This window comes from Linepithema humile, chromosome 8 (assembly GCF_040581485.1).
Source record: "Linepithema humile isolate Giens D197 chromosome 8, Lhum_UNIL_v1.0, whole genome shotgun sequence".
NCBI classification, from domain to species: domain Eukaryota; kingdom Metazoa; phylum Arthropoda; class Insecta; order Hymenoptera; family Formicidae; genus Linepithema; species Linepithema humile.
The window spans coordinates 5,359,796-5,431,884 of NC_090135.1; the positions used below are offsets into that span (position 1 = coordinate 5,359,796).

Below are 72,089 nucleotides of genomic sequence, written 5' to 3' on the forward strand. Positions count from 1 at the left end.
TCAAAGATGTACGAGAGGCGTACGATAGACGTTCAATAGATGTTAAAAGTAGTTCGATTGACGTTCAAAGACGTACAATAGATGTTAAAAGTTGTACGTTAGACGTTCAACAATACGTTAAAAAATGTTACATAGATGTTAAAAGTAGTTCGATTAACGTTAAAAGATGTACGATAGACCATATTACATGGAGGATCATATAACTGAGGCGGAATAAAAGTCATGCGATATAAATCATTTTATTAATATAAATCATTTTATTAACATAAATCATTGTTGTTTTACACGTTTGTTACGCTCAAACCACCACTTGTACAATTTACAAACATTCCGCATAGCGCAATGTCTCGTGTGATACGCGCAGCGCAAGGTTCCGATTACATCCAAGTTCGTCAGGCGTGCGATATCTTCGTAATCCGCATCTATCGTTTCAATCTCGAAATCATCGTTATCCAAAATTTCACACAGCCACTTTTTCTTCTCGAGTCCTTTCACGTATATCAGAGACGGTTCCGTACCAATGGCGTTGTTGATGAGGCTTTTCATCCGACTGTACGAGACGTGTCCATCTTCCCATCGGAAGCCGTGATGGTGTCTCCATAACCAACACACCAGTGATTTTTCCGATTTCGTCAACGAATACCACGGTACGTGTTCACGAAATACGTAATGAGACAGCGTTTCGCCATCTCGAAGTACCGCTGCTTCTTTCACGATAAAAATGTTGAACGCGTAACCTTGCAAGTCGACGAAAATTGGTACGTTCGACATCGTCGTCGATCGTCGGAAAACTAACGTTCCCATTCGCACACGTCTAATTTATAACTTTTCACACGAGTCTGCGCACAATGTTGTTCAGTGGATTATATTCGACCATTCGATCGTGTTTAATGAGACAATAGGCGGTGGTGTTGGCCGGTATATTTTCCTTACAATCAAATTCTATTTGCACGTCGACGGTGGCGTTCTTGACAGAGTCATTTTGTCGCGAACAATCTATGACTACGAACGGACCGGTTATCAAGAAATCATCGATATCCAAATACGTATCGTCCTGTCCATAATAGGCTTTGCGGAAACGCGCATACATGTTGTACAGTATAGCGTATCGATTTCTGTCAAAATCCAAGTTCATGTCGTCGTACGGATAAAAATCTGAATTCAGATGCAGTCTCACATTGGTGAGTTTACAATCGTCAAATTGCGCAGCGTTTTCGGACAGTACGTTTTTTCGACCGGTTTGGAGAGCGAAGATTACGTATTGCGGTTTTTCCAATTGCGTCGCGGCTTTGATCGCCCAGGAATGCTTGGTCGTGTTTTGCAGCAGAGAAAACTCGTACAGATCCCACGAACGGAAGCACACGCTCAAATATCGTCCGCTTTCCAAAGTTCGAAGAAGAGACAGCTTGTTGACTTCGCTCAGAGATACGTGCGGCATTCGCCACTGTATCTTGAGTAGCTCGATCTCGGATTCGCACCGACTCGTCCAATGAGACAATTGTTATCGTTGCGCGATCGTATCAATACAAGTTCGTGACGAGCGTTGATCACGATGCGTTTGTAGTCCTCGCAGAATCCAAACAGAGCATTGAGCGGAACGCAAAAATTAAAGTTTCCATCGATCAACGAATATCCATTCGGATTTCACGATGCGTATTTCAGCATTTTGCTCTTCTCCGTCGTCAGCGATATATAATTTTTAATCGTCGTTGTTATTCCAGCGTTTCTGTTGCGATCGATTTCAACTCCATCGAGCTCGTATCGCATTTCTTCAAACATGAACGCGACACAATTATTTCTCATAATACACACGATATCTCTATTCTCACCGGTAGGATTCATAACGAGTTTTCCTTCAACGTAGAGAAAACTCTCACACGGCAACGTGTACAAATCCTGTTGTTGTATAAGTATTCGTATCTCGTCGCTGTGTCCCAACGTCGTGTTAGCGTACGGATTGTACGTGTGCATCTCATATTTCACGATACGTTCGTCGAAGACGGGCTCGTCAGCGATGTTGAGTATATCCATCTCTTTAAGCGTTTCTCACAACGAATCCCAACGATTGTAAAAAGTTTACGTTCGTCGTACTGAGCCTCTTGAATGGCGATTTTTTCACAATTTTCGTTGTTTTCTCAATCACTCGCTGTTCGTTCAACACGAGCATTTCCTCGCACCGCGTCGCCGCAAGTGCAGTCTGATGGTAATCTCCTCTGCGCGAAAATCGATCAATCGTCCGTCTTGATCCACCACACGCAAGGTGATATCGGTAACGCTCCTCGCGATGACCGGAAGGTAAATGATTTGCGCCGGTGTTTCCGAGACTTTATATCCCGGAGGCATGTTTGGTGAAAATTCGTGTATTGTGTGCACCGACTTGTCGTTGGCGTACGCACCCGCGGTAATGCTGCATTCCACTCGAATAATGTTTACGTTGATGATGTTTACCGAGGAGTCTGATTCGTGCCACTTTCTCGGTTCCAGTATACGGCCCGTCGAAAATCCCAACAATGGTCCGATGGTATTCGGTTTGGCGAAATTTATTCGAAAAGCGCACATGATTTCACTCTTCATGGTATTAACGTTGGGACGAAGTGACAATGGATAATCTTGCTCTTCGCCTTTTCCTCGTTTTTGCAGTATCGCGCGTTTCAGATAAAAAGCAATGGCGTCCAATTCGTACGATCCTTCGGGAATTGTAATTTCTTCGTCATTGTCGTCGAAATAAAATTTATTGTTCGCTACTGTCATGTTCGGAATCGTGTTGTAAGTCTCCATCGTGGTTAGACCGAGCTCGTAGTCCCCATCGCTCAAGTCTATCGGTGGAAAATAATCCACCGTGAGAACGCTGCTTTTACCGCTTAAAGTGAGCGTCAGCGACATTGCCGAGATTCCATCGACGACTGATGTCGATCGATGGCGGATCGATTTTTATATCTATTTTCTGGAGGAACAGGAGGCACAATTGTCCGCAGATCGTTTGATCGTACGTCTGGTAGACCGTGCGATTGTACGTTATCGTTGTATCGGTGCCTCCGAGGTAGCGTGTAAGCTCCTTCGGCGGTTGCAAATTGTCAAAGCTGTCAAAGTATACGGCGCGATCGCCTCTCTTGGCGTACGCCACCCAATGCGTGCCCGGCCCGTCAACATCGTCCAAATTCACGATACCGCTCTCGTTTCGGTGTATCTCGTCGGGTAAAGCGTTACGCATGTAGACACCTCGGAAATACGGTATTCGCATACGCTTCGCTATTTGTAACAACTGTAGATTGGTGGTGGCACCCGCGGGCATCTCTATCGTTTTTTCGACGTTTTTTTTTTCTTCTTCTTCTTCAATCCTTTTCCCCTTGTACGGAGCGAGATAAATCCCCCGTCCTTCCATAGCTTTATTGTGGCGTTTCATCTCTTCGAGTTGTCATCGCGCGGCCTTGGAGTCGTTCACCGCCTTTGCAACACCCGCTGCTCCACCGGCAAGCGAACCGATGACTCCCAAGAGCGGTAACAATGGTAACATACCACCGCGTTTCACCGTCGGAAGCGTTCTCCTCTTGGTCTTCTTCTTCTTCTTTCCCTTTGTCATGCCCATCCCCAATTTCGTCTTTGCTTTCATAGCAGCCCATACGGCGGTAGCGGCGGCCCTCTCACCGAGAGTCGCGTCTGCAGCGGTGATCCGCTCCCGCGCTTTATCGGCGAGAACGCGATCGGCTGCGTGGCGGTCCGCTGATTCGCGGTTTTGCGAGTACGCGACGTCGTGATCGCGACACGCCGCGTCCAATGGATTGATACCCCGATCCCCTCGCGCGAGTCGTTTTTGCAGACGAGTCCCCGGCCCGCAAAATTGGTAGCCGGGTATATGCAGCTCCAACGGTAGTCGATTTATCACACTGTTCAGTAAACCGGCACCCTTGTAGCGTTTCATAGAACGCGAATTCTAACGTATCGCGTGTAAATCACATTTCCAACTGAGGTGTGTTTTGATAGCGATCACCTATAAATAGGAAGCGCGTATCGATCGCTAACTAGTGGAATATTAAAGTTTGTCAGACGACGACGACGTACAATGAATAACCGGGATAATAAGAAGGAGCGGAAGGAGGTGAATGTCGCAAACGTGTATCGCTAATCGTGTGTTTAAAACAATATTTTTTTTTCAAGATAATGTCCGAATCATGTATGGAAATAGAGATACTTTAGATCTAGCGACGAATATCCGAGCACCGCTCTTTCCAACATCCGATGCTGCGCACTCGTCGCGTAATAACAAGGATGTAAAAGAGTCTGGTAAAAAATGAAATTTGTACAAAACCGTACGCGATCCGTGTGAAAAACATGGATGATAAGACGCAAGGGGTTTGTGAGAAGGCGTGCAGACACGGTAAAATGCTGCCAAACACGATACGCGGTATCATTTGCGGCCCCTCGAATTGCGGTAAAACCAATGTGATGATCAGTCTGCTGGAAAGTCCGAACGGTGTACGTTTCGAAAACGTGTACGTGTACTCGAAATCGTTGAATCAACCAAAGTATCGGTATCTCGAAAGATTGCTCGGATCGATCGATGAAATCGGTTACTTTACGTTCTCGGACAACGACACAATTGTACCGCACAGCGAGGCGTTACCGAATTCCGTATTTGTCTTCGACGATATAGCGTGCGACAAGCAGAATGCGATACGTGAGTACTTTGCTATGGGTCGACATTCAAAGGTCGATTGTTTCTATCTGTGCCAAACGTACGCGAAAATACCGAAACATCTCGTGCGCGACAACGCGAATTTACTCGTAATATTCAAGCAGGATGGAACAAACTTTAAGCACGTCTACAACGATCATGTGAATACGGACATGACGTACAAAGATTTCGGTACATTGTGTTACGCATGTTGGCGACACAAGTACGGATTTTTAGTGATAGACAAGGATAGTGCGATTAACGATGGACGATACAGACGTGGTTTTAACGAGTTTGCGGTACCGCGGAATGGTTAGTCGTTCTCGAGACGTTGACGATGACGCTCGACACGAAAGATATCGACGAGAGGGAGAAGATCGCGAAGGAAATCGCTCGTACGAGCGAGTCGATTCGCAAGAAGCATCGGACGTTGAAGACGGGTAGAGTGGAGCAAGAGGCGCAATTGGAGAAACGGTTGAAACCGATCGTAGAGCCGTTGAAACGAATCGTCAAGAACATCAAGAGTGACGATGATTCGGTTGACGATCTCGAGATTACAAACGAACCGGATATCAAACGAAAGCGGTCAAGCTTCGAGAAGAAGAAGAAGAAAATCAAGCGTACCCCGTTGACGACACCGATACAAGCCTCGACGCCGTTCCAGCCGCAAAAATTGGTGTTTGAATCGCCGATAAATTTACCAATCGAAAACGTGTTCGAAACCACGGACCCGTCTTTCGCGACATCCGTGAGACAGACGATGCAAACGTCCGATGGTCGGGAAGCGCTGTACGGCCAAATGGGTCCGCTGGGCCGAGAGTACATCGGAGAGCTCTTGAGCGGTGACAAGAAGAGAGGGATCGACAACGTGTACGGCGTATACTTCAACGATGCGGGAACGTTTCTCGGGGACAAGACCTTCGACATTGATCGAGACGACAATTTGATCGTGGACGGTGTGAAATACGCTGGCACGCCCGGCCTGTTTGAATTAATATTCAAAAGACTTTCCGACGATACGCTGTGTACGGAGGTTGACAAACAAAAGTACAAGAGCATACTACTCGCTACTAACGCTCACAGACGCGGCCATAACGCGCATTTACCTGTTTTGGGAAACAAAGGATACAAATACAAACATATCATCACACCTCTGATATCTAAGAAAGGTGGAGGTGTTGCACATCTCGACAAGAGAGGTGCGGATCGCACGTTACCCAAGTGTAACGTACCACAGACCATGACTGTGACCGACAACGCGGTCGATTACGTGCACTGGGATCCCGAGTCGAAATTTAGCACCTATATTGAACCTTAATCTTTTATTTTGAGGTAGGCATAAGAGAGTCAAAGTAGATGTTATGCATTGTATCGTATGTGTATAATAGCACCTACTTTGGCGCTACAATATGTCCGAAATTTCCTTTTTTCCTGCTAAAGCTTCAAAGTAGGGTTTAGTTAAAACCCTCCGTTGACCCGCTTTAGACGCTGAAAATATATAGATTCCTTTTTGCCAGCACTACTTTTATGATATTATCAAGAAATTCTAATGATTGCAAATGTTCACAATAAAGAAAAATACTAACTATAATTTTGATTAACGATAATTTTTATAGCATACAATTTAAAAATATCATCAATCAATACCATTTAGTTGAATTTTATTATCTTTTGAAAATTTGTATTTATTAGAAATTTCTTGATAATATCAAAATATAATATCAAAATTCAACTATTGAGTATTGATTTTTGATATTTTTAAAAATTGTATGCTATTAAAATTATCATCAATTAAAATTATATAGTTAGTAATTTTCTTTATTATTGTGAAGATTTTTGCAATCATTAGAATTTCTTGATATCATAAAACTAGTGCTGAAAATCCATATACCTTTGTGATTATATTAAAAATATTAAATTAAGATATTAAATATAAAATAAGATATTAAAAACATTACATAATATTTATTGAATTAAATATTATTTATTAAGTATATGTAATACATATAGTTAAGAGTAGCTGGTTGAAGTTTGGAACGTTCCTGGAACGATTTTTTAAAAATGATTTGTCGCTCTTGTCCTTTTGCAGGGAGAAAGTTTTGAGACCCACAAACAAAGTACAAAAGAGACCGATCCGATACATGCGTCGGAAGACACCCTTATACCCGAAAAACAACCCCCAAAATCACTTAAACAATTCTAGCCAAGCTAAAAATGACTTGTCGCTCTTTTCCTTCTGCACAGAGAAAGTTCCGAGGCCCTCACACGACATGCAAAAAAGACCGATTTGATACATGCGTCGGAAGACACCCTTATACCCGAAAAACCACCCCCAAAATCACTTAAACCATTCTAGCCAAGCTAAAAATGACTTGTCGCTCTTTTCCTTTTGCACGGAGAAAGTTCCGAGGCCCTCACACGACATGCAAAAAAGACCGATTTGATACATGCGTCGGAAGACACCCTTATACCCGAAAAACCACCCCCAAAATCACTTAAACAATTTTAGACAAGCTAAAAATGATTTGTCGCTCTTTTCCTTCTGCACGGAGAAAGTTCCAAAGCCCTTACACAACATGCAAAAAAAACCGATTTGATACATGCGTTGGAAGACACCCTTATACCCGAAAAACCACCCCCAAAATCACTTAAACCATTCTAGCCAAGCTAAAAATGACTTGTCGCTCTTTTCCTGTTGCACGGAGAAAGTTCCGAGGCCCTCACACGACATGCAAAAAAGACCGATTCGATACATGCGTCGGAAGACACCCTTATACCCGAAAAACCACCCCCAAAATCACTTAAACAATTCTAGACAAGCTAAAAATGATTTGTCGCTCTTTTCCTTCTGCACGGAGAAAGTTCCAAAGCCCTTACACAACATGCAATAAAGATCGATTTGATACATGCGTCGGAAGACACCCTTATACCCGAAAAACCACCCCCAAAATCACTTAAACAATTCTAGACAAGCTAAAAATGATTTGTCGCTCTTTTCCTTCTGCACGGAGAAAGTTCCAAAGCCTTTACACAACATGAAAAAAAGACCGATTTGATACATGCGTCGGAAAACACCCTTATACCCGAAAAACCACCTCCAAAATCACTTTAACCATTCTAGCCAAGCTAAAAATGACTTGTCGCTCTTTTCCTTTTGCACGGAGAAAGTTCCGAGGCCCTCACACGACATGCAAAAAAAACCGATTCGATACATGCGTCGGAAGACACCCTTATACCCGAAAAATCACCCCCAAAATCACTTAAATGATTCTTGCCAAGTTAAGGGTGTCTTCCGACGCATGTATCGAATCGGTCTCTTTTGCATGTCGCGTGAGGGCTTCGGAACTTTCTCCATGCAGAAGAAAAAGAGCGACAAGTCATTTTTAGCTTGGCTAGAATGGTTTAAGTGATTTTGGGGGTGGTTTTTCGGGTATAAGGGTGTTTTCCAACGCATGTATCGAATCGGTCTCTTTTGCATGTCGTGTGAGGGCTTCGGAACTTTCTCCGTGCAGAAGGAAAAGAGCGACAAGTCATTTTTAGCTTGGCTAGAATGGTTTAAATGATTTTGGGGGTGGTTTTTCGGGTATAAGGGTGTCTTCCGACGCATGTATCGGATCGGTCTCTTTTGTACTTTGTTTGTGGGTCTCAAAACTTTCTCCCTGCAAAAGGACAAGAGCGACAAATCATTTTTAAAAAATCGTTCCAGGAACGTTCCAAACTTCAACCAGCTTTAAGAGTATATTATTAAGTATAGTTAACATGCGTTAAAACAAGTTCAGACAGAAATACTTATACAGAAAAAGGTGCAAATTAAGACTGAAACGTTTGATAATATTGTATCACTTAATAAAACAATAATCAAAATACAACCACATTATGCATATTGCTCGTATAGTTTTTTATTTTTATTTGAATTTTAACGAGTACATCTAAAATAGTTAACATTTAATAAAAAAATTAATTTAAAAAAATTTTTTTGCGTTGAATTTTTTTCAGATATATTACTATTTTGAAGAAGGAAACGGAAAGGTATCAATATTAATGAAAGTTGGAAATGCAACGAATCAAATATTTTCCTTTATGATTAAACATTATAATAACTTTTATAGGTCGAATTTATCTAGTATATATATATATACTAGATAAAAGTTCGAGGTTTAATGGAGGAGTTCTCGCAGTAATACAATCTATTTTGTGAGGCTCTATAGGTTTAAAGTAGTATTTTAACGTCAAATTATAGGAGATCAAGTTTTAAAAGAGGAGTTCTAGGTTCTAATTCCGTAAAAATAGGTTTATATAGGCTGTATGAGTATTAAAAGAGACGCTAAATTTCGACTCGGGATCCGAACGAATTGGTGGATCGCCTTTGATTGCTGGACGCCTCCCGTCAGGCGGGAAACAACGCGCACGACAACGAGTTTCTCTCGATTATCGAGGAACTGCGCGAAGCCGGTCTGATTATAAATTGATCGTCGTTGTCATCGCTGTAACCAGTATTGCTCGTGCGATGCTACGGAAATGTCTATCAACAAATTCGGACTACAGCTAGGAGGAGGAAGCGCCAGAGTGACGAGACAGAGCGGCGGAGTCTCGAAGAATTACGTGCGCGAGAATTGTCTCTGCAAGGATGGTGGGGTTTTTAACGCCAAGTCACGCGTAATCAGACATCTCGCCGACCCTGAAGCGGACACCGACGCCGTCAACAAGCTGCATCTGGATCATCACTTCCAGCTTATGAGCGATCGTGCGAATCGAGATCGTATGCTCCATGAAAATTTTAAGCGAGAAGTACTTTCGCGACTCGAAGATTCGGAGAATACCGAGCGGACCTGGAAGAGGGACCACGACGATTACATCGAGACCAGATACGTGACGTTGGAACGCCAGATTCACGATCTGAGAGGTCTCCTCGACGAGAGTGTGGCGCTACTCGATGGAAAACTCGTCGATTGCGAGCGAGAGACGAAGAGTCTTGTCGAGCGAGAGATTCACAATCTTCGTAGAGCTGTGAGAAAAAATTTCATCAAATACTACGATGAGGCGATGAAGAAGAAGCAAAACGAATCGCAATGAGCAGGAAGGAAGCGGTGAGTCTGGAGAGGAGATCGCTCGTGGACGAGCTCCACGCACCGGCGAGAAGAAACTTTACGCGTCGACCAGTTGTCGTGAAAGGATACGATGATTTATGGCAGGCTGACATTGTCGAGATGAGACCGTTTACAACAGAGATTTCCAACAGAGATTTCCAAAATCTTGTCGAGAAACACGGCATCAATCATTATTCGACATACTCGGTCATGAAGGCTTCGGTGGTGGAACGATTGAATCGCACGTTAAAGAACGAAATGTGGAAGTTTTTCACGCTCGCGGGATCGTACAGGTAGATCGACGATTTACCGCGATTGGTCTCGGAATACAACGGTCGTAAACATCGTACGATCGGTATGCGCCCGATCGATGTCACTCCCGAGATCGCAAAGGGACTCTTGAGCACCGTGTACAGTAATATAAAAATTGCCGCGCCGGCGAAATTCAGGGTGGGTGATCCGGTGCGCGTGAGCAAATTCAAAACTGTATTCGAGAAAGGATACACACCGAATTGGTCGACGGAGGTGTTTAAGATCGCCACGGTGCAACGTACCAATCCTGTGACGTATCTGATTAAAGATTATCGCGGAGATCCGGTCGCGGGAGGCTTTTACGAGTATGAATTGCTCAAGACCGCTCAACCCAACGTTTATCTCGTGGAGAAGGTGTTGCGTCGAAAGGACGACAAGGTGTTTGTAAAGTGGTTGGGATTCGACAATTCGCACAACTCTTAGATAAATAAAGACGATGTATTGTAATAAACTGTGTATATTTTACATTGTATTATAATAAACTATTATACATATATACAATGGTGTTCTTTATTACTACTACAATATGTTACAATATATACATTTAAAACTAACAACGATAATAATACATAAAATATTAAACTATATAAATTACTACACATTATTTACAAATGTATCTTGTGATGTCCCCATGGTAGAGTGTCGGTGGAACCGGATACGACGTGCCGCTTATCGTCGTACGGACTGAGCGCGAGCTTCGACTCCGACACGGTGTACACCTCGTGCATCTTTGAGCGGATGCACGATTGACGCCGCGTCAGCTCGATTTCGACGTTGAGACACCGAGTGTAGTCGTTGAACGTTATCGTTCTAGCGACTACACTCTTTTTTACACCTTTAATCTTTTTGGTGTCTTTTTGACCAGTGACTCTCAACGCGTACATCTTCGCTCTCAGTCCGACAAATTCCGTCATGATCGCGCCGTTATTCTCGTCTTTCATCAGACCGGGTACTTTCTTGTTGGCGCGCGGCATACCGTAAGCGTTGTCCTCGGAGTAGTCGCTCGTGTCAAATTTGGATATATAACGTTTCATATCCCGATACGCGTCCTCGCAGTGCAGAAAGTATATCAGACTGTCGGTATCGGTATACATAATTTTGCAATTGTCGCGGTAGAGAGGCGCCATGTACTCGTAGTGAAACTCGTACAAGCAGGTCTTGGATATGTCGAGGATGCACATACCCACGTAGATCGGCTTGTTGAATTTCACTTCGAGTTTTCGCAACTCTACGGCGATCAGATCCTCCGAGAACACGCTTCGGCTGTGGAAATTCGGTTTCGCGATCATAGCTTCCGCTCCGTACCGACCCTCCCACTGTGTAACAAGCCGGACATCCGTGTGATTTCGCACATTCTCCATGGTTTTGCCGAAAACCGCGTTGTTCATCAATTTGTACAAATTTTTTTCGAAATCATTTTTTGCCCGTGTCCGAAACTGTGTATTCAGTTCTATGTATCCGCGGAGCCACGGAGATTGCGCGAATTGCAGTACGCGGTGAATCTTTGCAATTCGCAGACCGTGTCGCACGCATTGTTGCAGATTACGATAGTGGATGACATAACGCTGCTTATCGTGCAGCGTTGCGAGTAACTTGAGCTCCCGCTTACCGGGCGGCTTATCGCGCGTCGGGCAGAACGGCAGGTCGGCGTGCGCGTCGTGAAGATTCACCGGATACTCGAGATCGACTTCCAGCACATAACCGGTAGCCGAATCGGATGCAACGGACATTACGTCAAAGCTCGCGACATCATCGACCCATCCAAATTTGGCGTAGGGCAACGGTTGACACATCGCCCACCCGTACAAGTTGTTTACATCATAGTACATTAGGTACGATGACGGTTCCGATGGGTCGTAGGATGGCATGTATTTGTTGTTGGCGGCGGCGTATCGGTTGGAGCATTGGCTGAGACCACCGCGTATACCGCGCTCGACAAACAGTACCATATTGATGTCCGTGAGCAACTCGAATTTTACACGCGTGTACTTCAACATGGCGTCCCACGTGTATCCCGGTAGAGTGTAATAATAAGCGGGATCTAAACCGTAACTCTTTATAGACATGTTTCGAAAATTTTGAAAAATATCCGCCAACAAAAGAACGTCTGTTTTCAAATACAAATCGCTGTATTGACCTAGATCTTCGATCGAAAATGTTTGCCAGACGTTTGTCGCGTGCGCGTAATCGCTCTCGGATACCGTTTCTCCGGTGAGCGAGCTGTAAAACGATTCGCGCGATGGTAGGCTTGTGTCCCGGAGCTTGTCGACGCTGTCGACGTACTCGTAGGGAAACACGCCTTTCCGAGTAAGCAGATTGAAATTTTCCGCGGATAAATGTTTGAATTCCGATCGTGAAATTTTTAATTCATCTACAGTTAAATAAGATGCCAATTTGTCGAGACTTGTACTGAGAAATCTGAACGAATCGATGAATCGTAATTTGATGCAAATTTTGGAATTTTGATCCTCGGTATCTTTAACATTTTTTGTAAATGAAATGTAACGTTCTTTCGTCAGCGGTAACAATTCGACGTTGCCTTCGAAAGCATTGGCAACGTCTTTGATTATAAAATGCGCGTCGTAACCGGATAAATTGTGAAATATCACCGGGATAACGTTGGAGTCTTTGTAATTTAGATTGCACGACGAGTGCGCGGCACCGCGGTAACGCCCGGTCAGATGACAATGATCGCGCACCTGCGTGTCGTCCGGTGTAAACGGTTTCTCGCACACGTGACACGTTACGGCGCTACGGAATTCCTCCGATTCCTCCCGCGTAAGATCCGCCATGGGGACGACGGTGGTGCGGATCGCTTTCACGCGGTGCGTCAAATTGTGCAGTTCGTTGACAAACCACGCTGTGCAATCCTCACCACGATATGACTTAAAACTAGAGAGCGAATTATCGTAAGCGCAACTTACATAATATCCTACGCTAAAGGCTCTGTGATGTTGGTAGGCGTAAGTAGTACCGTCCTGATCCTCCTTTTTCTCGAGCGTACATTCGAGATCGGCGTACACTACAAACGGAACCCGCTCCTTCCGATTGTAATTCCAGAACGTCAGCCACTTGTCGTCCTCGCTGGGGAGAACGACGGCGCAGTCGTTCATTTTCCCGCAGTCGACGCTGTGGACTGACAACTTCTCTCGTGTATAAAAGTAGTGTAGACACCTGTAATAATTTATTTGATTAAAACTATGAATAAAAAATATTGATTTATTTTATACGCATCTTTTTTTTTACTTACCGATCGCAAATGTACTTTTTACATTTGTGCATGCTCAGTTGTGAGCTCACCAACCGCGGCAGGTTCTTTATGCACGCAAAGTGTGCATCGTTGTTTTTACGCACGTAGAGCAGGTTGACGTGCTTCTCTTTTTTGTCGTCGGCGAGCCGCAGAGGGACGATTTTGGAGTCTTGGGTGGTAAAGACGTTGACGGAGATGGCGTTTAGTTTCTCAAACTTTGATATTTGTGGTAGCGTCACGGGGAACTCGATGCTGCACAGATTCAGCACCGTCGAGTAATGTGGGTATTCTATCGTTCTTTCCGGATGTTTTTCCGCTGGATATAGAGCAGCGACGACTGCCCATGCGAAACATGCATTGTCCGTCGATTGCACGTTGACCACCGCCCTTTTTAGCATAATTTGCCACGGTAACTCGATGTGGCATCCCGCGTGCAAAGGATTGAACTTGTTCACATTGACGGTGAGATTCAGGATACGCGACAATGCCCATCCGCTATCGCGTTCCTGATACTCCTCCAGAGCCGCCAGAATATCATCCTCCACGTGCCGCGTGTACCACTCGTTGAGATCGGATATGGGAAACAACTCGCAATTTTTGGTGGCGATGGTCTTCACGGCAGTCTTGTCGCCCGCGACGAATTCCCCGTTGAACGCGGTGTTAATCTTGACGCTGTTGTGTTCTACCATGACGCCCTGGATCCGCTCGATAACCATATTTCTCACGTTTTTCAAAAACTCGTGTGGATCTATATAGTTTTGATTGATAATCGCACCGGTCAGCACAGTGGCGTAGCTAGGAAAGAGTTTCGGGGAGGGCTATAGCTTTAATTTGTTACAAATTATCACTATTAATTAGACACATCTGCACGGTATATTACCCACACTTAGCGCGACCCAGAGCCAACGACGGGGACGTGATGGGTTCTGGCTCCATTTTACTTTTTTTTTGTTTTTGAGTAATTTTATTTTTTTTAATTTTTTATTTATTATTTTTATCTTTTTTTTGTTTTATATTTATATATATATATATATATATATATATATATATATTTTTTTATATAATTTTTATGCTATGTTCACGACTTTATTCATTTGAGTTTGATTTTAAAAACCAAATTTTATATTTAAATTAAAACAAAATTGTAATAGAACTGTGAATGTTTTTTAACATTGAAATTTTTAACATTTAACAAAAAAATTTAAACGTAGAATGCCAATTTTTATATATTATACTCGTGTGAAGTTAATGTTATTACAATCTATAATTGTATTCGACGATTCTTTTTAGTTAAAAATTTATTAAGCAAAATGTCATCATCGACATGTAGTTCCCGATGAATGCTCATTAAAGCAAGACCAGTAAGTCTCGTTTGTCCAGTACTATTTCTTAAATAGGTTTTTAATCTTTTTAATGTTGAGAAGCTGCGTTCGACTGTTGCTGTAGAAATCGCTAAAGTTGCTAATATTTGCAGTAGTGTGTGCAAATTGGGCAAAAGTCATTGTCGGATCTTTATTGTATAAAAATATTAGATTTTATTTCCACGGAAATAAAATAACTATAATAAATAATAGTCGGAAACTATATTAAACTATAATAAAATAAGTCGGAAAAAATATAAACTCGATGAACTGTAAAGGTAGTAAAAGATTTTGACGACTGGACTACGAAGGAAAGCGAGGCATACGTTTCTGAGTGAAGCATATTAAATGCGTGAAACAGCATATATGACAGAAATTCACTTTTGTGATCAGCTATGAAATTATTAAAATTATTAAGAATTTCGGGGGGGGCTGCAGCCCCCACAGCCCCCCCTCTGGCTACGCCACTGGGTCAGCACACGATTCCTAAACGCCGTCTCGATCTCCTTCCACGTGTACCCCTTCTTTTCGTATCCGCCGTATCCGGCACCGACGGGCACAAAACGCTCGTGCAGGGCGTCCCTCACACCCTCCAGACGCACAATTTGCGCCACCAGAGAGTTGACTACTCCGGTGCGTTGCCTCTTGCAACATTGTTCCTTGAGAGAATCGAGGTACTCGTTGCACTCGTAGTCCCATGGAAGGAACTCTCCCGTCGTTTTGATATTCGCTGCTCGTACGGTAAGATCGCGCTCCTTCTCCATTTTGAACAACTGTGATTAGCCGTTTTTTTCTCACTCGCTTTATATACCCGCTTGTTGCACACAGCACTAACTATAAACATAACGATGATGCATTCTGACAACATGGCGCTGCCTACAATTTGTATAAACAATCCTTATCTTTTCTCTTCCGGGAATTATTGTAATATGATATCCCCACCACTCCGAATTTACCCCCTCTCCTCCAAACACGATGACGCAATCTGACAACGTGGCGGTGCCTACAATTTGTATAAACAATCCTTATCACCCCCTCTGATATCTAAGAAACGGCGCTCAAATGTTGTCTCTTTGTTCTAAATACAGCGATGACGCAATTTAAACAGGCGCTCTACTTTGATGCGCGCGTTGTAGGATAAGTCGGTATAGCGGATAAGATGACACGGAAAAATAATTAAAAATTTTAATTACAGTTGAAATAATATTTATTAATATGTATTGTTACAACTCCGCAAAGACCTGAGTCACCAGTTCACAATCAATTATATTATTCTTATCGAATAAATCGCTTTTGCGAATCGCCACGTGATCGGGGTCCTTCGCATTCCTCGCGATTTCTGAAAAGTGTGCGAACTTGACATCAATCGTACCGGTGATGTTGTTCAACGAATGATTGATGCAGTCTACACAATATTCAAGTGCGAACATGTTACACACGGTTCGGTTTGACATGATTAAACATAACGCTGATGTTGCCAGGCGCATTACTTTTAGGTTGTTCATTTTTTCAAAACTTAACGTGCAGTATCCAACGGTCTGAGACGATGCTTCGTCCGCATCGTTCTTAAAGAAGCTGGTGATGATGCCCCGTTGATTCATGAGTTCTTTCCATACGTCAATGATAGACGTAGCTCCTTGCCATGGTTGTCACCCAGAGCGATTTCCACACAGCTCGACGTTGAGACGTTGATTCCGATGTCGAGATATTTGTAACTGGTTTTTGTCAACGGGTATCTTCTAACCAAGATCCTAGATGATTCTTTTTCCATCTTTGACATATTACTTTTTTGTTTTCTATGAAAAAAAAAAATAAATTGTGAGTTTAAAAGTATAACAATTAAGTTTAAAGATGTAGCTAAAGAAACAACTTATTTCACGGTTGACATGGTGCAAAACATCGTTGCTAGTAAACGTCACAGCGAACTAGTAATTTTTTCAATGATTTCGAACGACTGATGGTTCTATTCTTTTTCACTCGCTTTATATACCCGCTTGTTGTATACAAAATTGAAATCTGACAACATGGCGCCGAAAATGCTGACGTGGCTGCCTGTTGCTATGGGCTTTTGTTCTAAATACAGCGATGACGCAATCCGTAAACCTGCACGAACCTGCATACTATAGACATAACGATGATACATTCCGACAACATGGCGCTCTACTTTGATGCGTAGAAAAAAAACCAAAGGATCTAAACAGTTCTCGGAATCCTTTAACAATGATACATTCCGACAACATGGCGCTCTACTTTGATGCGTAGAACAAAAAACCAAAGGATGTAAACAGTTCTCGGAATCCCTATCTCTTCCAGGAATCCTTGTCTCTCGATGACTCATGTTTGTATTAACAATCCTTATCTTATCTCTTCCGGGAATCCCGGAAATTCCCCATTTCCAGGAATTATTGTTATCTGATACCCCCCACCACTCCTAAATTACCCCCTCTCCTCCAAAACGATGACGTCATTACCCCCTCCACTGTTATCTGATACCCCTCTTCCCCTTTTCACCCGCACCACCCTCATTGCCCCTGGGTTAGAACCCCCATAGCTATACTACTTATATTATTTAATAGAAAAATAGGAAAGTAGAAAAATGATCACGATATAAAGCAATTAATTATAATATTAGAATTTACCAAACTCAGATTCAAAGAAGCACGTCGAGCATTCTCAAAAATATCGTCCGTTGCATTTGTGCTATTGTTCGTTACTAGATACACTTATTTTCCCAATTTTTGCATTGCTGCTAAAGACTCCATAGCACCCTTGATAGGATCTTTACGGATCTGTCTCACGACTTCTGAAGAATACACATACACACCACACATATGTATTATATATGTAACAGTTTCATCACTTGCTGTATACTTTTATATTTGTGCTATTTATTAAAATATATTAAAAGCACGTAATATTTATAAAATATTTTTATTAGAATTTTGAAAATCTTATTAAAAATGCATCAGTTTATAATTACATTTTACCAAAATTCTTAATATTTAACAACTAGTTTTACATGATTTCCGAAATCAATGTTTTATTAATGAATTCTAAGATATTTTTTGATTATTTTGTTCACATGAGACATGTGGTAAACATTAAATACATATTATAAAAATAGATTATACCTAGTATTTTGTTATCGTCACCGTCGATATCGGACATCACTACGTCGAAAGACATTAAAAACTCCTGTAGCCGAGAACTTGGTAAGATCCTTAATCTTCGACATGTTAGATAATTGTTATTCTGCGAGTTCGTTTGATTTGCGATTTGTTTTATTTCCAAAGCTTTAACTGAGAGACTCTACTCCTTTAGCTGTGTGAAACTTTTTGAAACAGTCGAACTTCCGACGACTGCTTTTAAGAACTACTCCACTGGTCTACTGTATGTGTGGAATTGTGTAAGTGCGCAAGTGTATGTATGAGTCTGCGCACTATCCAATTGATTCATAATTGCAAATAAGTGTTGCATGGATAAGGCTGATTAAATATTCAATTGTCGATGCCATTACTGATGACCAAGTATGACCGCAAATATTTGCAAAAAAGACGATTTTTTTATTTATATTCGCAACCTACGTATATACAGAGTAATTCAAAACAACCTGATTTCTTGAAATGTCATATTTTTCAGCGATTACTAAGACGATTTTTCTATTTTGCAAAATTTTGACTGTAGCTTAGTTTTTGAGTTATAATTAATAATAATTCCTTACTCACATACGAATTTGGACAGGCGAAGACACGCAACGAATCATGAGACTATCAAGTGTTACGTTCGTTTTACGATGCGTTGCACTGTTCCTGTGTTCGTAGCGCGAACTTTTTGCAATTACAACTTAAAAGCATTGGACAAAATCTTGCGACAAAAATCATCTCAGAAATCGCTCGAAGATATATCATTTTTAGAACGGTCAAGTTGTTTTAATTCATTCTGTATATTCTGTGTTTTCGGCGTTAACTATAAGTTTACTTACGCATGTACCAAGAATAGATAATCTGAAGATAATGTAAACGCGTAAAATGTTTCATGAGGTAAAGTTATATAAATAAAAATTCTAATAGCATTAGAAAGATGTAAATACATAAATATTTGATGATAATGTATTAGCATCATATTCATATTTTCATAATAAAAGAGTGACAGTGTTAGAAATAAAAATATAAATATTGAAAATTATTAATATACATTAATGAAATTTTAAGAATATATGAATTTTATTTATTAAAAAATTAAAAAATATGGTAGAAAAGGACATTTAAGAATTTAAATTTATAAAATTGGAAATGTTTAGAATTATAAAAAGAGTTGTAGGTATATGTAAAGAAATTGCATTAATTTACAATAAGATTTAGACTATCATAAAGCATTATTATTCTACTGCTTTTATTCAATATGAATCAATTTTTATGAAATCTATTTAATTTTATATTCCTATATAAAATCAACAATCGTGAATCGAGCATAGTTCATCTCTTACAGAATGACTGAGAATAACGCAAAAAATCGAATCGAGCCAAATTCTTAGATCTTTAAAAGACATAAGATCGAATTTTCTCTCTGGATTTAAGGTCGCATCTATCCTATTGCCCTTAAACATGCTGTTACGTTAACTTTTTTTTTTTAATCGTCAGATACTTGTGCTACGATGATTGTATGCTCTCCGTGGCCTCATATCATTCGTGGATTTGAAATCTTTTCAAATTTGCAGAAATTTTATGGCTTTATGCAGCAATCATTTCTGCAGTAACCTACTTGTTGCTGTGTAACGACTTCTCGATGGATCATAATGCACAATGTTTATTGTGTTGTACGCTTCGTTACAATTTGGATAATTATGTGAAAATATGTTGTATTATTTACATAGTGACTTTAAAGACTGCATTATTTATGCAATGATAGCTTTAATACGTAATACAAGTTAACCATGAAAATGTGAATTGCAAAATCTATGATAACTTTTATGAGCACGATAATAGATACATAAGTAACCTTTTTAAATTCTTTTCGTAAAAGTTGCTTTAAGTAAACGGTATTGCAATTATTTTGTTTGCGGAATAATATTTTCCAGGAAACTTTTCAATTGCAAATAACAATAAGTTATTCATAAAATTATTCATTTTTTAAATGTATATTATATAACGACGCTTTATGAAATTTGCAAGAAAAATAATTTCAACGCTCTGATACATTATATTCATTTTAATATATGTATATCATATATTCTTATATTCATTCATTCGAATTCTTTTGCCGTTTTATTGTACATTGTAAACATTCTAATAACGCGCAGTAAATATTATTTATTATTTTCTATTAATTACGTAATTAATTATGTATAAAAATTTTCTTTTTGTATATCTAAATAAGAATATAATGAAATAAACTTTATGATAATACTTTGTTGTTTTATTTCTTTTTCGTTTATATATTGAAAATTGTATCATTTAAAAATTTTGTTAAAATAGGAAGACAGCATTTCGTATTTATTCGTCCCATAAGTTGCCATCTGTTGTAGATTCCATAATCACGAAATTTGCATGAGCTAGAACGGATTAGTACTTCGCTTGACTTCACGGGATATATCATTAAAGCATTAATTTTACCAATTTTGTTTTATTAAAACCGTATTTTTTTACGTTTTTTACCCTCAGAATCATCAAGATTTTTTTTCATACGATACGTTGAAGAATGATGAAAAATGCAAATATATGAAACGTGCTTGAAGCAGTCATGTCACGTACAAAGATTTACTATTTATAATATTTTTTTACTTTATTACATAAAGTACAAAATTTTTCTGTATACATTCAAAATATAATAAAAGAAAAATTGTTAATCAACACTTTTTATTTAAAAAAATTGCTTAAAATATATTTTTCAAGCGAAAATAAACTCATCTCTTAAAGTCATATTGAAATAAATTATAGATTGTAGCAACATACAGATGGGCGCTATAAAATTGTATGGAACATATACTGTTTATACATTTTATACGTCTAAAAATTTTTAAGTTACTGAATAATAGGTCACTATTAAAATACAAGATACATAAAATTTGAGGTGGACTTCCGAAAAGCTATCACCCCCGATTTGGCTGATATTCAGCCTAAATGTTTATTTTATCTAGTAAATAATATTCCTAAATGGATTTTTGGCGCAAATGCCCCCTCTGCCCTCCAGTCCCCCTCAAAGGTAAAACTGTTTTTGTTAATTATTTCAGAAAGTATTCATTATACGAAAAAAGTTGTTAAACAAAAAATGAAGCTCATAATAAGCTCTACAAATAAGGTTCTATACATATTTTATCTAACTCCAATATTTTAGTCATTATTATCAAAAAAACTTGTAAAAGCCTTCACAGGAGAGGCGGCACTCACTGCATCCACGCATACACTTTACAACGCGAAGCGAGGTTCCACGTGGGTTTACGAGTTTCTACGCAAAGTGAGATTCAATCCAAACCCTATGTGTATAGTTTTTTGATGATGGAGCCTTCCGCAGGGTGACGGAACACACTGCCTCCAGATTTTTGATAATAACGGCTAAAATATTGGAGTTAGGTAAAATATGTATAGGACCTTATTTGTAGAGCTTATTATGAGCTTCATTTTTTGCTTAACAACTTTTTCCGTATAATGAATACTTTCTGAAATAATTAACAAAAACAGTTTTACCTTTGAGAGGGGCTGGGGGGCGGAAGAAGCATTTGCGTCAAAAATCAATTTGGGAATATTATTTACTACATAAAATAAGTAATTTCGCTAAAAATCAGCAAAATCGGGGGTGATAGCTTTTCGGAAGTTTATCCAAAATTTGAAAGTGATACAAACTTGAATGTGAGCATGTTGTCTCTTATCCTTTAGAAAAACGTTATCACGGTTCGTCCCCGTCATAATAGTGTATAGATTATCTGTTGTAAAACATGTTGATATTTCAATTTTGTCTTGGAATGAAGTATTCAATGTACAACAAATTCGGATGTTTTGAAATTACAGTGAATATAACTAAATTGAATGGTCAATTAGTATTAACAATAAGATTTATTACTTTATATCCATTTTTTTAATATAAGAACATTGACATCACTCGACATAAGGTATTATAATATATTTGGTTTTTTTCCTCCAAATCGTACGAATTTTCATGTGTTTATTTCTGTATCTGAACAAAACCAGACTTTTTACTTGCTATATTAACATAACATTATTGCAAATTTTTCTTATCTTTCTTATCTTTATTGAATTTAAAGAACCTGATATAATATGTTGCGATGTTGCATCTATGTGTCTAATGTCATCATGTACATTGCAATGTGTTATTAATTGTTCAATATAATTCATTTCACCTAGTGATTCAATTTTCCAGTGCCTCATACTACCAGCTCTGTAAGAATTTTTGTCAAAAATAAAAAAAATAAATAAATATAAGACAAAGTCAAAAATATAAATACTCACTCGTGGCCACTTATAATTTCATCATTGCAATAAACAAAATTTCTAATTGGAGAACCACAACATACAAGTAGCCTTTTTACGCTTTTTAATGGTACCGTCATTTGCGCGGTTATAAGCAAGAAGACGATGCTCATTACAAAGTAAAGCCATATTTTTAGTCATTTGTAGGCGTTTTCTAATGTTTACAAATGAGTTTGCTGGATCCAATCTATCTATTTTACTTATCTTATATATTTCATTTTTTCGGATGTAATGCGTAATAAATTCAGAATTATAGGATAATAGTGGTTTACATCTGTAAAAGAAAATAAGACGTATGTTTTTTAAGATAATGTTATATAAAATCGTGAATGTTTTATCTTCCAAAAATATGTAAATATTAAATGTATATTAGAAAGACATCATTAAAAAATTGAATCAAGTTTTGCAACTTGAACAACTAAAAACAAGACAAAAAGCGATGACTTAATGTTAAGATGTATGAAAAACTTTTATCAACAAATATTGTACTAATTTGAAAAAAAAAATGTTTTGTTGCTTCAAAACACTTTTTTATTAATATTTTTAATTAAATATTAACAATATTTATTTATATTAGTTTGTAATAAAATACAGAGAAATTCAATAAGGCCGGTATTCATAGTCATTTCTTATATTTAAGATCGTCTTAAGTCGTCGTCATCGTCGTTTTAAGATACTAATATGGCTTTTTGATTGGTTCGTAGCATTTTAAGACAAAACTTAAGACAATCTTAAATATAAGAACGGATTATGAATACCGGCCTAAGTTTTTAGGGATATCAGTAAATCTCAAATCAGCACTCAAAAAAATATTTCGCTGATGTAGTTAGATTTCTAGATATCGCAACAAGAATGTATCGCTATTTTTCGTATCTGTGAAAACATTGTTTGTCACATATAGAATTTATAGCAGTAATGTTCTAGCAATAGCTTCTGAAAAATTTAGGTACTATTGCTAAATGTTATTCATTGCATGATCTAACACGTGATTGATCTTATATAGATAGGCGCTTTAGAGAAACTTTCTTTTTAAAGTTCACAAACAATACAGATATATATTCTGTTTCTGTCATCTAAACTGATTAAGTAATTACATATGCAATATCACAACAGTTGCTAATCATTTATCTGTTTTAGTTAATTTTTTACACCTAGAAAATTTTAGCTATTATTGCAAGATCATTTTTTTGAGTGAGTCAATCAATCTCTATGTGCGCGACAGATCAGGCGGTATTCAATTTCTCGTGAGGTATTTTCTAACACATCTGCGATTGAGATTTACGTATATCCTTAAAAATTTGTTGAGTTCCACTGTACCACAAACAGTATTTCAATAAATGTATTACGAAATGACGAGCCTTTATTACTGATAGTTTTCCTCTCGGATATCCTGTACATATAATTATAGAATATATAGAATAATATTCTATATACAGGATGATTCAAAACAACCTGATGTCCTTGCAATGCCATTTTCAATTATAGCTCAAAAACTAAGTTTCGGAGAAAATTTTGCAAAAGAAAAAATCGTCTTAGAATTCGCTCAAGAATATAGCATTGCAAGAACATCAAGTTGTTTTGAATCACCCTGTATATACATATATACATAGAGAATTATATTATATCATTGAACTCTATAACATACTGGAGGGAGCCTTCCCATAAGAGCAAATGTATAGTTTTCGGGCTATGGTAAGCAATAACAGCCGGGAGGTGTCTGTACTCCTTCCACGTTTACACCATGTATTGGTGGGGATAAGATAAATACCCTCGTCAATATTAAACTCTCTCTTTCCACAGTGGTCCATCCCCACTTTTTCAAGACTCATTCCAGTATGCTAGAAAGTTCAATGTATTATATATATTCCAGAATTTTCTTTTTAACATATTTTAACACCTACCAAACCGATTTTTGATAAATTTTTGTTCTGCATCGATCGGGTAATTTTTCTTTAGGAGCGTAAACGTTAAAAGTAAAAACTTTCCTAGGAAAAAATTACACGATCGATATCCTGACCATGTGGATTGTACGAGCTCCACGTGTCGAAATACTTGATTAATTTTCGTAAACAAAAAAATCGGTTTAGCAAAAAACATGTTAGAAAGAAAATTGTAGAATAAACTGAAATACAAATAAACAGTAACTGCAAGCTTTATTTAACTTACCGTTCACGAAATTTTTCAAACATCTGATTCGTAAGACACAAACATTTAGCTTTTTTATCTAATATCATATATGATATTTCACAAAATTTTCTGCATACCATATTAATCTCTAATAAAGTATACACATCACAGAAATTGAAAATTTTTATCAATAGCTCATTCGGGAGAATGTACAAAAAAGACATATTTGTCTTTCTAATGAACGTCATCACATGAAAATATGGACGGTATCACCGATGTTCATCCCACTGAACACAATACTATACTAGAATTTAGGGTCGAAGTTAGAGAATTGTTAAAACCAGTAATGCAACTCGAGCTGGTCAGCTCCGAAAACACCGTAGTGGAGGGGGCATGCACACAACCGAGAACGCGTGCATGTGGTTGAGTAGAACGCTTGGCGCAGTTTTTCAAAGATATTGATAGCAAGAAATGAAATTAATAACGATTTTAACAATGGTTTAATTAAATTTCAACAATTATGGCTATATAGAACGTATTGTTAACTTTAAAGTGGTTCGAGCGTGACAGTCTTGGTTAAAACTAATACTTTTATAAGGGGATATGGGTTAAGAAATTTTCATTTGTACACACGAAACTTTAAGCCACGATTGTCCGAAATACTACAGTCTGATATGTGTATTAAATTTTAAACTATGCATTGTCGTAAATGTAACAACAATGTGTCGATTTATTTATGAATTTATAATTTGTAAGGTTGAGCACTGAGATCATACATTCCAGCATTAGAAAGATGTAAATACATAAATATTTGCTGATAATGTATTAGCATCATATCCATATCTTCATAATAATAGAGTAACAGTGTTAGAGATAAAAATATAAATATTATAAAATATAAATATATATTGATAAAATTTCAAGAATATATAAATTTTAAACATTCTAATAACGCGCAGTAAATATTATTCATTATTTTTTATTAATTACGTAATTAATGTAATTTGTATATCTAAATAAGAATATCCCAATAAGAACAAGAAAGTATAATATACGATATTTATGGTATTAGCGTATAGCATAAACGTGGTATATAAACGTAAATGACTTAGGTATAATTTCCGTTTCTATGACCATCTCATATACGTTTTCGTATATCAATTGTTATTTGTGTATTAAACGTTAAAAATATACAAATAAAATTCGGATTTAAAAAACGAATAAATTATGTTTTATATAACCATATAAAATACGTATTGATAAAGCAATAATTTATTCGTTTCTTAAATCCGAGTTTACTTCGTATTATATAACCGTATAGAATATGTACTAATAAAGTAATAATTTATTTGTTTTTTAAATCCGTGTTTAATTCGTATTATATAACTGCATAAAATACGTACTAATAAAGCAATAATTTATTCGTTTCTTAAATTTGAATAATGTTCATATTATTTCATCATTATCGTATTATTCAATTATTCAGCACATATTAGAATAAAAAACAAATAAATTATTGCTTTATTGGAACATAGTATAAAATCTGTTCCGATAAAGCATTAATTTATCTGTTTCTTATCCTAATTTGAGAAAATAAAAAATGTTATTAATGAGTACTTATATCACACTGTATAGAAATATTATCAATAAATTTGCACTATATTTGGAATTTACAATAAAAAGTAAATTTGAAATGTAAAGAAAGTAATGACAAATTTGTGTTTGAAATATCATTTATTCTTTTTATATATAGCATTATATATAGTGGAAAAGAAACATTTTTAACATATGAATGAATAAACTGAGTAAAAATTGTTTCTTTTTTTTATTAATCAAGTCAAGTACTTGCGCGGCGCGAAAAATTTTCTCTCCTTTCAACTTCTCGAAGAAAAAACGTCAAAGAGAAAAAAAGCAGATTTTATGTTAAAGTAGTATCAAAAAAAAAAAGAAGCAGAAAAAAACAACTCGTCCCATCGTATGTCCCATATACAGCAATGAGATGGAACTATTTTATATACACTATTTTTTGGTAAAACTGTATGCGTGTCTATTTTTCGCTAATTTTAGCCAACTTTGAATCGCATCTTTTATTGCTGTATCCAAAGATTTTTTTTTACGAAATTGGACCTTAGCGGCCTCTGTAAAAAAAATATATTTAAATTAGAAACCACAATAGTTTTAAAATGTTGATTTCGATGAAGTTGACAAAAGTGTTAATTATAATTGATCACGAATTATAGAAATTATATAGAAAATAAAATATAATATTTATAATTATTGTTTACATACCTGTAATAACTTCACGCAGTTTCGTTGCCTCAAAACTTTTTTTATTGTCTAACACATATAAAGGAATGGCTCTAAAGATAACAATCAATTAATATAATAGAAAGGCATAGAGAGCCGTCGCGGGATGTTAGTGCGAAATTATAATTTTTCTTAAAGAAATTAATTTTGTTAGTCTACGTGAGACAGTTAAATTTGTACACCGATCTCTGGTTCGAGATACTTAAAGTGTACGAAATTTTTAGTACATTGTTCTCACATATGGAGAATCAGAATGTACTGATAGGAATTATTAGAAAGAAGGGAATAGAGAAAAAATATCAGGGCGCGAGTGGCTTTTTTTATTGTGTTGACCTTTCTAATTATAAGACATAGCCAGTTGGTTCGTCATTACGAATTTTAATATATTCATGACACACGATCTCTGATCAGCTCCACCAATTGTCAACAGTCGTCCTTTCTGAAAATACAGTTTTTTAATACATAATTTTATTGTCGTAAAAAAGATGTAATACAAAAAAAATTTTTAAATATATATTAAATATGTATAAGCAAGTGCGAATATCTGTCAGCCATCAGGATTATCTATTGCTTTTTCTGACAGCATTACTTCCAACTTTTGGAATTCATCATTGGTTGTCAAAGACAAATCAGGAAATCCATTTGGTTTTGAAATTGGATTCATATATGTCTGAAGAGAATTCAGAAGACGGACAGAAGAAGCATTGCTTTGTTCCAGCAAAACCATTATTTCCTCGAATCGCTTTATGACATATTTTTGGAATTGTTGTGTTGACAGGATTTTGAATCATTTTTTTCCTCACTTACTGATACAGAAATCGGGTTGTCGTTTTCGGTTCTGTCCATATAAAGAGTTTTCAAAGACTCTGTAAATATTAAAATTATCCATTATTTTACTTTGACCCGTATGTTTCGATTAGAAAAAATAACGATACACTTATTTACTTTTCATGCTTTTTTCAGAGTGATACATATACCTCCAAATATATCTTAAGTATATTAAAACACATATCATAAAATATAAATATTATACAATATGTACTAACTATTAGATTGTATGCTGATATTGGCGGTTTTTGTTTTTTCTCTATCAAATCTTTGTTGTTCAGAATCCTTAGATGCTTTTCACATTTTTATACTTTTTTTGATTCTTGGCATATACTATTTCCGAGTCCGATGACTGTGAACTATCGGAGTCCTCCTGATCATCACATTGCTGCACTAATTTTTTACAGACACGTCCGAAATACTTATTCCATCATCTTCTGTTGATCCATGCTCCAAGATTATCTCCATGTACTTTATAATGACATCGTAATCTTCTATATATTACGTAGTGCATACATTAAAAAATGTATACTGTTAAATACTTAAATTTGTAAGGATAAGCTGCCGTAAAAACTGCACAAATTTGGAACAAAATAATTGCTTATTTTTTGTTGGAAATTTGTGTTGAAAATTGAAATATTTTAAATTATATTAACATTTGTTATTTCTTCCATTACTCTTTTAATGCTAAAAAAATTAAAATTAAAGAAAATTATATTTTAAATGTTTTTATTAAAGTATTAATAAAAGCAACATTTTTTAAATTCCTGCTACAAAATCCTGATACAAAAAATAAAAAAAAAAAGATTTTTAAACACTTAAGTTAAGTTATTAAAGTGCAAATAAATTGTGTTTTTTATTAGATTTATGAGTAGAATGAAATTTCTATATATTTTTCTATATCATCGATCTTATGTTTAAAAATTTTAATTTATGTTTGAAACTTTATATCTAAAATTATAAATTTTATATTTTATATTGATATTTTAAACTCAAAATTATTCTTAAAAAATGTTTAAGACAATAATGCAGCTTTGTGATTGATTTGTGATATCTTACATGATATTTGATGGTTTTAAATATAAAAATTATTATAAATTCTAATCGAAGAATAAAATTGAATACATGAAAATTAAGTCACAAATAGATTAAAAAAAAATAATGATAAAAATAACTGTTAAATTTGTTATTGTTATTGGAAAAATGTAACTACATTATCCTTATAATTATAAAAAAAAAGTAACACCATACCAGTTCATGATAAAAAAAAATAATTGTAACGGCGTTATAAGTAACATGTTACTTCGCATTTCTGCTAACATATTGACTTATTCGGCAAAATGATTGAAATTGATTTTAAATAAAGATGCTTTTATATCTATTATAATAAACATGTTTGTTAGAAAGAGATCACAATTAAATGTTCAATAAAAATATAAAAATTCTATTTGTTTTGTTCAAAATTTGTACAATTTTTACGACGTTATCCCCATAAAAAAGTAATATCATTATTTTTAATTAATAGTTCTCGGTGAAAAATTGTAGAAATATAAACTGAAATATGATTTATTTAATGATATAAAAATATTTAATAATATGAAAATTAAAATAAAAATATAAATATATATAGTTATAACAGAAATAAAAATAGATATATAGAGAAAAATATAAAGAAATATAAATTACAAATATGTACAGTTATAACAAAAATAAAAAAGTATAAATTTCTATTAAATATCTAGATCCATACCTGAAGTTTTTAATACTCTGTGAGTTTTACATTTCTTCTATGTTGAATCATACGGTATATTATCTAACACAAGTTTTTCAAACGCTTGTTCAGTTTTTGTTTTCGGCCAATAACAAATTTTCAGCTTTTCTACAAGCCATATCAATGGCACAACAGCACATTCTTTCTTGTTTCCATTTATAAATTCCACAAAGGCATACGTTTTATTCGCTTTATTTATGTTTTTAGACATGATTAATTAATCATATATTTACGATAAATCTAAAAAAATTAATGCGTACTTTATTCGCAATTTATTATTTTTAATGCATATATATAAAATTAAAATATTTGTAGTCTAAAAAGAATCATGAAAAATGTATGAATATATTATTCTACATCTAATTACTTATTCCATATGTTATCCCGTATATATTGTTACAACAATATATATTGCTACAATGTTGCTGCAAATTACGTATCAATATTTCTGAAGTGGACATTTTTATCGTTGCTGAAACATTGCAGCAATATTTTGCAACGTTTTTACAAAACTGGGACGATACTTATGGTACTTATGCAATATAATACAGCAACTTTTAGCTTAGAAGAAAATATTACAAGATGGTGAACAATAGGAAAAACTACAAACCCATCCATAAACGGCAACCGGAGACATTTATATGATATGTTATCAACAAAAAATGTTATTGTATTGTTCACGTTCATACTTCTTACATAATAAATACCTAGTTTAGATGAACGTATTGAATGCTGGTACAAGTCCTCTGAAAATTTAAATGAAGCCCCAATACATTTATATCTACCGTCAATGCAAATAATTTGACTGATAATATAAATTCGATTGCCAATAGCTACAATATTGTCGGGAATTTTGCAAGATAATTTTGTATTTCCATATATTAATTTTTCACATGTAAAATAGGAACCTATATTTGAATTTGAATAGTGAACTTGTTTAGGCACAAAATTTGAAGTAGCTGATTTAATTTCAATATCAACGCTGTCTTCTTCTCCAATACGATAACATATTTGTTCTAGAGATAATCGTTTTTAACGAATTCGTCTTTTTAATGATTGGAGATAGTTTTCGAAAGGAAAACAACTGTACCTATCTAAAGGATCGTACACTCTAAAAAGTGAATTGGAGGAAACGTTTAGATTTAAAACGTTTTTCCCAAAACAAGCGTTTAATAATGAAAGATGTTTTAGATTTAAACATTTTAGTGTTTTAAATCTAAACGCCTTGGTGTTTAAAATATTGAAAACGCTCAAAAGTGTTTACTGTTTGTCTTCAAACGGAAAAAAGTGTTTAACTATGATAGTTAAACGTTTACGTTCTCCACACGTCGAAAAACAAAACACCTTATTGAAATTAAACGTTTATTAAACGTTATTAAACGTAATTAAACGAAATTAAACGTTAAAATAAAACGTTTTTTTTTGCAAGACATTATATTCACAACGCTAAAAAATGTTTTGATATATTTAAAACGCTAAAAAATGTTTAAATTATCACTTAACCTATGAATTTGTTCTCACCTGATTGAATAATACTATATATTATATAAATATTTTGAACTATTATATAATAACTATTATATTAACTACATATTTTCAATTCGAAGACATACTCAGAATGCAAAGACATATTTAAGAACAAAATTTTTTTTTATTTAAGCAAATAATAACATAATTTACATACAAAAGCTATATTACAATGTATAATTATTATGTAAAATTATTATTTAACCCATGAATTCCGTTCTCGCATAATTGAATAATACTACATATTTAGAATTATTATGTAAAAATATGGACAATGCATATGTAAATAAAAGATCAGTTATCCTTAAGAGATCGATTTGAAACGGATAAATATCTTTTATTTCGTATGCATTTAATGTTTCACTAAAATAAATAGTTTCAGTTGCATGAAATAAAATGTATACAATTTTGTCAATGACATATATCTCATCAATTATCCCAAAGCGTGGAAAGTATTCGTCTTTACACTCTAATAAAATAACAGATTTTTTCTTATAAGTTGTTCCATGAAAGATAACTTCTGAAGTGCACATAACTTTTATTTCATTTGTATCAACGTCACGTAAAAATTTTTCGAAAAGAGTTGCATAAGTAATTGTGTTCAATATCATAGTTTGCCCATGTTTAATTTTGTCGTTATTACTTAAAAAAGTTTTTTGAGGGGCACCTGGAAGTGTGCTAAGTAAAGAGGACTGTAGCGCCTGATGTCTGTAAGCCAGGGTAAATGGAATATTTTTGAAACACCGAACCACTGGGATTAATGACTTAAAATATGCATGTGCTGCCTCAAACCGCATACACCACTGCTGTCGAGAAGGTCCGAACTCCAATATTTGTCTCGGCATATGAATCAAAAAATGAAATTTAGGTGTAATATGTCCTGGATAAAGGTGATAAAAGTGGGTGTGATGAGTTTCAATCATTTTGGCAAGTATTGGTACTATTTCAATTTTTATCTCGAATGCAAGGCAAATATTAGTTATTTGCAACAAAAGAACAAAGTTTATAAGTCTTATATACACTTCATCATCATCACTATCCTCTATCCAATCAGCAATTAAAAAGGGCAATGTGTGAGACAGAGCAGCCATTTGAGACGCACTTTGTTTCAAGTTTTGGTTTAAGTGTATTTCTTTTATGGGTGCTGGTTTGTCTCTTTGCAAGTGACCAAAATCGAATCTGTCAATTCTACTATTTAGTTCATCTACAGAAAACATTTTCTTTACAGATATACAAAAATGTAATAATAAACGACACTCTACTTGAAGAACGCCCTCGTACAAAACATGCATTGCATCTTGCAAGAGACATTTTGTTACATCAAACCCTGGTATGTCAAGGAGAGGAGAACGCTGATTTACACCATAATATTGTGCCCAAAAGTCATTAATTCTTTGAACACTTTGAGGCTCAGTCACTGCAGCAACATGATCCCTATGCATATCTATATTTCTCAGGGTAAAAAAAGATTCAGTGAAGTAAATTTTCATTTTTGCTTGTGTTGTCATACACATGCGACAAGGACGAGTTGCAGATACAGATTCTTTAAAGCCCCCCATCATAGCAGAAAATGGCGTGTCTCCAGTTACAAAAAATAAATAAATTAATTAAATAAAAATTAATTAAATAATTAAATTAATTAAATAAAACGGTTTTTGGCGTTTTATTTTAAAACTTTACAAAATAAACACTTTAAAATTCGGAAAAGTGTTTTATTCGAAAACATCTTTATATGTTTCAGAATAAAACATTTTTCAAAACTAAACACTTTTTAACGTTTTACATGTCCGTTTAAAAATTAAACATTTTTGAGCGTTTCAAAAGTGAAGACAAGAAATAAAACACTTTAATGTTTTAAATTTAAACACTTTCTTTTATGAGTGTTTGTACGTCTGTACAAATATGTAATAAGGAATGAATATTATATACTACAAAATCTTCACCATAAATTTCAGAAACTTTGCAAACAAATTGCCTAATAGATTCTTCAGCAACATGCAAGTAAGATTTGATCAAGGACGCACTGGACAAAAGATAGTGATTGCTGCATGAAATAGTATAAAATGATCAAATTTAACACTGTCAAAAATTTTATACGTAACAATTGGACCACTATATAAAGTAAAAAAACGAAACTCTGTTGCTTTAAATCTATGTACGTGTACTAGACTTCGAGGCTTTCGACAAAAGTCTGCAGTAACGAATGGACGTATTACTTGTGTATTATAATCTATGGCTGAAATATTTTGTCGAGAGAGTTTACAATGATGGCCTCCTTCGATCCAATACATTATAAGTAGACGCTTCATATTTCCTAAATATATTTAATGCATAGAATCTAGTACAAACTGTGTTACCATATCTATGTTTAATGCAAGTAAGATCGATCTACTTTTAATATGACGATCATCTATTTTATTATATACAAAATCATTATTAGTTCGCAAAACTACCGATTTTTTTATTTTAGTTGGAAAATATTATGCATTTTTCACTTTTTTAATAGTGCATCTTTCGCACGCATATGTGCTTGTATGTCTTTTAATCATCTTTAGCATAGCTCTTGCCGGTGCATCGGCAGCAAAACATTCAATTTCGGCATACAATATTTTACCATTATACTGAAAACCGTGTTCTCGCAAAGAATTAATTTCTTCTATAAAAGAATTGAGATAATGATCAAGATTCGATAATTTCCCATAGAAGCACACTCATAAAAGAAAGTGTTTAAATTTAAAACATTAAAGTGTTTTATTTCTTGTCTTCACTTTTGAAACGCTCAAAAATGTTTAATTTTTAAACGGACATGTAAAACGTTAAAAAGTGTTTAGTTTTGAAAAATGTTTTATTCTGAAACATATAAAGATGTTTTCGAATAAAACACTTTTCCGAATTTTAAAGTGTTTATTTTGTAAAGTTTTAAAATAAAACGCCAAAAACCGTTTTATTTAATTAATTTAATTAATTTAATTTTTTTATTTAATTTTTAAGTTTACAAATAACACAATTACAATGAAAGAATATTAAATGTGGTCCAAAATTTCGAAAGTTTTTGATTATTGTAAATAATTTTGTTAAATAATACTTTGTCGAAGAAATCCAGCACAGTCTTATAATTTCTTGGATAATGGGAGTCCCACGCATAATAGCATCCCAACAAACAAATAGTAGATTTCGCAGCAGTTGGATTTTTAACTTTCATTTTTATACTATCATCAGCGCAAATAAAAGCAGATACCAATCTTCCCTCTTCTTCAAAAAATATGAGACAGGGAGAATCAGTTTTTTTGGTTACTAAAACTTCCTCTCTGACTTTAAATGCCTGTTACCAAAAAACAATTTAATAGATAAAGCAATTAATATATAATACTAATTAAATATTAATTAATTATATATTATATGCACAAATATATATCATATATCAAATATTATAAACATACATCAAATAGCATAAAAAGCTCGTTAGAATAGCTTGTCTTCTTGCGCATGAAATTTTTAAAAAATGCGATTAATCCTTTAATTTTATCGATTTCTGAAAAATGTTCAACAGATGTTGAAATTTTAAAATATGTGGCTAATTTTATTATTATGTCATCCATAAATTTTAGTAGTTCTTCCAATGAATGTTTCGGTTCCATCAAAAGAAGTTCTTGAAGCACCTAGTTTAAAATAATTAATAATAATTATTTAATAATTATTATTTTTATTATTTATTTATTATTTTAATTATAATAATTATTATTATTTTTATTATTTATTATTTTAATTATTATTTTTATTATTTATTTATTATTTTAATTATAATAATTATTCAAATAAATTATTAACAACAAGCTACAGAGCCCAAGCTGGATTTTCGTGCTTAATTTATTAATATATTATAACAAAAGTTTAGGTCAATCTAGACGTTTCGACCATCTGGTTGTGGTCATCTTCAGTAGTTAGTTATTATAAAATTCGGAACATATTAATAAACAATCGTTACTTATAAAACTAATTCGGATATTACAATCTTCTTATATTCGTTACATTTAAAAATTGTTTAGAAGGACAACACATCTTGAAAGTCATGCCTCTTCTAATAACACCAATCTTAAGATCATCAGGAAGGAAATCATGTTTTACATTAAACATACACGATGTCCTTTTTAAGATTTGAATTGTGGTTGATTGCAATTATTCTAAAACCAGCATGAACCAATGTCTACTTTTATCTTTATATTACTTGTTATTTATTAAAATTACTAAAAATATTCTTACCTCAATGCATAGCAGTACCGTCATGTTGTGTTTTCGTGTAAACTTTCTTATTTTAAAAAACTAAGAACCAAAACTATTCGGTGTAACGAGTCAGTTTGCTAAAAATGATATTGGAGGTCCGTGTCGTTTGAGTGGACATGGCAAACTAGTTGAATATAATAGAGGATATATTAGAGAACTCGTATGTGAAGGAGATTCGTGGTGGGAGAGTGAGTGATCTTTAAGCAGTAAACAAATTGAGAACTGGCAAATACAAGTTTGGCAGTAACTCAGTATCGTTCTGCTTATTGAGACTCGTTTTTTGCCGTTTTATGTGCAACATCTCGGAAATAAGCCTTTTGCTATAAGACATTTCCTTGTCTAATATTTCTACATTCTCCCAATCCATTTCATGGTTTTTTTCTAATCTATGACAAGAAATGACAGAAGGGGATCCCGTTCTTTTATTTATATCCGACTTGTGTTCTTTAATTCTAGTTTTCAATTTTCTCTTTGTTTGTCCCACATAACTAGCCTCGCAATCATGACACGTTACCTTATATACTACATCACATTGGCTCATGGATTCAATAATGTCTTTCCCTGTTTTTATAAACCTATTAAGTTTATTGTTACACGAAAAGGCTAAATGATGATTGTATTTTTTCATGTTCCGTGTGAATTTATCAAAAGTTTCTTTTATATATGGTATCGTAAAATAACCCGTTTTATCATTGCTATTTTTGTTTTTATTACTACAATTATTGCTAAATTTTTTAAGTCTTTCGTTAATACTATTAAAAATTAATTCCAATGGATAGCCGTTAATTAAAAGTAGGGAAATCATTTCCTCGATGTTCTTGTGCCAATATTGTGGGTGTGTTAACTTTACAACTCTGTCAAATAAGCCAAAGATAACACCTTTTTTGTGTGCCATGGGATGATGCGAATAAAAACTTAAATATCTGCCCGAAAAAGTAGGTTTGTGGAACAAATCAAATTTAATAAAATTGTTTTCCGATATTAGTTTAACGTTTAGGAAATTGATATGATTATTTATTCCTTTTTCCAATGTGAATTGTAATCTGCTATGCATTGAGTTGAATGTCTCCAAAACTTCGTCTAAATGATTTTCTGGAGCCGTAAATAGTATGTCGTCAACATACCTAAAATAAAACGGTAATTTGTAAGGTAGACGTTCGATTGCTGAATTTTCCAAATCTTGTAACACAAATTCTGCTATTATTGGAGAGAGAGGAGAACCCATTGGAGTGCCAAAAATTTGTTTGTAAATTACTTTATTAAAACTAAAATACGTTGAATTTAAAACTAAATTGATACCAATTAAAAATTCTTCTATTGGTATGGAATTGTACCTTCTAATCCATTCCCATCTGTTTTTTATGCTTTCTATTGCCTTTTCAACAGGAATGTTCGTAAAAAGAGAAACAACATCTAAAGAAGCAAGGCAATGATCCGATTCTAAAAAAACACCGTTCAACTTTTCAACTAGATCAAAACTATTTTTTATGTTTCTTTTCGAATTAGGTACATTGTTTGCAAGGATTCCATGTAAAAAGTTAGCTATCTTATATAACGGGCTATTAATCGAAGATACTATTACTCTGAGAGGATATCCTTCTTTATGGATTTTTGGCAAACCGTAGGCTCTAGGTGTGTTTCCGTCCGTTTCCAAAAGACACCTGTATTTTATGTCATCTATGTAACCTCTCTCTCTCCATCTGGCAAGTAGAGACCTCAGTTTATCAGTTAATATTTTAGTTGGGTCTTTTTTAACAATTTGGTAGGTGTTGGTGTCAGAAAGTATGTCGACCATTTTTTCCATATATTCTGATTTTTTCATGACTACTGTACTATTGCCTTTATCAGCCCTGGTGAATAATAGATCAGGGTTTTCATTTATAAATTTTTTTGTTTTGTACAACCAATTGAGTAACTTTCTGTCATCAACACTATTGCGGGAGTTTCCCTTACAGAACCCATTTATAATTGATATAGTATCATTTCTAACAGAACATTTGTAATCTTCACTCTTTCTTTCAATGTTTCTTTCAATGTTTTTTATGACTTCAATTAACATCGACATTTTTTCCGTGATAGGCATGTTAAAACGTTCTCCCAATTGTAACAAAAGCTCGACCTCTTTGGGAATTACAACATCTGATAAATTAACGAACCATTTTTTATGTTTGTCGTCTAAGGTCGACTGAGAGTTGAAATTGTCAGGCATTATTATTATATTCGAATTAATATCAGACCCAAAATTATTATGTGTTTTCACATTGTTAGTATTGAAAGCAATTGGTTTGATACTTGCTCTTCTATCAATGTTCTGTTTAGAAACTAACCATTCAATTTTTTTGTTTATCTTAACTAAGTTCCTAAACCACAATTTTTGGGAGCGTCTCTCTTGCCCATTAAAAAACGTATTGTATAAATTGAGTGGTAATATTCTAGTTACAACCTCATATATTTTATGGCATTCTTTTCTGACGCATTGTAAAGTCGCGTAGGCATCATCTAATTCTAATCTTATTATTTTTCGAATATGCTCTTTCCTGATATTATCAAAGATTGCTACTGATCTATGGTGGTATAGTTGTAGGCAATTTTTAAAAACAAATTTCAAATGTGAAGGAGTTAGATCTTTTTGTAGACAATTTTTAAGAAACCTGATTCGAATGCGTAATTTAATGCTTAAATTAACATTATTCATAAAATTCTTCAGTTGCAAAGTTACAAATTTGCCAAAATGAAATTGGACAAAATTAAAAAAGGATTCACGCATTTTGAAGCTTGCGTTTATAAAATAAATTAAAAATATAATATTGGCTCAAATTATTCAAATAAATTATTAACAACAAGCTACAGAGCCCAAGCTGGATTTTCGTGCTTAATTTATTAATATATTATAACAAAAGTTTAGGTCAATCTAGACGTTTCGACCATCTGGTTGTGGTCATCTTCAGTAGTTAGTTATTATAAAATTCGGAACATATTAATAAACAATCGTTACTTATAAAACTAATTCGGATATTACAATCTTCTTATATTCGTTACATTCAACTCAATGCATAGCAGATTACAATTCACATTGGAAAAAGGAATAAATAATCATATCAATTTCCTAAACGTTAAACTAATATCGGAAAACAATTTTATTAAATTTGATTTGTTCCACAAACCTACTTTTTCGGGCAGATATTTAAGTTTTTATTCGCATCATCCCATGGCACACAAAAAAGGTGTTATCTTTGGCTTATTTGACAGAGTTGTAAAGTTAACACACCCACAATATTGGCACAAGAACATCGAGGAAATGATTTCCCTACTTTTAATTAACGGCTATCCATTGGAATTAATTTTTAATAGTATTAACGAAAGACTTAAAAAATTTAGCAATAATTGTAGTAATAAAAACAAAAATAGCAATGATAAAACGGGTTATTTTACGATACCATATATAAAAGAAACTTTTGATAAATTCACACGGAACATGAAAAAATACAATCATCATTTAGCCTTTTCGTGTAACAATAAACTTAATAGGTTTATAAAAACAGGGAAAGACATTATTGAATCCATGAGCCAATGTGATGTAGTATATAAGGTAACGTGTCATGATTGCGAGGCTAGTTATGTGGGACAAACAAAGAGAAAATTGAAAACTAGAATTAAAGAACACAAGTCGGATATAAATAAAAGAACGGGATCCCCTTCTGTCATTTCTTGTCATAGATTAGAAAAAAACCATGAAATGGATTGGGAGAATGTAGAAATATTAGACAAGGAAATGTCTTATAGCAAAAGGCTTATTTCCGAGATGTTGCACATAAAACGGCAAAAAACGAGTCTCAATAAGCAGAACGATACTGAGTTACTGCCAAACTTGTATTTGCCAGTTCTCAATTTGTTTACTGCTTAAAGATCACTCACTCTCCCACCACGAATCTCCTTCACATACGAGTTCTCTAATATATCCTCTATTATATTCAACTAGTTTGCCATGTCCACTCAAACGACACGGACCTCCAATATCATTTTTAGCAAACTGACTCGTTACACCGAATAGTTTTGGTTCTTAGTTTTTTAAAATAAGAAAGTTTACACGAAAACACAACATGACGGTACTGCTATGCATTGAGGTAAGAATATTTTTAGTAATTTTAATAAATAACAAGTAATATAAAGATAAAAGTAGACATTGGTTCATGCTGGTTTTAGAATAATTGCAATCAACCACAATTCAAATCTTAAAAAGGACATCGTGTATGTTTAATGTAAAACATGATTTCCTTCCTGATGATCTTAAGATTGGTGTTATTAGAAGAGGCATGACTTTCAAGATGTGTTGTCCTTCTAAACAATTTTTAAATGTAACGAATATAAGAAGATTGTAATATCCGAATTAGTTTTATAAGTAACGATTGTTTATTAATATGTTCCGAATTTTATAATAACTAACTACTGAAGATGACCACAACCAGATGGTCGAAACGTCTAGATTGACCTAAACTTTTGTTATAATATATTAATAAATTAAGCACGAAAATCCAGCTTGGGCTCTGTAGCTTGTTGTTAATAATTTATTTGAATAATTTGAGCCAATATTATATTTTTAATTTATAATAATTATTATTTAATAATTATTTTGTAGTAAGAAACAAAATAAAAATGCTTACTACATCACATTTCATCAAAAAGGGATATTCAATTATAACATCGGCACATGAATCTATTCTTTTTACAATCTGCCGCCGGAATTCAAACGTTTCTTTTAAAAGTCGGTTTATATGCCGTAAGTCTGTCCCCTTTTCCGATGCTTTCTTTAATTCCTCAATCATTGCTTTTTGCTCTTCGGAATTATCCTTTGCACTGGACTCACCCAACTCTCTGTTAGGTGGAAAAATATTTTTGTAACTTTTATAATAAATAAAACAATCTTTATATAATATCAGATCCTTACTCATTCCTTGAAATAACTATGGCTTGATATTTATTATTAGTGAAAACTTTTGCGGTAGCCTTTTTCTGAGAGAATCTTGTATTTCTTACTCGAGAACTTAACTGCCTACTCACTGTTGCCTATGAACCAATAAACATTATATATATATATGCAACTTTAATCGATAAAATGATTTTAACACTGTAATACATATTTACATTTATGCGCTTTGCTCCAGCATTTATGCAATCCTGAAGAATAGGATATGCCTCTACAATTTTTAATGAATATAAATTGTAGTCTGTCATCGTTGGGCACTGATTAGTTTTTGATAACAAGTCTACTGCCCAAAAGGATATAAATTTTTTCAAATTTAGCACCAATGTCGTATTCCAGTCTTGTTGTGTGATTATTTTATCATTGAAAAGCAATGTTTTCAAATTATTATTTAAGGCTGGGAGTATGAAGGAATTTTCATTTTGCTACACACAAAAGAATGAAAAAATTAAAAAACAGAAACCAAATATTTCATTATAAAATTAATCACAACAAGAATTTGCGATACGACAAAATATAGCATAATATATGACACTAATTAATAAAAAAATAGATAAATTAATAGTTAAATGTTGAAATATTTACTGATTAAATTTTTTGCTTCTTCGATTTAGAGAAGCAACTGGTCGAAGATTCATTTTCATTTTCATTTAAATAAACGTCTCTCTCGTTTGATTTTTTTGCCAAAGGAATGTCTTCAACATCCAAAACAAAATCCAATTTTTCATCAATTAAATTTTGAAAATTTGATGATGAGTTGTTTGAAGAAGTTGAGGGCTCTGGACTTGGTGACAAAACTTCCATTATTGTTTGAGTCTTGAGAAATCTAATTTTTATAATACAATTAGGTTCAATATCGTCGTCTTCTTCAACATCCACATACAATGATGCTTCTTTGACGAAACATTGTAATATTATGGTGCTGCCGTTAATTTTGTCATAAAGATGAGAGTCTTTTTCAGCCGCCTTAATTAAACTTTGGCGAAGAGCTTCTGCATCTCCCACTGTACTATTAGATGTAAACTTAATTTTTTTCACTCTTCCTTCACCAATTTCACAAAAAACAGTCTTTTCGTTATCAGACATTTCGAATAAATAATGATAAAATATTCAAACTTTAATTCTGGTCGTCCTTAGCAACGACTCTCAATGCACTTCACAATTCATCAGCTGTTTGTCATATAGAAATTGATTAATTTTTTTAATTAAAATTAATCATGCAATTCGAAAGATACAAATGTAATATGTGTGCATATCGTGCTGTTACTGAGCGTCTCCTACTTAATCATACAGTGCGGCATCATCGATTTGACAAAAATTTTATGGTAATGTGTTCTGTTGTGGGTTGTGGTTCTACTTACTCTAACTGGCTTTCTTTTAAAAAACACTTCCAAAGAGCCCATCGGGCATTAATATTTAATAGAAGAAATTATGAAAGAGAAAATAATATACAGGAACCTGCACGGCCAGAAAATTTTGAAGATTTTAACGAACCAGCAAGTAGGCAATCTTGGAGAAAAATTATTACGTTGTTTTTAAAATTATTCAGATTTAAAATCAGAAAAAATATGAAATTAATTTTACATTAATTTCTAGAAAATTATAATTTCCCTGAATTGACATCTCGCCAGTTACTTGAATGGCATGGAGCACAGTTTTTAATTCAAGTGCGAGAAGGTTGCAAAACTTCACAAATTGCACTGGATCGAATACGTGTTGGAGTGGAAGAATTAATCAAAGATTATCTCTCTTTAATTCTGGTATTAGTTATTAATTATTTTCATCATTTTGCTATAATTGCATTTCAGGTCAAATTATTTTAACTTTTTAATTCTTTATTTATTTATTAAATTTATTTATATATTTATATATTTTTACAGAATAAGATGCAGCAAATTTCAAACGACAATTCAGGTTTTATTCCTATAAAAATGTTCCATGATTTATTAAATGAAGATCTTTCACCGTCCCTACTGTTTTCAGCTGTTGAATCAAGATGGCTACTTGATAAGTTTATCATGGAAAAATTTAATATGATAATGCCCAAAGCGATACCTCTTGGTAAAACTCATGTTTGGCTGCGTAAACCTTGTCGAAATTTAGTGGAAAAAACTCATTATACGTACGTAGTATCTTTTCTTAGCATTTTGGAAGCTCTCTTGAGTAATGATGAAATTCGTTTAAAAATTGATAATCCCAAGAAAAATACCGATCGATTATTAACTGTTACTGATGGTTTATATTATGAGAGAAATGAATTTTTTGCGTCTCACACTAACTCATTGGGCATTATTTTATATGGGGATGACCTCTGTGTAGTAAACCCACTTGGGGCAAATACTGTAAAACAGAAGTTGACAATGTTTTACTGGACTCTTGCAAATATCCCTCCTGAACTTCGTTCTAGCCTCAAGGCCATTAATTTGTATGCAATTGTAAAGACTACTTTTTTGAAAAAATTTGGACTACACAAGGTACTCAAACCTTTTATTGATGATATTAAAACCCTTCAAACTGAGGGCATAAATGTATCTGTTAATGGTGAAGAAAGAAATTATAAAGGTTCCTTATTTTTTGTAACTGGAGACACGCCATTTTCTGCTATGATGGGGGGCTTTAAAGAATCTGTATCTGCAACTCGTCCTTGTCGCATGTGTATGACAACACAAGCAAAAATGAAAATTTACTTCACTGAATCTTTTTTTACCCTGAGAAATATAGATATGCATAGGGATCATGTTGCTGCAGTGACTGAGCCTCAAAGTGTTCAAAGAATTAATGACTTTTGGGCACAATATTATGGTGTAAATCAGCGTTCTCCTCTCCTTGACATACCAGGGTTTGATGTAACAAAATGTCTCTTGCAAGATGCAATGCATGTTTTGTACGAGGGCGTTCTTCAAGTAGAGTGTCGTTTATTATTACATTTTTGTATATCTGTAAAGAAAATGTTTTCTGTAGATGAACTAAATAGTAGAATTGACAGATTCGATTTTGGTCACTTGCAAAGAGACAAACCAGCACCCATAAAAGAAATACACTTAAACCAAAACTTGAAACAAAGTGCGTCTCAAATGGCTGCTCTGTCTCACACATTGCCCTTTTTAATTGCTGATTGGATAGAGGATAGTGATGATGATGAAGTGTATATAAGACTTATAAACTTTGTTCTTTTGTTGCAAATAACTAATATTTGCCTTGCATTCGAGATAAAAATTGAAATAGTACCAATACTTGCCAAAATGATTGAAACTCATCACACCCACTTTTATCACCTTTATCCAGGACATATTACACCTAAATTTCATTTTTTGATTCATATGCCGAGACAAATATTGGAGTTCGGACCTCCTCGACAGCAGTGGTGTATGCGGTTTGAGGCAGCACATGCATATTTTAAGTCATTAATCCCAGTGGTTCGGTGTTTCAAAAATATTCCATTTACCCTGGCTTACAGACATCAGGCGCTACAGTCCTCTTTACTTAGCACACTTCCAGGTGCCCCTCAAAAAACTTTTTTAAGTAATAACGACAAAATTAAACATGGGCAAACTATGATATTGAACACAATTACTTATGCAACTCTTTTCGAAAAATTTTTACGTGACGTTGATACAAATGAAATAAAAGTTATGTGCACTTCAGAAGTTATCTTTCATGGAACAACTTATAAGAAAAAATCTGTTATTTTATTAGAGTGTAAAGACGAATACTTTCCACGCTTTGGGATAATTGATGAGATATATGTCATTGACAAAATTGTATACTGTCGTGAGGTTTCGATGCAAATAATATACACTCACTTTTTAAGTTTCGTATTCGTAAAAGTTTATTCAATCTCACTATATGTTCATCGAAAGTACGTTTTATTATGTGAATTATCGCGCAGCTCGACAACGCCTGGGGGGCTCTCCCTGAGTCGGCTACCAAAATTACTGCACACGACAACGCCTAGGGTATTATTCCTGAGTCGTATGCCTTTAATATACGCTTGTCTATCGGTCACTGAATTCTCGCTTACAAAAATCTATCGTCTATTCGCTACAGAGGCCACTGAGTTATTGAGCTCAAGAGGAGATTTTTCCGTCGTCAACATCAATCCCCACCATGGCATAAAATGATCTCATTGGTGCGGTTAAATCTTAAAGGATATCGCGGCGAAACAAATAACACCAAAAAACATTACGTTAGCTACTTATCGAAGATTTCTATCGAGCCCTGATCTATGCCGAAAGCCTCTTTAAGGCCGCGGTCCGATTCACGTTCACAGCGCTATCAGTACACTAACGATCGGTCCAATTCACGCTCGCAGTGCCTTCGTGGACATAATGACATCATAGCACGTCATAGTTTTATGACGCGCACAGTGCTCACGGTGCCCCTAGTTGAAAGGTGAGGCACTGTGAGCATCATGGCTGATTATGGTTGTGTGACGTCAGACATGCTACACGTGCTACACATTAATTTATTTATTAGTCGTCGCGTTAGAAACAATGTCAAATCAGTTAATCTCCGTCCCTGTCTTTATAGAAGATACAGGTGAAACTGTGACCTTAAAACTTTCGCCACAAGATGCTGCAAAGGCTACTAAAGGTAAGGAAACAAATAAATTTTTGTATTTTAATAATAAAATTATACTTAACCCTTTAGAAGATATCATATCTCAAAGATATCTTCGGGATGTCTACTTTTCGATATTCGTGCTGTATGGATAATTAGCTCTACTAATAGCTATTACTAATACTAATTAGCTCTGATCATTGACATCAAATAATTGATGCTTGATGTCAATGACTATGATTTATGTTGATTAATGCTGATGAGAAGGAACTTTTTTTTTGTATTACCAGATCTGAATTATATGACAAGTCTTATTAAGAATATTTATAGAAAAAGAAACGAAAATGTTATCAGTCAAGAAAGTCAAATTTCGATTGATGAAAACGATGAGACTGATTCTGTAAGAACTGCAAGCAATGCATCTTACGTTTCATCTCCAGAGCCACAAGAATTTGATAATAATCCTAAAGATCAAAGTGAGTATGACTAAAGAATATAATGGCTCCCCTACAATATGATTCTTATATTCATTCCAAGTCTTCTTTATACATAAAAATTTTTATATAATTCCAGAAAATGATAAATCATTGTTTATATGGTCATCCAAGTGCGTATATCTACTGCTCGATAAATATGAGGAATGGAAAGAAGAATTTTCAGCAGGCACAAAACGTCATAATAAAATTTGGGAAGCCATTGCTGATAATATGAGGAAAACAAATATTGAATATACAATGACTGGACCACAATGCCAATCAAAATTAAATGGTTTGAAAAAGACATACAAAAAAATATTGGATTATAATTCAGTATCAGGAAATGACAGAAAAACATGGCCATATTTTCAAGTAAGTATTTATATGAAAAGTAAATAAATATATTATAAATTTCATACTTCTCAATCATATTAGACTAAAACTTATTGAAAAATATTTCTGTTTTCTTCCAGAGAATGCACGAAATTTTTGGGAAATCAGGATGGGCAAATCCCAAAGCTATTGCCACTGAAGCTGGACCATCTACATCGAATGAAGAAGCAATCCTACTGGAATCTTCTTCAAAAAATTGTAAAAATAATGAAGGGAAATCCAATAAACGGAAGATTGAGACTATTATAAACAACTTTATCTTAGATATGAAAGAAGAAAGAGCAGAAAGGGAGAAAAAAGGCAAGCCAAAGAAGCATTGTTTCAGGACTTAAAAGATCAACGAAAAGACAGCATCAGGAAAAAATTAAAATAATGCAGAAGTTGTTTGAAGCTATCACCAAGAAATAATTGGACAACTGTTTTCTTTAGTATTTTAATGCGATTTGTGTAGTTTTTATTTCCAAGAGTTCTATTATTTTTATTTTTCATGGATACTCTCTGTACCTGCAATGTAGTAATTTTGGTAGTCTTATAGAGCTTAAGAAAAATTGTTTACTTGAATATCTATTATCTTTTTCATTTTATTATTTGCATACATAATAGTTTGTCTAATTATAACTGAAGATTTTCTAGTCTATGAATTGACTATTAATTAATAAATTAAATATTATTTTTTTAAATATAAAAGTTAAAGTTAGCTTTGGAATTAATAGCTTAAAGATTTGCCTATCCTGATGAGCATTCTTTGGAATAATATATTACAGTTATTCTTATTAATCTCATCACTTGTTTTATTTTAGTGATACTGTATTAATAATATAATTTTATGTTTTTTAATTTTTATATTAAAGCTCATTTTAAACTTAGAAAATGTCAATATGGGCGTAATATGTGAAATCAATTTTTTTTTGTGAAAATAAGATAAATATTTTTTTATTTAATGTATAACTATTTAAGTTTATATAGATACATCACTATTATTTTCAGCTTCTAGTTAAATAATAATAAGCTATGATATTTATTCTTCTACCAATGTGATATTATATTTTATAAATTAGTGTAGAAAATAAATATTGTTTACAATATTAAATTTGATTTATTTTTATCATTCTAATAAGCGATAATTAATAAAAATTTAGATTTGTATTACTAAAATACACAAAAATTGGTATAAGACATTTATTTATATAATATTTAATACAATCTATAGCAAAAATAATAAGGTTATTTCTATTCAATCTTAAACATACGCGCTCACAAAAATAAATTTGATAAAAATAATTTGCAATAAAAATATTAATCATATCATATAATCATCATATAATTTGCTGCAAAAATAATGAAATAACTATCACTAAAACATTAATTAATCAATCAATGAAACATTAAATAAGATTGAAAATATCAATGGTATCTCATTATCAAACTATTCATAATTCTTTGTCGTTTAGTATTGCCGTCCTCCATTCTATCAGATATTAATGCTTCACTGGATACATCTTCTTCATGTGTTTGCTCAAAATCTATCAAATCTCCTTTTAATATACAAATATTATGTAGTACACAAGTAGCTAATAAGTATTCAGGAATTTTTTCTAAAGTGATCATAGGCAAACAATCAAGAATGCTTCTCCATCGTCCTTTCCACAACCCAAATGTTCTCTCAATTGCCATTCTCGCTGAAGACAAACAAAAATTAAAATTTTTCTGTCTAACTGTTAAATGCCCATTATCTTTAAAAGGCACCATGATATGAGGATGAACACCATAGGCAACATCTCCAATAATGTGTGAATCATTAGGAAAATAAATTTGTGGATTTGTAATATATTGTCTGACAGGAGAGAGCCGAAAAACACGTGCATCATGCACTGATCCAACATTCCCAGCTAAAACACTTGTAAAAAGCAATTTTGAGGTGCAAACTGCCTAAAAAAGTGAAATACAAATTATTAAACGATAAGAACTTCCAATCACTTAAAGACATTTTTAAAATTCTTACTTGCACATGGATTGAATGATATCCTTTGCGGTTCACATATGATTGTTTATCTTCCAGTGGAGCTTTTATGCGAATGTGAGTGCCATCGATGGCTCCTATAATCTTAGGAAATGCACTAACTTTTTCAAATTCTTCCATCACTTTATTTGCTCTTTCACCTTGAGGCCACTGAATAAATCGCGGAGCGAGAATGTGCAAAGCATAAGTAACTTTTCTCATAGTACGAATTGCTGTAGCCTTTCCTATATTAAATTTTACACACACAGACCTATAAGCCAGAGACAAGCAAATAAAAAAGCTTATAGTTTTGACAAATAATTAAGATGTTACTATACCTGTAGGAGTCTGGTGTTGCCATCATCCACAAAGCTATTAGAAGTTGTTTTTGCGCTGCCAAAGGTTTTCTGCCACTAATTGATTTAGTGGCGCTTAACGTAGGTCCTATTAATTCCAATAGAAATTCAAAAGTTGTAGGCCACAATCTGTAAATAAAGGAAATTTGAAATTTCAGAATGTAAATATTAACAATTACTTTAAACTGAAAATTTTTATGATACTACAATGTTTCTTTAAACAATGGTCAGCCATACCTAAAATGCGATTTAAATTCCTCAGCGGTGTAATTGAGAATAATTTTTTCCACATAGTCTTTGATGCGAGGTCTAATTTGCATTTCACTTTTTTTTGTATTTAGAATCAAGTCTACAATAGTGATACGGTTTCTTACTTCTTCTTCGTTCTCGTCACTACTTGAAGACATATTCATTACAAATTCCAAGTCGTCATCATCTTCATCCTCGCTTTCAAAAAAAAATTCAATAAACTGCAGCAATGTTATTTTTTCATTTAGTTCCATTTTTCTTTTTTTTTTATTTTTCTATTTGATACATGCACACAGAACACTATCCATTTGTCTTTCAGGTTATGTTTTTTACTGTAACAAATTTACGAGCTTATGACTGGTCCGAAACGAACTATCAATAGCGTGCTTTCTCATTCGGACCGACCATTAATGCCGTGAGCGTTAGTAGTGCTGAAAACACGATTCGGACCGCGGCCTAACTCAGCGGCATCCCTTTGCGCTAACATTAGAAGGACCGATATACATGTGTAGTATATTTTGTAGATTCATCATATGTGTATATATATATATTTTTTATGTGTGGACGCATAGGTCGTGCACGACTGTCGCTTTCGTTACATATACATTTTATTTCATGCAACTGAAACTATTTATTTTAGTGAAACATTAAATGCATACGAAATAAAAGATATTTATCCGTTTCAAATCGATCTCTTAAGGATAACTGATCTTTTATTTACATATGCATTGTCCATATTTTTACATAATAATTCTAAATATGTAGTATTATTCAATTATGCGAGAACGGAATTCATGGGTTAAATAATAATTTTACATAATAATTATACATTGTAATATAGCTTTTGTATGTAAATTATGTTATTATTTGCTTAAATAAAAAAAAATTTTGTTCTTAAATATGTCTTTGCATTCTGAGTATGTCTTCGAATTGAAAATATGTAGTTAATATAATAGTTATTATATAATAGTTCAAAATATTTATATAATATATAGTATTATTCAATCAGGTGAGAACAAATTCATAGGTTAAGTGATAATTTAAACATTTTTTAGCGTTTTAAATATATCAAAACACTTTTTAGCGTTGTGAATATAATGTCTTGCAAAAAAAAAACGTTTTATTTTAATAAACGTTTAATTTCAATAAGGTGTTTTGTTTTTCGACGTGTGGAGAACGTAAAAGTTTAACTATCATAGTTAAACACTTTTTTCCGTTTGAAGACAAACAGTAAACACTTTTGAGCGTTTTCAATATTTTAAACACCAAGGCGTTTAGATTTAAAACACTAAAATGTTTAAATCTAAAACATCTTTCATTATTAAACGCTTGTTTTGGGAAAAACGTTTTAAATCTAAACGTTTCCTCCAATTCACTTTTTAGAGTGCATGCAATCATGAACGGGCAATCATCGACAAGATCATCGCTACGAGCTAAAATTGGCCATAAGTTTGTGTTGCTACTCTTAAATATAGGTAACCCATCAATGTTTATAATCAGTTTAACAGTTAGAATGTTCTGTTTTAATCCACCATTTCGTAATTTACGAATTAAACAATGTTCCACGCCAAAGTAACACATCTTCCCATTGTCACAAGAAATTGTTTCTACTTTTCTAGGTGTATGCGGCAAAATTTTAGCGGTAGAAGGCAAAAATGTGTAAGCCGGATTAATTAAATTCAAAATTTCATCCAATGCAGCATGTGTAAGATTATGAACATTAGCTAATCGACGCAAATCATTGGTAAAAGTTTTCGGATTTACTAAGAATGTATGCATCACTACATCTTTGTCTTTATTACAATCATTAATGTTTTTCAAAAAAATAGTCGTTTTCGGCTGAATGAATAGAATCCTTAATGATGCTAAAATTACAATTTTTAGTCGAAATAGTGGAAATATTTTCATAATGTAGCACATCTACATTATCCATTGCCATATCTTCATTATTTACCATATCATTATTTCCGATATTGAAACATACATTAAGTAAAAAATTACCAACATTGTGCAAAATATTAGAATTACTATTTTCAGTATTCACATTTCTTAATATTTTTTCCACTGACGGGTTACCTTTCAACGCCTCTGGCGTTTACTTAAAAGTTTTATATTTTCATTCATTTTTCGAAATATCTTGGAAAAACAAAGAAATTATCATTTAGCAATGTTATGCAAAAAACAATAACACTAATTAATAATTAAATTCTCATGCCTATAAACTAATTAAAGCAAATAATCTGTAAAAAGATTTAATAATAATATAATTATTGTAATTATTTTGTATAATATAAACAATACGTAATAATTGATAAAAAAAATCATAAAGTATGTTCTACAGAGCATCAATCAAAAGTATGAGACCACCAAAATTGGCTAACTTGAAACATCGGTATCTCAGTATGGAATTATTGTTTTAAATTTTATAACATGGATTTAAAAATTGCAAAAAAATGCATGACTCTGAGTGGAGATGCGAAGAGACCGTGATAAATTTTCACGGTAATTATACACATGCGCGTGCGCACGCCGCGCGCCTAGCGACCGTAGTCTGTAGGCGGTCGTATCTCAGCCGTGCGTTCGCATTCGGTAATCTTTAATAATTAATATCTCTTTAACCCTTGTGAAAATTGTAAAATGGTAGAGGACTTTTCGGTTCAGTTTGGTCTGCTCTACCGGCATACGGCCGCTGTGTCAAAATTTTTGGGACACCCTGTATAAATATAAGTACATGTTTTTCTAACCTAATATAAAAAATCGTAATTCAGCTGATTATAGCACGGTCAGTGTTCGGGAAATCTTGCTTTCTTTAACTTTACTTAACGGACACTTTCAGTTCGCCACATAAAATGAAGCCACGTCCACGTGTAATATAGCATACCACATGTATATCAAAGAATATTCACGTATCATTCACGTATCGTCCAGATACGTGGGAAGGCGGAACAATATGACTAGCGATTGCGATTCAGGCGTATTCAGCAGGCGTACAAAAAAAGTTTCTTTGAAAACATTGAATATTCTTGAATATTCCTAGAACATTCAAAATGTTCGTCAAAATTTTGAATGTTTTAGGGATATTCTATAAATGTTCCGTACGAATATTCTCTCAAAAGAATATTAGTCTCAACATAGAATATCCGTAGAATAATCTGTGCTATCTAGGAGTAGCCTTTTTACTCATTTGAATGGTACCGTCATTTGCGCGGTTATAAGCAAGAAGACTATTCTCATTACAAAGCAAAACCATATTTTTGGTCATTTGTAAGCGGTTTATAATGTTTGAAAATGAGTTTGCTCGATTCCATTTACCTATTGTACTTTTTGTACATATTTTATTTTTCCAGTTGTGATGCGTAATAAATTGAGAATTACAGGATAATACTGATTTACATCTGTAAAAGAAAATAAGACGTATGTTTTGTAAAATAATGTTATATAAAATCGTGAATATTTGATGTTCTAAAAATATGTTTCGTCAAGCAAATTTTTCACTCAATTGTTACAAGTGAAAAAATTCACTCTTAATAAGTCTTAATTCTAAGCAATGTATATAAATAAGAAATTGACAAAATAATATTTATTAACTATAATTGACAAAGTAATATATATTATAAACACATTATTAAGACGTTATTTTTATGTTATTTATTATTTCTTCATCATCATCAAATAATCTGTAAAAATAATTAATTTATTATTTCTCAGATAAAATATCTCCCTCATCTAAAAGCTTGCAAAAGTTTGTCATATTTATTATAAGTTTTACCTAAAAATTAAAGTCAATAATTTTACAAACACGGAATTAAAAGAAAACCTAAAGTAACACAAAAAGTGTGATAAAAATAACAGATACTTTAATTGAACGACATATACACTTTTGTTACTATTAACAAATAAACTAAAATTATAAATACGACCAACTTTTGAAAAAACTTCTCTTTGATCCGCGCCTTCAATTATATTCTGACTTTTTGTGTGGACAAGCTACATATTTATTAAATAATTTTACTAATAATTTTAATTATAATAAATATATGTAGCTCGTCCACACAAAAAGTCAGAATATAATTTATTATTAATGTTTATTAATATACACAATTATATTACTGCTATAACATTACCAAACTATAATTTTAATTTTATTGCAAATCTTACCTTTCAAAATATTGACAGCGTTTTCCGAAATTCCACTGCTTAATAAAAATTTATTTAAGGTTTTAGTACTGTTTAACGTCTCCTAACAAAAGAAAAAAATTTAATATTATGTCAACAGACTTAACTATAACCAAGATTTTGCAGCACATGGTACGCACTTGCCGATTTAATAAACTACAAGTCATTATATAAGTTACTTCTCATTGTACTACTTGTTTATCAATATGCAAACCGAATTTATAACAAAGCTACGTAGCATGGCAAACCACATGCTGAGATCTCGATTTACTTTTTCTGTAACATAACCTAGAAAAACAATTTAACATAAACACCATTCTTTACATAATATATTAAATCAGTAAATAAACTACACATAAATTCTTATAAGTACTTACCTCTGGAAGAAACGTTGACATTTTTATATGTCTATCTACGTGATTCCTTATAGATAATCTTATTTATATCCACAATGTTTTGCACCAAATACGTGTAACAATAAGACAAGAACAAGAGATAACTGAGACGCAGTGATCATTCACTCTTCATGTGAATGAAATATTCACTCCACACTGCATAGAGTGAAAATATTCACTCTACAAAATAAAGTACACATAATCACTCTACTTTGCAGAGTGAAAAATTCACTCTACAACAAAAAGAGAGAGAATTAAGATTAATAAATAAAAGATAATTAATTAATGCTGGAGTGGCAGCCGAACTCCGACGCGAAAGCGCCATCATTTCGATGGTACTAAAAATGAAATGACATTATCGGCGTAGCCTACGGACCTACGCCGCGTAGGTCCGTGTGTACGCATTTGTTTGTAGTCCCAGGGAGAACAACAGGTCTAAGAAACGTTTAATAGACGTCTATAGACATCTAATAGACGTCTAATAGACGTCTATAGACGTCTATTAGACGTTTTTTAGACCTGTTGTTCTCCCTGGGGTGGTAACTCACTACACTGACGTGTGGTCTGTGTACGTGTGATCGGATAAATTGTAAACAAACGATGCTTGCGCTTGTTTCCTCGACTGAAATTTCGTCGCAAGGCTGCAATATAATGTCCGAGAAGACATAGCCGTATACAAAGTGTCAAATAAATATGAACAAATATGACAAAATAATAAATGAAAAATATACATATGATACTATATATATATCACTGAAGAAAAATGTCATATACTTTTCTTATTTTTATTTTTATGTAGTAAATACAAAATGACTAATTAATCAATTAATTAATATATACATATACACATATATTGAATAAATAGTTATCTTTATTTTGTATTTTATATGATAATGACTGAAATAATGAGAGTATATATCATTTCAGTCATTATATAAAATATAAAATAAAGATAACTATATTCAATATGTATATGTATGTATTAAATAATTAATTAAGTTATTTATTTATTTTGTATTAATTACATAAGAATAAAAATAGGGAAAGCATATACTATTTTTTTCCAATTAGATATATAGTATTATATATACATTTTTCAAATAAAATATTTTATCATATCTAATTTATATCTATTAGACACCTTGTACAAGTCTATTTCGTCTTGTATGTACATCATACAGGTGTTACGTCCTAACCTGGAGGGAAAGGGGCGGGTCAGGTATACGGACGGACGCAACAATAAAAGTATAAATTTGTGGTGTTTGCTCGCTGGTCGGTATGAGAGGAGGCGACCGCGCGAGCCGAACGATTTCCCTTGGCTGAGAACAGATCAACGATCGTAATGATCGATATTACGCTGTTAGAGGCCTCAACCAATCGTTCGTGGTTCCCTTTTCTGGTCAAGAGAATTAACTCCTTTTACCAAGGGCGGAACCTCGTGCAAATTTTCAAAAGGAGAGGGGGGGGGGGGTAGAAGAGGAAGGTGAGAGGTCTTACAACTAATTTAATTATGAATGTTTTGACTTACTACTTGGATGTCCTGGAAATATATCTGGATCTTCTTGGGTCGTTCAGTGGTCCGTATTCACGTCGATGTATAATGAATATTACTCGGAGGTTGGTTTAATATGTTGGAGAAGCAATTGCCGCGCGCGGTACTTTACTCCTCCGCGACAAGTTTTGGATTTCGGGATAAGAAAGGAATTTTGTGTTAGTCCAGAAATTCCAGGCGTAAAGCGTGCGGTGGGCCGCACCACAATACGCGGGGATACAGAAATCGATACCACGTGCGGTGGTCCGCACCGAAAATATCGATACTGAGTGCTGATCTGAAGAAACAATTAGGAATAAGGCGGGGGTAGGTTGAATGTGTGAGAAATGGTTTTAGTCGAAATATTGTTTAACAAACACGTTTACTATAATTATTGATATACAAGCACTTTGAGATACAATCGGTTTTTCTAATATTTTAAGGTATAAACTAAGATTTGATTGAGCTGGATTCAGAGATGTTGAGAGAACTATATTAACTGCTTAACTGCTGCTTTCACGGGTGGGTGTCTTCCTTTTATACTCGAAATTTTGAGTTTTGGAAGGGGGACATTCCTTCCGAGGGGTTGTTAATAAAAATAAGATAAAAAAGGTTGTTTGAAGATTAATAGATGGATTGCTCGAATGACATGTATATCGTTCCGTCGGCTTTTCTGTCGGCGAAAATTCAAAGTCTACTATCGCGGTCGCGTGTCTTATCTTGACAAATTTTCGATTGAAGGCCTAAAAGATTATTATGGTACATTCGGGATCTTAAATCATTAAAATAATATTCTCGGAACGTTTCTTTGAATTTTCCCGACTGGTCGTGAGAAACTTGTGCAAGGGAAAGGTCCGTACAGGACGTAACACAGGCATACGATAAAATTTCAATTGCGTGAAAAAAGGTGAAATGACTTTATAAATTATTTGATAAAACATTAACAGACCACACATGTAGTAAATTACTAACTAAAAGAAATACGTATTTCTTAAAATCTACAAGCTCACGATAGATCGCCTCTGACAATATTTCTTACAATTTGCCAGCTCACGAATAAATCGTCTTTGGCTCTCTTTTTTCTAAACTGTCAGTTGACGTTAGATCGCCTCCGACTGTATTTATAAAAATTGTCAGCTCACGGTAGATCGCCTGTGACAATATTTCTTACAATTTGCCAGCTCTCGAATAAATCGTCTTTGGCTCTTTTTTTTCTAAACTGTCAGCTGACGTTAGATCGCCTCCGACTATATTTATTAAAAATTGTCAACTCACGGTAGACCGCCTCTGACTTTTCTAATTCTACGTCGCTAGGATATGTTAGATCGCATCTGGCTTTTCTATTTCTACATCGCCAGCACACGTTATATCGCCTCTGACTTTTCTAATTCTACATCGCCAGTACACGTTAGATCGCCTCTGACTTTTCTAATTCTACATCGCCGGCACACGTTAGATCGCCTCTGGCTTTTCTAATTCTACGTCGCCAGGATACGTTAGATCGCCTCTGGCTTTTCTATTTCTACATCACCAGCACACGTTAGATCGCCTCTGGCTTGTCTTATTCTTTATTGTAAAATACTTTTACATCATGTGCTTTATATATATATATATTATGTATATTATGTACTCCATATTATCTATATTCATATAAAAATATATATATATAAAATTAACACCGTTTTATATACTGTTTTTACAGGAAATGTATATGATATATGCCACATTTTTTATTTCTAAAGCATGAAATATAAAGATATTTTTAATTTCTTGTGTCTATCATTTGTAAAAAAATCTTGATAAAAGAAACAACATTAATTTTGCGACTTGCAATAATCTGTTTCAATATATGCTTATTTTAAATATTTAAAATTAGCCTTATTTTATGCCTTATTTCTGTTACAGTAGAAAAGAAACATTATGTCTGATAACAGAGAGAAATGACAAAAATATAGACAAAATATAATATTGTCTAAAGTACAGTCCAATAAAAACTGTTAAAATTAAACAATATATATAATAACATATATTATAACATATTTCTTTTCTACTGTGATAGAAATAAATTTTATATTTTGATGTGTATTTTAGATACCAAAGTAAACGCATAAAATAAGGCTAATTGTAAGTATTTAAAAGAAGTATATATTGAAACAGATTATTGCAAATCACAAAATTAATGTTGTTTCTTTTATCAAGATTTTTTTACAAATAATACATACAAAAAACTAAAAATATCTTTATATTTCATGTTTTATAAATAAGTTATATGACATATGTCATACGTCATATAACTTATTTATACATAATATAAGTTGTATAACGTATTCATTTATTATAAAAATATATACAATATACAAAATGATATTAACTTTTTACATAGATATTTTGAAGTAAATATGTTAGAATTATGGAACAAACAAACAGACAGGTTTCACGGAAAGGCTTATTAACTTTATTGCACAAAGGTAAAGAAGAACGAACGTATAATTATTCACGTGTGCAGAGAGCGCTCTTAGTCAATCAACTGACTAGACGAACTAGAACTAAAAAGATACAAGGATAAGGAACATAGTAACTTTTTACATACATAGGCCGGTATTCATAGTCCGTTCTTATATTTAAGATTGTCTTAAGCACGGACTTATATTCGCTCTCTTCGTCACACATAGATTGTGTCTGACAAAGAGAGCGAATATAAGTTCGTGCTTAAGACGATCTTGAATATAAGAACGGACTATGAATACCGCCCATAGCACTCTCTATGATAGTTCAGTTGGCAACTTGCATTTCCAACACTCCTCTACAAGTTGACAATTTAAACCATTTAAAAACGTTAAACAAAAATTAATTCTTATAAATACCAATGCTTGATCGCAACTTAATAAACTGCTCACCAGTCAGTCCTTTAGTAAACGTATCAACTATTTGTTCTTTGGTCGGTATATATAAAACTTTTATAAGCCTCTTAGCGCAAAGTTTTTTAACAAAATTATACTTAACATCTATATGTTTTAATCTACGATGTTCCCATTTATTGAGTAAATGTATGCAGGATTGATTGTGCTCAAAAATAGTAATGGGATCGTTACAGTTTATACCAAGATCAGTCAACACATTGTGTAACCACATCACATCAGTTACTTTTCTTTCTTTCTTTCTTGCATTCAAGTCTAGGCTTCCGCACTTTATTATTGCGTGTATTTTAATCGTAGAAAAGGATTTTTCATTCTTTGCAGACAATAAAAAGATCCTTGCTCGCGAAAAAATCGTGTCCAGTCAGTAACTCCATCATCCTCTTAACTCCGTATGAATGAAAAGTCACTCTAACTCGAGTGACACGACCAGTCACTCAAATTTTCGAGTGCGTTTTCACTCCAAGAAATTTAGAGAGTACAAAGATTTATTATTTTTTTTTTTATTTTATTACACAAAGTATAAAATTTTTCTGTATACATTCAAAACATAATTAAAGAAAAATTGTTAACACTTTTTATTTAAAAAAAATTGCTTAAAATATATTTTTTTTTGCGAGAATTATCTCTTTCCTTAAAGTCATACTGAAATAAATTATTACCTGTACCAACATATAAATGAGCGCTATCAAATTGTACAGAATATATACCGTCCTGTTTACGCCTATTCTTATACGTCTAAAAATTTTTAAGATAGTTAATAATAGGTTACTATTAAAGTACAAGAAACATAAAATTTGAAAGTGATACAAACTTGAATGTGAGCATTTTGTCTCTGATCCCATAAAAAAATTTCATTATGGTTCGTCCCCGTCAAAATAGTGTATAGATTATCTGTTGTAAAACATGTTAATATTCCTTTTTGGGATGAACAATTCAATGTACGTACAATTTCGGATGTTCTGAAATCACAGTAGTGAATATAATTAAATTGAATGGCCAATTAGAATTAACAATAAGATTTATTACCTTGTATCCATTTTATTAATATAGGAATCATAACACATGAGAATAGTGTGAGAATCCTCCCATAGTAGTTGAAAAGCACCAAGTTTAAGACGATAATTTGAACAATCTTCTTCTTTATTTATTACGGGATAACTAAAATTCCTTTACATTAGTGTTTGTTGCATATTATTTCAAATATACGAGTACATATAAAAACTTAAAAGACTAAAGATATGAAACAAAGCTCCTATCTTTCACTTCTTTGAGCTGCATAACATACTGAAATGTCTTTTCTATAAGAACTAACGTGTAATTTGTGGCCAAAAGATTGCAATAGTAGACGGAGATATCTGTTTTTCTTCCACATTTACTACCAATATGGTGGAGGATATTAAAACCAAAACAGACATGAGACACATTTTTGCATCTAATAGCGTTTTCGAATGAACGAATTTTGATCGACTCAAGGTTGCTGAATGACGTCATTGCACCGTCTGCACCAATAAAAGACTTGAATTTATAGTAAAATAGTAATTAATTAAGCCTGAGTCGATCAAAATCCATTAAATCGTAAACACTATAATGTATTTCTTTCTTTTTCACAGTGACCACCCCCGCTCTTTTAAGGCACACACCAGAGGCTGCGTTCCGAAATTCACTGCCAGTGCTGGAAATCTATCAATTACGTTACGTATATTGTAGATTTTTAGTACTGGCTGTGAATTTCGGAACGCAGCGATAATGATATATAGTTCACTATAGATAACCTAGATAATGTTATATAGTTCAGTATACAACATTATCGCTTATATAGTTCACTAAGTTATAATTATGAACTATAGTTACTAAATCGGATTATGTAATTATGTATATGATCATATAGTGATGTATGTATACAGGGTGTCAATTAAGTCCCGGGACGGCTGAATATTTTCTCATGTAAGGTATTTTTGAAAAAGGTCAAGGTCATTTCTGAAGTAATTTTTAACGAGGAATTCAACGGTGACCTTCAATTTGACCTTGAGCTTGACCTTCAAGGTCATTTCAAGGTTAGGTTAGGTTTTTTAAATAGAAACCTCTATTTTTGATTCCAAAATCTAATAGCTGGTGTCAAGAGCTTTTCAAAACACTATAATGAAGTTATTTTTCATTAAGTACTTTTCGAGTTATGAGGCTTGTAAATTACAGTATTTTGACATAAAATACAAAATATCTTGTAAAACATTCAATTTTTGGGAATCTTACCTTAATACTTTAATGCATAAAATAATAAGACGAATCAATTGGTATAAAGAAAACACATAGTTGCTTTCAAGAAAAAGTATGCAGTTGCATGTTGCAAACTACATACTTTTTCTTGAAAGCAACTATGTGTTTTCTTTATACCAATTGATTCGTCTTATTATTTTATGCATAAAAGTATTAAGGTAAGATTCCCAAAAATTGAATGTTTTACAAGATATTTTGTATTTTATGTCAAAATACTGTAATTTACAAGCCTCATAACTCGAAAAGTACTTAATGAAAAATAACTTCATTATAGTGTTTTGAAAAGCTCTTGACACCAGCTATTAGATTTTGGAATCAAAAATAGGGGTTTCTATTTAAAAAACCTAACCTAACCTTGAAATGACCTTGAAGGTCAAGCTCAAGGTCAAATTGAAGGTCACCGTTGAATTCCTCGTTGAAAATTACTTCAGAAATAACCTTGACCTTTTTCAAAAATATCTTACATGAGAAAATATTCAGCCGTCCCGGGACCTAATTGACACCCTGTATGTATATAGTGCTATATTAACATGGGGCAGTATTTATAGTCCGTTTTCATATTTTAGATGTTTTTAAGTATTGTCTTAAAATTCTATAAACCAATCAAAAAGCCATATTAGTATCTTAAGATGACGATGACGATGATTTAAGACGATCTTAAATATAAAAAATGATTATGAATACAGGCCATAGTTAATGTTTAATCAAACATTTGTAGAAACCGATTAATTAATTAAAACATAACTTACTTTTTATTAATATCATAAATTAGATGCGACAATAAGTGTTGAGGATATTTTGTAAAAGTGCTAACAGCAAATTGTGTTCCTGTGGGATCAAATAACATTGACTGCACCTCGTATTTAGTATTGTAAAATTTCTCAAAATCATATGAATTTTCATGTGTATATTTATGTATCTAAACAAAATCAGACTTTTTACTTGCTATATTAACATAACATTATTGTAAATTTTTTAATTCTTACCTTTATAGAATTTAAAGAACCTGATATAATATGTTCGGATGTTGCATCTATGTGTCTAATGTCATAGTGTACATTGCAATGTGTTAATAATTGCTCACTATAATTTTTTTCATCTGATAATTTAATTTCCCAGTGTCTGATTCTACCATCTCTGTAAGAATTTTTGTCAGAAATAAAAGAAGAATAAATATAAGACAATGTCATAAATATAAATACTCACTTGTGGCCACTTATAATTTTATCATTGCAACAAACAAAATCTGTAAATGGAGAACTGCTAAATACAGTAGCCTTTTTACTCATTTGAATGGTACCGTCATTTGCGCGGTTATAAGCAAAAAGACTATTCTCATTACAAAGCAAAACCATATTTTTGGTCATTTGTAAGCGGTTTATAATGTTTGAAAATGAGTTTGCTCGATTCCATTTACCTATTGTACTTTTTGTATATATTTTATTATTCCAGTTGTGATTCGTAATAAATTGAAAATCACAGGATAATACTGGTTTACATCTGTAAGAGAAAATAAGACGTATGTTTTGTAAAATAATGTTATATAAAATCGTGAATATTTGATGTTCTAAAAATATGTAAATATTATATGTATTTTTAAAAAACATTGTTAAAAAATTAAATCGAGTTTTACAATTTGAACAACTTGAACAACTAAAAACATGACAAAAAGCTATGACTTAATATTAAGATGTATGAAAAGGTTTTATCGACAAATATTGTACTAATTTGAAAAAAAAATGTTTTGTAGCTTCAGAACACTTTTTTATTAATATTTTTAATTATATATTAATAATATATATACAGGGTGTCCCAAAAATTTTGACACAGCGGCCGTATGCCGGTAGAGCAGACCAAACTGAACTGAAAAGTCCTCTACCATTTTACAATTTTCACAAGGGTTAAAGAGATATTAATTATTAAAGATTACCGAATGCGAACGCACGGCTGAGATACGACCGTCTACAGACTACGGTCGCTAGGCGCACGGCGTGCGGTGTATATATATGTGCAGGACTGGGCATATTTGAAATACTTGTATTTGAAATACAGTATTTGAAATACAATTGTATTTTGTATTTTGTATTTCAGCGAAACACATAAAAGTATTTTGTATTTTGTATTTCAAAAAGGTTATTTAGTGTATTTTATATTTCAAATACAATTTTAATCTATTTTGTATTTGAAATACCAAAAAAGTCTTTGACAACAATAGTAGTAACTTATAGCGCGTTTCCTGAACGCAGTCAAAGAGTGCAAGAGAGTAAGACAACTTCTTTCTCTTTCTCTCTAAAAGTTCGAAAAGTGAGTGAAGAAGGGTCTAACATCTGACTACGTTGCAAGCATGGCTTGCATTATTAGGTTCGATCTTGCGTCATTAACTGTCATTTCTTGTCTTGGTTCTCGGTTTGGTTATCTCTTCTCAACTGTTAAAATGGATATTACAAGTACATCCAAAAGTAAAACAAATGATGAAGTCGAAGAAGAGAATACTGTTTGTGATACAAATTTGCCTGCTATTCTAAATGGCAAATATTTCAAAATTATTAAAGTAGATCAAGATCGTAGCAAGGTGAAAGCAATGTGTTTAACCTGCAAGAAACAAAATAAACAAATTGTCTTAAGCGGTTCTTTAAGAGCTACAACAAATTTCAAAATGCATTTAAAAGTAAGTACCTAATTTAAAATAATATAATTATATATTTACTATAAACGTAATAACCTATAAGCCTATAACCATAATTCATAAATGTATCCATATTTTTATAAAGTAATTTCTTCTGATCGGCAAAAAATTACACTTATTGTTATGCATAATCGTCAAAAAAGTCACTTTTTTTGGCCTGCCAGAAAAGTAATTTTAGGAACGATAGTTGTTAACGTTTTGTTTTACGTGTATATTATCATGGTTTAACTTAAAAATTTGTCATGTTAATTTTGATTTTATTAAAAATGTCAAAATATTCAGTGGATTGATTAATCTCTATAACTATACTCGTAAAAGTTGCACTTTACAAACTTATAACACCAATAACTATTTTCTATGTAGTAATGTAGTTAGATATTATAAAGATATATATAAAAATCTTTGATTTTTTTTATAAAGATATAAAAATTTTTTTTTCAGCGTGTACACAAATCCATTTTAAAGGAATATGATCAATACAAAATTGAAACTAAAATAAAGGGTCCAAGAGAAACAAGAAAACATAAAACAGATACAGACGATACAGATACTTCAAAATTAAAACAAATGAAATTATTTGATCCAAAAAGACAAAACATATCACAGCAGAAAAAAATTGAAGAAAATATTCTTCGATACATTGTTGGTAGTATGAAACCACTATCAACTGTTGATGATCCAAATTTTATAAAAATATTTGCAGGTTAGTTTTTTCTTAATCCTTTAGAGCTAAAGTGGAGACACAGAAACAGATAACATATTACATTACATAATTACATTATATTTCATATTTATTACATACTTATTTAATGTTTTTTTCAGATATTAACTCTGACTTAGAAATACCATCACGACGTACTCTTGGCAGAAGAATTGATGGTGATTATAATCGTGCTGTGGAACATTTAAAACAGACTTTACAAAATGTTAATTATATTTCTACAACTGCCGACATATGGTCAACTAAGCATAAAAGTTTTATAGGCGTTATTGCGCATTGGGTAAAAAAATTAATAATATAAAAATTAATTAATTTAACTAAAAAAATTTTTTTAAATTAACAACATAAAAATTAATTTAATTTTTAGATAACTCAAGATCTGAAACGCTGCAGTTGTGTCTTAGATTGTCGCAGATTTAAAGGAACGCACTCATATGATCGAATAGCTGAAATGTTGTTAGATATTTTTTCAGAATATGGTTTAAAGCATGAGCAAATAGTGTCTACAATAACCGATAATGGTTCTAATTTTGTTAAAGCTTTTGCAGAATTTGGAATTACACACGGTATCTGCATTGCAATTTTTATTTTTTATATCCAACATTCTGTAAACATAGTAAATATAAATTTGGACTTCTGTAAAAATAGTAAATATAAATTTAAACTTGGTAAATTTATCAATTATAACAAAATTTCTTTCAATTTGATTTCAAACTTATTCTAAAGTTATTTACTATTAGGTAATAATTTAAGTATTTCGAAAAATTTTAATTTTTCGTTTTTGAATTTGCCAATTTCAGATAATTTAAGTATAGACGCTGTAGACAATAGTGATGAAGAAGAAGAGGAAACAATTGAATTCGTAATCATTTCTGATGAAAGTAATAGTGCAAAATATCAAACATCAACACCATATTTGTCAATGAACTTGATAAGTAATAACAATAATATTTTGTTACCACATCATTTAAGATGTGCAAGTCATACTTTGAATTTGTTGGCAACAACTGATTTTCACAATGCACTTAAAAATTCTACAGCATCTAGAATTCACCATCCATTGTTTGGCAAATGCACTGCATTATGGAATGCATCACGACGACCAAAAACTTCAGAAATAATTCATGATGCTTTAGGTTGCAGTTTAACCTACCCTTGTCCTACCAGATGGAATTCTTTATATGACGCAACAATTCAGCTTTTAAAATATAAAACAAAGTTAAACGATTTAAATTCAAAATTGAATTTATGTGCTTTCAAGGAGATCGAATTGGAGTATTTAGAAGAATTTTGTCTTTTAATGAAACCTATAGCAACAGCGCTGGATTATCTTCAGAAAGAAACAGATTGTTTTTATGGTCAGTTGTTGCCTACATTATTTTCGTTAAAACAACGACTGCAAAATCTTCAGGAACAAAATCTGCAACACACTGGTTTTGTTCTATCTAATTTACTAACTTCTTTGCATAAGCGATTCGCAAAATTTTTTGAATTGTCCCCAGAAGTGAATGAAGCAATTATTGCTTCATGTTTTCATCCATCATTCAAATTGAAATGGTTGTCAGAAAGTTTAGAATCTGAAAGAAGACGCATTCAAAATTTATGCGTTAATTCTATGGAAACAATGGAAACTAGTATGTCTGAACAGGCTACTAGTCCTACTAGTGATACAGATAAAGATTTTTTTATTTTTTCTTGTCCAAAAACAGAAAAACAACAATCTCAACAGCAATTAGAGTTTGTATCATTTTTAAATGATAAATCAAAGTCTTTATCTTCTTTAAACAATTACCCATCTGTGAAAAAATTATTTATAAGATTTAACACGAGCTTATGTTCTTCTGCAGCTGTGGAGAGGCTATTTTCTTTTGCAGGATTTATTCAATCGCCTTCAAGACGATCACTTTCAGATAAATGTTTTCAAAAATTAATTTTTTTAAAAGGAAATCACACTTATTTAAATAAAAATGTGTGATTTGTGTGTGTGATTTGATTGATTAATTTTCAGTTCGTCTTTTTCAATATTTTTCAGTTTCTCTCAGTTTTTTCTGTGATCAATCAAGACATAATGCGAAATCGCTTAAACTGCTTGTGATAAATGACAAATATTGTTGCTTTTTGTTTAATTATTATATAGCGAAGTTTATATATTATTGTAATTAAAAAGTATTTTGTATTTCAAAGAAGTATTTTGTATTTCAAAAAAAAGATTTAAAAGTATTTTGTATTTTGTATTTCAAATAAAAAAATTAAAAGTATTTTATATTTTGTAATTCAAATACTAAGATTGACAGTATTTTGTATTTTATATTTCAAATACTTTTATAATGTATTTTGCCCAGCCCTGTATATGTGCATATATATATATATATATATATATATTAGTTTGTGGTAAAATACAGAGAAATTCAACAAGGTTTTAGGAATATCAATAAATTTCAAATCAGTCAATCAATCTGTATGTGCGCGCCTCTTGTTGCACGGCAGACGGCCAGGCGGTATTCAATTTCTCGCGAGATGTTTTCTAACACATCTGCGATTGAGATTTACTGATATCTTTAAAAACTTATTGAGTTCTACTGTACCACAAACAGCATTTTAATAAATGTATTATGAAATAACGAGCCTTTATTATTGATAGTTTTTGTTCCGGACACCTTGTATATATAATTATGGACAGGGTTGGAAAGTAACTCGTTGCTTGTAACGAAGTTGCAGTTACAGTTATTTTTTTCGGTAACTATAACTTAACTTCGTTCCTTTTTCTTCATCTATAACTGTAACTTAACTTAGTTACACACATTTATGGCAACTAATAACTTAATTTAATATTCTATATACGGTTGTATTAATTGTAAGAATTAGAGCCTCTCCAGACAAACTTGCATAGTCGCGTAAACATATGCATAAGGAAAGCAATAAAATTGTCATGGAATTTGTTATATTAAGTGTAGATTCGATATTTGTTAAATAAATAGACGGATAGACGTATAGATATTAATTATGAAATTCAACAAAAATAAACAAATTCTCATTTACAGAATGCACTGCCACCCAGTAATAAATTATCTTTGAGAATGATTATTATATAAGCATAAAGTTGAGACTTTAAGAAGAACTGAAACATTAGTCTACGATTTTTTGGAAAATTACAGCTGTTTGTGTGAAACTCGTGAATTTTTAAACTGAAAAATCTTAATCTTATAATTTTTATTGTAAGTGTATAATAATTTATTTTAAATTATAATTAATGTAATATTTTAAATGTATTTTTATTTTAAGTTTAAAACAATTGTGATTTATTACATATAAAATAATATAACACAAAATTAAGTACATATGTAATATGTAATAAGTTAATAAATCTTGAAATGTAAGATTCTTATATTTGAAATAGTAGTGCACATTTTTTGCAAAAAAGTAATTGAAAAGTAACGACTCGTTACTTTTTGAGTAACTATAAGGGTGCCGTCACATACAGCCCGTAATCCGTAATCCGCACCGAAAGTCCGCAAAAGTTACTAGGTATTTCGTCCGTAACGTTACGTGTGTTTTTATCTCCTTGTGTCCCATGGAACCGTAATTCCATGAAATTTCCGTAAAAGTTACTACAAGTTACTAATTATTACTAGTAATGCTTTTTCTAATTTTATTTATTTAACTAAATTTGACGATTTAATTAAAACTTTTGTTAAAATCATAATATATTCTGTAGTTTTCTTATGAATAAAATACAAATAAACAATTATAATCTGTTAAGTAAAAAATAGTACTACTGTTATGTCTGTATTTACGGCTCCATGAGACACAAGGAGATAAAAACACAAGATCTATAGAGGGAAGGTTACCTCAGTAAAATCGGTTGACGGCGAGGGACGATGAAGTAAGGGGGGAGCTAGAAACAGCTTGATGGCGAGGGGCTATGAAGGAAGGGGAGAGCATAATGATCTCATCGACAAACAGTAGCTGTCTGAGATAGCTTCTGTTCGCCGATGAGATCATCATTGCCCCTTTTGCCTCTCGCCTCTCTTAGCATTTGCCCCTCTTGCCGCTCGCCCCTCTCTGCATTTGCCCCTCTTGCCGCTTGTCCCTTTTTGCGCATGAGGTAACCTTCTCTCTATAGATCTTGATAAAAACACACGTAACGTTACGGACAAAATACCTAGTAACTTTTGCGGACTTTCGGTGCGGATTACGGATTATGGGCTGTATGTGACGGCACCTTTGACTATAGAAACATGGACTGCTAGTAGTGAAATAAGAGTGTAATGAACAACGCCACCATAGCCCTTACCCAAGAACTAAAATATCATGACGTCACATGCGTCACACAATACAAAGCATGATCGAAAACGATCAACAGCCGGAGTCCTCATCAGTTTATTTATTTTATACAATTAAAAAATGGGTCGTTATTGTTTTGTGGAAAGGTGCAATAGTTCAAAATATAAACGTCAACATGACGATAATGATACCAGTTTGCAAATTTTTGGGTATATTATAGTTTGTGTGATTCTAATCTGTATAATACTAGAATACTTTCTAAAATGTGTAGTTTACGAAGTAAAAGTATTTATCTGCTTAAATCAATGAAGAAATCAGTATCTATCTCACTGAAATTTTAACTTTTAATGTCAAAGTATTAATAATTTAAGTTATTATTATTCATTTACATACTATTTTAGTGTTTTTATTTTGTCTTGTCGCATATTATAATAAACATATTAAATATCTTAATAAAATAACGTGATGTTTATATAATTCGAGAGAATAATTACATACATATGAATAATAGATTTCCGAGCAATCCAAGTCTTAAGGAGAAGTGGATCGAAGCATTAGTAACTTTAAATAAACAAGAAAGTGCACGAAATGTACTGAAAAGTAGTCGCATCTACATTTTACACTTTACATCAGAGTGTATAGAACGTTTCGGTTATAAACAATTTTGATTAAAATCAAATTCTATTCCATCTATTTTTTCACGTGCCCAAGAACAAACGTAATACAATTAATATAATTACAATTACAGTGAACATTTATAACATCTATTATTTAGTAAATCTATTAGTATAATTATTGTAAATTACAGAATAGAAATATTACCAGCAACGCCAGAAATTCCATTGCTAAGTACAGATGTGATCAATGATGATCAATGCCTAATTGAATCGGAATATATCGAAGCTAGAGAAATAACGACAGAAATGTCTCCAAGTAGTCAAGATCTTGATCCAAAAAGAATGAACAAATCTAAAAATAACTTAACACTAACAAGGTAAACACATCTTTATTATTTTATTATTTTATTATTTTATATTGTAACGTTACGATGCATTTACGTTTATTTTATTTTTATAATAACGTTATAACATTATTTCTTTCTTTATAATAAAATTATTAAGTCTGTAATAATAATGATATTGTTTTTATATTTAACCTTGACTTATTCTCAGATATTTTACATTTGAATTTCCCGCTTTTTGGGCAAAAGGCGGAGCTAATATCGTTAGAGATGTCCATTACATCTGTTTAACATTGCTTCAATGGAAAAAAGGGGGGAACACTAGCAGTCCATGGGCTTGTTCGTTTTAGCTACACTGGGGCTGCTCTGGGTCTGCTCTACACAGGATAATACAGGACAGATAAATAGTTTGTCCTGTATTATCTTGTTTAGAGCAGACCCAGAGCTGCCCCAGTGCAGCTAAAACGAACAAGCCCCATGTTTCTATGGTTGCGTTCCGTTTTGCGCATAGCACGCATCGTTCGCATCGCTAATTGGCTGCGTTGGCTGCGTTTCGTTTCATTATGCGCATGATACATGCTTTGAAACGGAACGATATTGAACGCATTAGAAGCGGAAAATCAAAATGGATTCCACAATAAATTGCGCTATCAATGTGACAATGTTTTTAATTGATGAAATGAGTGACAGTAATAGTAGTGAATCATCAATGACTCTTCCATTATGACTCTTCCTATTTTGACACTTTTTACAATATCGCTATCAATCGCCATATGCAATTACGCAATCGCATGGAACGCATAAGCCGAGAGCACAAGCTTTTACATAAAGCATAACGCATAAGCATAAGGAAATTGATTGGTCTATATATAATGGCCGGAGCACAGACTTTTGCATAAAGCATAACGCATAAGCATAAGGAAATTGATTGGTCCATTTCCTTATGCATTTGCTTATGCTTATATATAGACCAATCAATTTCCTTATGCTTATGCGTTATGCTTTATGTAAAAGCTTGTGCTCTCGGCTTAAGCATAAGCAAATGCATAAGGAAATGGACCAATCAATTTCCTTATGCTTATGCGTTATGCTTTATGCAAAAGTCTGTGCTCCGGCCTATAAGCTGCTGCAACTCAAACTTGAGGTAGCTGATGCGTGTATTATGCGCTGCAAGTGGTGGGGATCTAGGGAATTCTAAGCGCTGTTTATGCGCGCATTGAGTGAAACGGAACGTTTTCTATGTAATTCGTGCGCATAATGTGCGAAACGGAACGCAACCTATAGTCAAAGGACGGTACCCTAACTGTAACGTATTACTTTTCAAAGTTGGTAACTTGTAACTGTAACTAGTTGTTTTTTAAGTGAAAAGAACTGTAACTTTAGCTAGATACTTTTACAAAATAACTTTCTCAACCCTGCATTTACATCATGTATTGATGAGACAAATACCCTCGGCAATATTAAACTCTCTTTTTCCACAATGGTCCATCTCCACTTTTTCAAGACTCATTCCAGTATATTAGGCCGGTATTCATAGTCCGTTCTTATGTGGCGGCCCACTTGTCCAATTCCCTAGACGGGGAAATACGCAGATGGCGACAGCGGTCGACATTGCATGGAGACTCTTCTATAGCATACTTGTTCAAAGTCTCAGCCAACGAGAACACACATTCCCAAAGATTCCCAAAAAAAGTATAGTTAGTTTCCGATCCCAGTAATTTTAAGTTCCATTATTATAGTTCCTCTCGTTTTCTGTGATCATAAGTTAGTCGCGGCTAGATTTTGTATTTTTGCAATAAACTTATTGTTAGAGTTAATAAAGTGACCGGAATTATTGCTGTCCTAATCTTCGGCGTTACAAATCGCGCCCCAGAGTAACACGAGACTCGAAGGGCGTATCGGCGAGAACGCGCACGTGGCCTGAACGCCATAAGTGGTGACCCCGACGTGATCGCCGGTAACATTTTCTTCGCGAGGTGACAATCATAACGGATCACAAACCGTTACAATACGCATTCCAGAAACCGTTAGACAAGGCATCCGAGAGACAGAGGAGGCAGCTGAGCTTCATTAGCGAGATCACCACGAAGATTGTGTACATCGCTGGGAAGGAGAACACGGTAGCAGATACGTTGTCACGCGTAGAAGCCATTGACATGCCGACAGTAGTGACAACGGACGAATTATACGAGGAACAACGAAAGGATGAAGAGCTAAAGACGCTACTCGAGTCTAACACAGCGCTCACCTTGAAGAAACTTCGTTTGGACGATGGAGACAAGACCATCTACTGCAACGTCACAGACGAAATTAGAATATACGTCCCGACATCGTTACGGAGAAGGATATTCGACGTCACGCACAGAGCTTCACACCCGAGCGGCCGTACCACGAGGAGGATGATCGCGCAGAAATTCGTGTGGCCTAGCATGAGGAAGGACATCGCACGATGGGCAAAGACATGCCTAGCCTGCCAGAGAGCTAAGATCCACAGGCATAATGTACGTAACCCTGAGTATATACCGATACTTAATGATCGATTCTCGCATATACATGTAGATATAGTGGGACCCCTTCCTCCTTCAAGAGGGTTCCGATACTGCTTAACCATGATTGATAGAACTACAAGATGGCCGGAAGCAACGCCAATCGCAGATTGTACAGCGGATACAGTGGTCGACGCGTTCTTTAATACATGGATCTCGCGATATGGATCACCAACAACAATCACCACCGACAGAGGAGCGCAGTTTGAGTCAGCGCTATTCGACGCCCTAGTCAAATTAATTGGAAGCAGGAGGATTAGAACCACAGCCTACCATCCGCAATCGAATGGGATGATCGAGAGATGGCACCGTTCACTTAAATCAGCGATAAAGTGCCATGAGACGCAGAATTGGGTAGATACCCTACCAATGGTTCTATTGGGCCTTCGTACCAGCTATAAGGAGGACATCCAAACCTCAGCGGCGGAACTAGTTTATGGCAGCACTCTAAAACTGCCCGGAGAATACTTCACCTACGAAGATCCGATCGGATACCCGCAAATCTTCGTGGAAAAATTGAGGGAGCGGATACGCCAAGTACGAAAACCGACGAGAGCTCATCACGCCAAGATCAAGACATTTATCCACAAGGACCTGGAGGACGCCACGCACGTGTTCGTTCGGGTGGACCACCCCAGAGGACCCTTGGAGTTGCCCTACGAAGGGCCATTTCGCATAATCGAAAGAACCTCTGATTTCCTTTACAGAATCAACTATAAAGGACGACCGGAGGAAATAAACACCGATAGGCTGAAACCAGCTTTCACCGAGAGTGAGAGAGAAGAACTACCACCCCCAGAGGGCGGAGATCATCAGCAGCCAGGGACATCGGACGCATCACCCAGCCAAAGAGAGGGACGATCCGAGCGGAGAATCCAATTCGCGACTTGAACTGCGAGTCACTAGAGGGGGAGTACTGTGGCGGCTCACTTGTCCAATTCCCTAGACGGGGAAATACGCAGATGGCGACAGCGGTCGACATTGCATGGAGACTCTTCTATAGCATACTTGTTCAAAGTCTCAGCCAACGAGAACACCATAGAACTTATAGTAAATGGAAGAGGAATACGGGGTGACGAGCTGTGAGCAAGATCTAAAGGACAGAAGTATCTTTTTGTCCTACTCAATGACTATTCTTCTCTATGCGCATGACCATGTTCCACCAATCAAAATTTCAGATTTTAGAACAACACATGATCGTAATATTTTCATCAATTTTCACAGTTTTTTGTGATTTGTTGTTTTCTGTGTACGAGATCGTTAATTTTAAATGTAAAATGGTTCGATATTGTGTTTTATGTGGTAATCGTGACAAAACAGTATAGCCGAGAGCACAAGCTTTTACATAAAGCATAACGCATAAGCATAAGGAAATTGATTGGTCTATATATAAGCATAAGCAAATGCATAAGGAAATGGACCAATCAATTTCCTTATGCTTATGCGTTATGCTTTATGCAAAAGTCTGTGCTCCGGCCATATCTTATCACAAGTAAGTAAATGTATTTTACAGCTTCTAATATTAATAATAACAGCTTCTAATAAATACATGTGTTTTATGCTTGCATGATATTTT

The 72,089-nt window shown here is 33.5% G+C and overlaps 7 protein-coding genes and 1 long non-coding RNA gene across 11 annotated transcripts in view; 2 read left to right on the forward strand and 6 right to left on the reverse strand.

Moving 5' to 3' along the window:
* Positions 1 to 829: 829 nt before the first annotated feature.
* LOC105675630 (uncharacterized) lies at positions 830 to 1,438 on the reverse strand. The gene has a single exon (XM_012372912.2). It carries the CDS (start codon positions 1,436 to 1,438, stop codon positions 830 to 832), a length of 609 nt encoding a protein of 202 aa, XP_012228335.2.
* Positions 1,439 to 10,676: 9,238 nt separating this feature from the next.
* LOC137001573 (uncharacterized) lies at positions 10,677 to 13,233 on the reverse strand. Its single transcript, XM_067360651.1, has one exon. It carries the CDS (start codon positions 13,182 to 13,184, stop codon positions 10,677 to 10,679), a length of 2,508 nt encoding a protein of 835 aa, XP_067216752.1. The 5' UTR covers positions 13,185 to 13,233.
* A 69-nt stretch (positions 13,234 to 13,302) lies between these two features.
* LOC137001736 (uncharacterized) lies at positions 13,303 to 16,283 on the reverse strand. Its single transcript, XM_067360853.1, has 3 exons — positions 15,924 to 16,283; positions 15,151 to 15,455; positions 13,303 to 14,116 (listed from the first exon to the last, which is right to left on the reverse strand). The coding sequence occupies exons 1-3, from the start codon at positions 16,281 to 16,283 to the stop codon at positions 13,318 to 13,320; spliced, it is 1,464 nt and encodes a 487-aa protein (XP_067216954.1). The 3' UTR covers positions 13,303 to 13,317.
* A 5,378-nt stretch (positions 16,284 to 21,661) lies between these two features.
* On the reverse strand, positions 21,662 to 27,671 carry LOC137001575 (uncharacterized). The gene is made up of 3 exons (XR_010891551.1): positions 24,333 to 27,671; positions 22,146 to 22,440; positions 21,662 to 22,074 (listed from the first exon to the last, which is right to left on the reverse strand). It is a non-coding gene; the product is annotated as an uncharacterized lncRNA (long non-coding RNA).
* Positions 27,672 to 43,936: 16,265 nt separating this feature from the next.
* On the forward strand, positions 43,937 to 45,749 carry LOC105667884 (uncharacterized). Its single transcript, XM_012359989.2, has 4 exons — positions 43,937 to 44,581; positions 44,839 to 45,024; positions 45,122 to 45,396; positions 45,498 to 45,749. The coding sequence occupies exons 1-4, from the start codon at positions 44,482 to 44,484 to the stop codon at positions 45,747 to 45,749; spliced, it is 813 nt and encodes a 270-aa protein (XP_012215412.2). The 5' UTR covers positions 43,937 to 44,481.
* A 98-nt stretch (positions 45,750 to 45,847) lies between these two features.
* LOC105667893 (putative nuclease HARBI1) lies at positions 45,848 to 52,915 on the reverse strand. Its single transcript, XM_067360596.1, has 4 exons — positions 48,010 to 52,915; positions 47,755 to 47,901; positions 47,420 to 47,687; positions 45,848 to 47,346 (listed from the first exon to the last, which is right to left on the reverse strand). Exons 1-4 carry the CDS (start codon positions 48,273 to 48,275, stop codon positions 46,822 to 46,824), a joined length of 1,206 nt encoding a protein of 401 aa, XP_067216697.1. The 5' UTR covers positions 48,276 to 52,915; the 3' UTR covers positions 45,848 to 46,821.
* A 3,560-nt stretch (positions 52,916 to 56,475) lies between these two features.
* The window catches only part of LOC137001537 (F-box/WD repeat-containing protein 4-like), a 22,348-nt gene continuing 6,734 nt past the window's right edge, over positions 56,476 to 72,089 (reverse strand). The window contains exons 1-7 of one of the 3 annotated variants that reach the window (XM_067360595.1): positions 61,246 to 61,376; positions 60,522 to 60,815; positions 60,302 to 60,452; positions 60,065 to 60,234; positions 58,068 to 58,199; positions 57,853 to 58,000; positions 56,483 to 57,776 (exon numbers count right to left, since the gene is read on the reverse strand). In XM_067360595.1, the coding sequence (XP_067216696.1) occupies positions 57,621 to 57,776; positions 57,853 to 58,000; positions 58,068 to 58,199; positions 60,065 to 60,234; positions 60,302 to 60,452; positions 60,522 to 60,682 (918 nt within the window). In that variant the 5' untranslated portion in view covers positions 60,683 to 60,815; positions 61,246 to 61,376 and the 3' untranslated portion in view covers positions 56,483 to 57,620. Of the gene's footprint in view, positions 57,777 to 57,852; positions 58,001 to 58,067; positions 58,200 to 60,064; positions 60,235 to 60,301; positions 60,453 to 60,521; positions 60,816 to 61,245; positions 61,377 to 72,089 lie in introns of those variants that run through there. The other 2 variants (XR_010891519.1, XM_067360594.1) reach the window with 2 other exon arrangements.
* On the forward strand, positions 61,471 to 64,881 carry LOC105674340 (zinc finger BED domain-containing protein 4-like). 2 transcript variants are annotated; one of them, XM_067360592.1, is made up of 6 exons: positions 61,471 to 61,983; positions 62,443 to 62,704; positions 62,824 to 63,002; positions 63,090 to 63,288; positions 63,523 to 63,657; positions 63,763 to 64,881. In XM_067360592.1, the coding sequence occupies exons 1-6, from the start codon at positions 61,660 to 61,662 to the stop codon at positions 64,695 to 64,697; spliced, it is 2,034 nt and encodes a 677-aa protein (XP_067216693.1). In that variant the 5' UTR covers positions 61,471 to 61,659; the 3' UTR covers positions 64,698 to 64,881. The 2 variants fall into 2 exon arrangements, with proteins under 2 accessions (XP_067216693.1, XP_067216692.1); XM_067360591.1 differs by having other exon boundaries at positions 63,523 to 64,881.

Bases quoted from the DNA above. Each gene is read 5' to 3' on its own strand.
- LOC105675630 (XM_012372912.2), bottom strand. From the start codon at position 1,438: ATGCCGCACGTATCTCTGAGCGAAGTCAACAAGCTGTCTCTTCTTCGA.
- LOC137001573 (XM_067360651.1), bottom strand. From the start codon at position 13,184: ATGAACGACTGCGCCGTCGTTCTCCCCAGCGAGGACGACAAGTGGCTG.
- LOC137001736 (XM_067360853.1), bottom strand. From the start codon at position 16,283: ATGAATCAACGGGGCATCATCACCAGCTTCTTTAAGAACGATGCGGAC. The intron at 15,456-15,923 runs GTCTTTGCGGAG...GGCTAATCACAG, and splicing joins ATTGTGAACTGGTGACTCAG to TTGTTCAAAATGGAGAAGGA. The intron at 14,117-15,150 runs GTGGCGTAGCCA...ACTCTTTCCTAG, and splicing joins AGGAATCGTGTGCTGACCCA to CTACGCCACTGTGCTGACCG.
- LOC105667884 (XM_012359989.2), top strand. From the start codon at position 44,482: ATGTCAAATCAGTTAATCTCCGTCCCTGTCTTTATAGAAGATACAGGT. The intron at 45,025-45,121 runs GTGAGTATGACT...ATATAATTCCAG, and splicing joins TAATAATCCTAAAGATCAAA to AAAATGATAAATCATTGTTT. The intron at 45,397-45,497 runs GTAAGTATTTAT...GTTTTCTTCCAG, and splicing joins AAACATGGCCATATTTTCAA to AGAATGCACGAAATTTTTGG.
- LOC105667893 (XM_067360596.1), bottom strand. From the start codon at position 48,275: ATGGAACTAAATGAAAAAATAACATTGCTGCAGTTTATTGAATTTTTT. The intron at 47,902-48,009 runs GTATGGCTGACC...CTTTATTTACAG, and splicing joins GAATTTAAATCGCATTTTAG to ATTGTGGCCTACAACTTTTG. The intron at 47,688-47,754 runs GTATAGTAACAT...TCTGGCTTATAG, and splicing joins GCAACACCAGACTCCTACAG to GTCTGTGTGTGTAAAATTTA.
- LOC105674340 (XM_067360591.1), top strand. From the start codon at position 61,660: ATGGCTTGCATTATTAGGTTCGATCTTGCGTCATTAACTGTCATTTCT. The intron at 61,984-62,442 runs GTAAGTACCTAA...TTTTTTTTTCAG, and splicing joins ATTTCAAAATGCATTTAAAA to CGTGTACACAAATCCATTTT. The intron at 63,289-63,522 runs GTATCTGCATTG...TGCCAATTTCAG, and splicing joins AGAATTTGGAATTACACACG to ATAATTTAAGTATAGACGCT.